The following is a 72,089-nucleotide window of genomic DNA, read 5'->3' on the forward strand; positions in this document are numbered from 1 at the left end:
CTTCACCCCTCTACACCCTTCACCCCCCCCTTCACCCCCTCTACCACCTTCACCCCTCTACTGCCCTTCACCTACCCTTCACCCCTCTACCTTCCCTCTCCACCCCCTCTACCTACCCCTTCACCTACCCCTTCACCCCTCTACCTACCCCTTCACCTACCCCCCTCACCCCTCTACCCCTACCCCTCACCCCCTCTACCCACCCCTCACCCCTCTACCTACCCCTTCACTACCCCTTCACCCCCTCTACCTACCCCACCCACCCTCTACCTACCCCTTCACCTCCACCTAACCTTCACCCCCTCTACCTACCCCTTCACCCCTCCCCTACCTACCCCTTACACCCTCCCCTACCCCCCTTCACCCCCTACCCCTTCACCCCTCACCTACCCCTTACCCCCTCTACCTACCCCTTCACCCCTCTACCTACCCCTTCACCCCCTACCCCTTCACCCCCTACCCCTTCACCCCCCTACCCTACCCCTTCACCTACCCCTTCACCCCCTCTACCTACCCCTTCACCCCTCCACCTACCCCTCCACCCACCCCTTCACCCCCTCTACCCCTTACCCCTCTACCTACCCCTTCACCCACCCCTTCACCCCTTCACCTACCCCTTACCTACCCCTTCACCCCTCTACCTACCCCTTCACCCCTCTACCTACCCCTTCACCCCTCTACCTACCCTTCACCTACCCCTTCACCTCTACCTACCCCTTCACCTACCCCTTCACCTACCCCTTCACCCCTCTACCTACCCCTTCACCTACCCCTTCACCCCTCTACTACCCCTTCACCTACCCCTCTAGCCCTCTAGCCCCTCGTCACCGCCTTTGTTAGTGTTGTTTCTGGCTGACACAAACGGCCCCACATCACCAGTCGACGTGTTTAGCAGAGCTCTTTAACATCGCCTCCGTCCTCCTCTCCATAGCTACAGTGGTTAAGATACGGTGATATACACTTGGAACTGTACACTGTATAATAAATCTTCTCAATAAATACAGAACAGACAGTTGGGTTTGGCTACTAAAACCCTAAATACTTTAACATGTTCCAGCCCGGGCGCTGGTGGTAAGCGAGATGTCCGCGGTTCGATTCCCGGGCCGGTGGAAGTTGTTTGGACATACTTCCTAGCCCCCATTAGTCCCTGTTCACCTAGCAGTAAAGTAGGTACCTGGTGTAAGTCGAAAGTTGCGAATTCGTATTCAGGGACAAGTTGTTGGAGCTTCCAATAACTTGAGGACATAAACCACTGACTCTTCAGGCTTCTACGCCCTTAACTCATGAGACATAAAGGCAAGCATGAACTTAGCATGCTTCCCTGTTGGGCACTGTAAACGCTTCTGCGCTTCACCTTACACAAGGATGTAGGGGAGTGCCCAATAAAAAAAAAAAACGTTCCAGCCCCATTAACCCGGCAAGAATCAACGGTTAAAGGGCCAGTTCAGACTTGTTGACTCTAGTGGTAGGCTGTGTTGTTGGGGATAACCACCTGAAGATTAGACACCCTAGTTTATTTCACCTGTATGTAAACTACCCCTATGTTATCAAGGGGGCTAAGTTAGGTTAGCGTTGGTTAGGTTAGTGTTTGTTGGATTGGGTTAGGTTAGTGTTAGGTGTAATTTATAGCATGCTCACCTCACAAGTGAGTGGACCCGGGTTCGATCCCGGGGCAGGGTGAAACTATAGGAAAGTTTCTTTACACCATTTGCCTCTGTCTACCCAGCAGTAATTGGGAACCTGGATGTTAATCGATTTATGGATCGTGTTTCGGGGTAATGGTTAGCCAGTGTAGTTGGCGAGTTGTCCGGTCTTCTCGGACTATTCTTTGACACTGGGTCATGCAGCTCGTTAACTTAGGGTGTGGTTGTTGTGTTGACGACAGCTTCTACACCTAAATCAAATTCACGCCTAGGTGGCCCTAGGGCCGGCCATCCGCGTTACACGAGGGACAACCATTATAGGTAGGTTACGTTAGGTTAGCGTTCTGTAGATTGGGTTAGGTTAGGGTGGATTCGCATTAGCGTGAGTCATGGTGACCTGACTGTCCCTGGTAGAGCGTGAGTCATGGTGGTCTGACTGTCCCTGGTGGAGTGTGAGTCATGGTGACCTGACTGTCCCTGGTGGAGCGTGAGTGGAGCGTGCTTTATTGGGCTAATGAAATATATATATATATATATATATATATATATATATATATATATATATATATATATATATATATATATATATATATATATATATATATATATATATATATATATATATATATATATACATCATTTTTAGTCCATATAACACGCGGACTTTGAACATATAATCAACGACCTCACCAGCAAGGAATCTAACCCTCGACCTACTGGGTGTGACTAGGGAACGCTTACCGGCTAGGCCACAAGGACACTAAAAGCAGTTCTAGACTCTGTTATATTTCACACAAAGCCTGTTCATCGAGCTGATGGCGCCGTGAACCTCATTGGGAAACTGCCCGTGCCTCTTATGTGGTGTCAGTAGCATTTTACCGAATCCAGCTGGTATGAAACGCGAGGTACATATATATACTTCATTTTTAGTCCATATAACACGCGGACTTTGAACATATAATCAACGACCTCACCAGCAAGGAATCGAACCCTCGACCTACTGGGTGTGACTAGGGAATGCTTACCGGCTAGGCCACAAGGACACTAAAAGCAGTTCTAGACTCTGTTATTGCACACCATGAGTCCCAGGCCTCAAATACTAACACGTCATAATGTGCACTATGTGCAGTGAGTAATTTACACTGCAGTTCTTACTTACACTTCGTTTAATATTGGGTTACTGTATTTTACGTATATTGTGTGATCTAAAGGTAATGCTACTTTTCCTTGATCTCTACACATGTACAGTACAGTACAGTACAATACAGTACAGTACAGTACAGTACAGTACAATACAGTTTTACCCCGCCTAACGCGGTTTCACTTAACGCGTTTTCGCATATACGCGGTGCCTTGCCAAAGCTGAACTTTCACTTAACGCGGATTTTTTCCACATATACGCGGTGAGTGTCCGAGACGCTATTTTTAGATTTGCCCCACCCGCCACCCTGCCTGACTGCCTGTTTTAGCTCATAAAATTCATACAAATTACCAGGCCAGAATATAATTTACATTGCTGGAATTCTTATAATTTGGTGATCATTTTGAATATAAACATCATATATTTTGCTTTAAACTTACAATTTTTAGATAAAAATTTTTCTCTAGGTAACTATGGTATCTTTTGTGCAAAATATATGACATTTATATTCAAAATATTCCTGGTCTTACAAGGAATCCAGCAATGTCAATTATATTATCCTAACTTTAGTTTGAGGTATTATTTATTAAAATTTAGTGGTTATCCCACACATCTCCTTGGGACGGTTGGTGGGGGGTGGGGGGGAGGGAGGGACCAACCGACCATCTGTTACCCTGTGAAGAATTATTATTTTTTTTTATTAACTGAAGATATTTGTTTTAGCTCATAAAATTCATACAAATTACCCGGTCAGAATATAATTTACATTGCTGGAATTCTTATAATTTGGTGATCATTTTGAATATAAACATCATATATTTTGCTTTAAACTTACAATTTTTAGATAAAAATTTTTCTCTAGGTAACTATGGTATCTTTTGCAAAAATATATGACATTTATATTCAAAATATTCCTGGTCTTACAAGGAATCCAGCAATGTCAATTATATTATCCTAACTTTAATCTGAGGTATTATTTAATACTAAATGTTAAAAACTCTGGAAGGGAGGATTGGTGGGGGGTGGGGGGGAGGGTTGGGACTGACCGCGCGGTTGGAAGAGGGGGGGAGGCAAGGTGGGGTACTTTGATTGACAGATAGTGTCGTGAAGATTATTTTTTTTTTTATTAACTGAAGATATTTGTTTTAGCTCATAAAATTCATACAAATTACCCGGTCAGAATATAATTTACATTGCTGGAATTCTTATAATTTGGTGATCATTTTGAATATAAACATCATATATTTTGCTTTAAACTTACAATTTTTAGATAAAAATTTTTCTCTAGGTAACTATGTTATCTTTTGTGCAAAATATATGACATTTATATTCAAAATATTCCTGGTCTTACAAGGAATCCAGCAATGTCAATTATATTTTCCTAACTTTAGTTTGAGGTTATCCCACACATCTCCTTGGGACGGTTGGTGGGGGGTGGGGGGGGGGAGGGAGGGACCGACCGACCATCTGTTAGCCGGCTGTGTAGTGTGAGAGGGGGAGGGAGTTGAGTCCATTATTTGAATGGACATTAACTTGGCGACTGTATTTCTCTATTTCTCTTAAGTATTAATTGTGTGCATGTACCATCATAAAATTAAGATGTTATTTTTACTACAACATAGGTATGTGCCTTCAAAAAGTGGAGTTTGGGGGTCGGGCCGGTTTCTATTGGAATTAATCCCATATGTTCTGTTGTTCACTTAACGCGGGACCCTCTGGGTTCAATTGACCGCGTTAAGTGGGGTACAACTGTACAGTCAATCATAATAACACAAGTTGTAGGTTTAATAATATCATCAGTGTTTTCTTAATATCATTTGTGATGTAGAGAATTTTTGCTTGGAAATTAAATTACATTGATATAACCATATTATATATTTCCCCATAATTCTCTGTGGTGCAGTGAATGGCAGTGTTTAACTGAAAATTATGGTCTAGACGGTTCATTGTGGTCTACTTGCAGGCCACAGAAATCAAGGGTTTAATGTACTGTATATACATTATCAAGATGTAAGGTTTATGAGTGCCCTGTAGCCTTCTAGCAAGGCTGGAGACACTCACCATTAAGGATTTGTCCCTGGACTGTGTTGCCATGATCAGTGCTGGTGGTGGGGGCACTGAAGCTGGCTCTGTTGTAAGAGTCACAAGTGGCTGGAGGAAGTTTAGGAAACTGCTGCCTTTACTGACGACAACAAGACCTTCCCTCTGTATGTGGCTCGTGTGAGAGGTGTGATGTTGTATGGCAATGAAACATTGGCAGTTAAAGAGGATGACAAGTAAACAGAGTAAGTTGAAATGAGAATGATGAAGTAGAAATGCAATTTGTCATTGTTAGACAGGAGGCCATGGTAGGAACTACGCGGGCAGCTGGGTAATGATAATATGTATTGGTAAAGTTACATAGAGGCAGAATGAGATGCTTTGAGGATATGGAGAGAATGGAAGAAACCAACTGGTTCAAGAGGTGCACGAGTCTGAATGTGGTGGGGAGGAGAGCCAGTGAAAGACCAAGAATAACGTGGGGAGAGGTTGTGAGAAATAACATTACAGTTAAGAATCTAATGAGAGGTTACAAGAGACCACACAGTATGGAGAGCTGCCATTAAGTACTGTAATCACAGCTAGTACTGTACTGTGAATTAACCATAAAATGTAGTTGATGATGATGAAGGTTTATGAGTGACCACCTTGTATAGTCATGAATAAGAACATTTCAAAAGTGTAGATTAGGTTAGGTTAGGTTAGGTTAGCAATGCCACAAATAATATAATCATGAAAATCAAATGCAAAGACATTAAATCCTCTATGTAATAAGAAAGAAAGAATTAACCAGACCAGCTGTCCAACATGTCTGCTCACCTAACAAACCACCTAAAGCAGCAACTGATGGTAGACGGAGGTGATATGCCAGCAATCATTGTACCCACACACAAGGTCAAAGAGAACTGTCCTGGTATATAGACTCAATACACCTCCCTGGACTTAGAAACACTGGTAAATAACATCAACAAACAGTAAAAAGAAGACCCGGTAATAACCTTCAGGTGATGGCAGACAATACTCCCTGGTACATCATAACTGGCTCTTATCATTGGTCTGGTGAGCAAATGAACATAAAAAAAGTGAGACTGACCTGAAGCCATGATAGCCGGTAGTAGCCTCAGTGATCTGGAAGCTGCCTGACTACACTCTGCGCTCATCACATCTCTGACACAATAGGGGTAATAGTTACTGGTGGAGGAAAAGGTGAAGGGTATAGACAGATTAACCCTTTGAGGACGATTACTTAACCCTTTGAGGACGATTACTTAACCCTTTGAGGACGATTACTTAACCCTTTGAGGACGATTACTTAACCCTTTGAGGACGATTACTTAACCCTTTGAGGACGATTACTTAACCCTTTGAGGAGGAGTACTTAACTCTTTGAGGACGATTACTTAACCCTTTGATAATGCTGGTTTAACCCTTCAGGATTCAAAGGGGGTTAATAAACAAGCCATGGTTACATGACATGGGATATACTATAACTAATAGAAACCCTGCAGCAGTCATCTATTACAGGAGGTGCCTGCTGGAGGACTACTCTCAGAAACATAATACATATTCTGCACTAGCAAACTCCTATTTAGCATTTATTACATTACTGTTAGAGAATATGTGTTAATCTTCCACCTTATGATAACATTATTTACTCTGCCTCCAGGGGCTAGACCACAGCACCAAGATCACTTCGTATTTGAAAGAACCAAAATTTGTTGTAACAAGATAAAAATCCATTTCTCTCATTATTAAGAGATTAACTTTATCTACGTTAGTATACCACAACACACCCAAGTTAAATGTGTAATAAGTACGTATATACAGTACAGTACGGTGAGTATGTAGTATAGTATAGTCAATAATGCCTTTATGTTCCTTCACTCCCAACATCATCTAGGAGTCATATTCTTATATAACATTTAATTATTATTCTTTTGGCTAAGTTAAGGTAAGTGAGATGATTCAACTTAACATGATGATAGACAACATAAGGCATTGGTCCATCCTGTGTATCAAAGTTTCCATCAAGATGTTACTGTACAGGTCCTTGTTTCCTGTACTGACCACTACACAGAAAATATTCACTACAGGAGTTTGACTGTAATGATAGTTAAGAAATATTTAACAATTCATTGACAAACTGACGTGCTTGATCTGACATGAGTAGAGTTACCCTAATGGTGACTGTCACAAACTGCCTTAAATATGGTGAACGGATATAATCACAGAAATTTTTTTTTAAATATCACAGAAAAAGAGTCACAATTTTGACTAAGATAAAAATCATGGGAAAAATTACATTTAATTTAAATATCATAAACAATTAAACTAATGAAACAAAAAATATTTAAGTCAGTTATTAATGTACTGTGCATACAGTATGTGATAAAATCCATTTTATTCAATATCTTAAACAAAGTAAATAAGGTAATGAAACAAAATATTTGTTAAAATGAGTCATTTATTGAAAGTTGACATAATATCCAGGCATTACATGTACAGTATATTTAGTGTTTTACTCATTAACACAAATATTCCAGTCAACACCACAAAGAAACTGCCACAGTCTTGTGGTCATCCCGTCGAGCAACACACAAGTTGTGAAGGAGTTGTTGTAGCTGCACGTAGCGTCGACGAGGCGGGTTGCCATCAGCATCCTGCCGGATAATGCCGCTCGCTGTCGCTTCCTCGCGAGGTTCAACGACTCACTGTTCCGCCCTTCACACGTGTCTTTGGTACAAACATTGTCGTTCACGGTGGCGTCGGGCACGTTCCATAGGTGAGGGGCGAACACAGGTGGAACATGATGCATTCTCAAAGGAATCAGGGCATCACTGGGCATGGCTGCTGAATCAGTCAAAAGGAGCCACTAACATAGGTACAATCAAAGTAGTACATGAGCAACTCCTTGGGTCTTGTGGATGACAGTCTTGAGGTGCCTTCATCAATGTCTTTTAGGGGTAAACTGGGCAGCGTCTGTGCATGAGGTTTCACATTTTAAGAATCTTCCTTACAACAGACTTTCACCTCTATATAGTTCATCAGATGGAGGCTTCACATCCAACAGACCCTCGCTATAATGGATCTTCCTCTCCATAGTGTCCATTGTATAGAGGTTCTTCTCTACACAAATCATCTAATACTTGTACCCAAATCATTTCCTCCGGTAGGTTAATGACTGAGGCACAGTTACTTTGACTCAAACAAAAGCTTCACTATTTTTACTTGACTTATATCAGGAAATATACTGTACATGTCTCTTGTACAGGCCATTCATCCCTCCCCCACTAAACCTGAACCCTCAGATTCAGACTAGTGAACCCAAAACATTTATGGAGAAAATAATGTATAAGTCTACTACTACAGGTTCATGAGTCTGAATCTCAGGTTTCATGGGTCAAGGGGGGGGGGGGGAATGGACTCTGGTAGTTGACAGCACAGCACAGCACAGTACAGCACAGCAGTACAGCACAGCAGTACAGTACAGTACAGTACAGTACAGTACAGTACAGTACAGTACAGTACAGTACAGCACAGCACAACATAGTATAGTATAGTGTAGTATAATATAATATAGTATAGTATAGTATAGTATAGTATAGTATAGTATAGTATAGTATAGTATAGTATAGTATAGAGGATTTTCTTTAGTTTGGTACAAACAGATCACTTAAGGAAAACTCTCAGAACCACGGTGTAAAATGTACAGTATACAGGAACTGTATGTATAATAGTGACATATTCTTAATGAATGCAAGACAGGCATTGATGCCTTGTAGAAATCAAAATATATTTTTAAATACAGTATAGTCTGCATTTACGCAGATTTTGTTTACGCGTTTGGTCATTTACGCGGCACCTTGCCAGAATAAAAATTTTGAATTACAGTCAGTTCTGCTATAACGCGATAGTTGTGTTCTTGTAAAACATCGTGTTATAGAAATTCGCGTAATAGAAATAACAGGACTTATTGAGAAAATAGGGTTAGGTGCAGATTACTACTCGAAATCGAAAAAAATTTAGTAGTTAGCCTAACACAAAGGATAGCACAGTCGAAATAAATGTTACATTCATATCTAATAATGAAATCATACAGTAAATGTAACACTTTACCTTGAAAAAATATGAATATAACTTGATGGGGGAGAAGGGTGATTTTGAGGTTGATAACATTGAGCTTCTCTTCAAGGGTTATAGCCTTTCTTTTACGATCATCACCGGGAATACGATCACCAGAACGCTTCTTGGAGATATTCTTCTTCACCATATTCACAATTAATACCACAAAATTGGAGAAATAGTGAGCAAAAATTGCGTTACAGCAAACAAGCGTTCGCGTTATACAAATATCGTTCCTCTATTAATAAATCGTGTTAGAGCCAATTCGCGTTGTCAAAACACGCATTATAGCAGAACTCACTGTACGCGGTTCATTGCATCATTTACGCGGGAAGCGAAGCGGGCAGGGTGCACATCAGGTCGCTCTTACGTTATCGCTGATGTCATATGACGTATCGGACTGTGATTGGGCCACGCATCCTTACCACCCACGCATTCCCTCCGCCGCTCGCTGTGATTGGTCTAACGTAACATGACGTGCCCTGCCACCAGAGGGAAGAAGTCGCTGACCTCGCCGGGCCAGTCTCATTGTTCTCAGTTCGCGTATACAGTTCTCTCTTGTGCCAGCTATTCCCTTCACAATGGCTTCCGCTGGACCCCAACCACCCAAGAAAAACCTTGAATTACCTGGACCAAGCCATGGTTATGTGAAGGTTATCATCAAGCTGGGTGAGAAAATTAAGCTCATCCTTGACAAAGGCACAGTCAAGCATCGGTATGAAGTGTATAATAACTTTCAGTAGAAAATAATGGAGCCGTATGTCCAGGTATATGACGACAACATCAATGCTAGTCGTCAACGTAGTATTACGGACTTCCTCGCCCGCAACCCACCACAGCCACAGCCAGCCCAAGTCAGTGATAGTGACAGTGAGGATATAGACTTTGAGGGGTTTGTCTGGGAGGCCCTGCAAACCTCTGCGAGTAGTGAAAGTGATTCACCGGAGGGCAACTAATCTGCCCTCTGCCTCAGAACCAACTGCCATCCACGTGTGCCGACCCATCTCTTCTACTAACGTAAGTGTTAAACACCTTTATATTTGTAGTTTTTTATTTAGATATTATGTGTGTGTCAATACCATCATAAAATTATGATGTTATTTTTACTACAAGGTACAGTATTGTGTCGGAAAAAGTGGAGTTTGGGGGTCGGCCCAGTCTCTATTTCAATTAATCCCATATGTTCTGTTATTTCGTTTACGCGTTTCTCGTTTTACGCGGACCTCCACGGGTTCAATTGACTGCATCAATCCAGACTACACTGTAGTGTCTTCAATAATACAGATTTAATTTTAGTCTTCACAGTTTGAACTCAGGAAAGTCGAGGAGACTCAGTGTCCCTTAATGCATGCAGAAGTATAAGCCGCGTGCCGTCAATGGACACAGACGTAACCCTCCTATCAATAACATGCTAAAATGAACTTTAATGTGTTGGAGCATAAGGAATACAAGTCATTTTAGTCAAATTTAATAATTTTTTCCCTTAAGCATGAAGTGTTATGTTATACGGTGATATTATATTACCTAAGAGTTGTTGTTCCATAAGAGTGGCTGTTTAATAAGGTTTCTGTAAATGTAATGGGTACAAATGCATGCGCTTCAAAAACTGCATTCACTTGTCGAGCAGCTCGCCGTCAGCTGGACAAAACTGGTCCACATTATTATTTTTAATATTTCTAAATAACCCAACAGTTCATTTTCAGTTATAGTTTTTCCACTTGGGAAAGTTATTCAGTTTTCTGTTTTGCTTGAAATAATAATTGTATCATATAAATAAAAATATTGACTAATTATTTAAATGTTCAGCAATAAGATCATTGGCAACTTTACAGAAGGTCAACGTTGTGCATGATGCCTCGTCATTTTTTATAACTACTTTATTTCTAAATTACTGTAGAGCAACACTAAAAGCTTAATAATGTATTCTTTTGCCTTAAGTATTTTTGCACCCAATATTTAATGATTTATAATAGACACTGTACTTTGTCAGATGCCACTGATATAATTTAAGAAATTAAGTGTTTATAAAAGCTTGACAACCCCTACTTAGAGAAAGGCCAGATCCTACTTGATATTTGATTTGATAACTGATATATGTGGGTGTTCTGCATGGCTCATGAGTGCAACCACAGTATGCCACTGGTATATTACAAGTACAGTATACATATCTTATCCCTATACAGTACACATACTTACCATACATACACCTTTTCATGGCTTGGAGAAACTTATAAATAATTCATATATTCTAAACTAGCTTTGGCTTTCTCCAGTTGGTGCAAGAAGTCGTAGAACTTGTGCAGCGACATCTCCACATATCTGGGGACAAGATTCTCACTGGCTGTGCGGGAGATAAACTTCACTTGTACAAACGTTCGTCCTGCCTCCCCCTCAGAGCTGCTGCCAGCCACAACTGCCACAATTATGATATGATTTTTATTTGTTGCTCCTAAAAGATTGTGGTCTACAATATATTTACACTATAAACTGTGGTCTACAATTTGTCCAGTACAGTACCTGTACAGTGGTCCCTCGGTTAACGAGCACAATTCGTTCCAGAAGGTTGCTCGTTAACCGAAAAATTCGTTAACCGAAACCATTGTTTCAATGGGTTTTTGGGTAATTGGTTCCAGCTCACCGAAAATTACATACAAACGAAAAATAAATGTAGTAAAGTACACTTACTTTGAAGTGTGCATGTAGAAGGCTCCTGGTTGTTGTTGATGATGATGGGAATTAGAATGGGGGTGGAAGAGAAGTCACCCCATGCTGCCATTTCACCCATAAAATTCTAGTTCACTTGGTGTAATTCAAGATTATTTTCTTTAAATCAACACTGCACTGCGCTATATACTATCAATATGTAAAATATATTTCAAATGACCAATAATTTGACTGGAAACACAGAAAAAAGCATTTATGTTGAAGAGTCTCAAACAGGATGTTCCTTCCTCTGAACCTGTAAACAAACTGACGCCAAGCTTGGTGTGTTGAGTGGCTGTTAGGCGCGCAAACAACTAGTTTCCTGTACTTCAATTATGTTCAATAATTGTTAAAATGACTAAAAAATTGAATATAAAACTTTAAAATGATAGAATAGTACAACCTTCTTGATATTTACTAAAATGGTAATGAATTTAAGCCCTAGAACCGATTACTGTATTGGCGGACTAATACGACAGCTGGTGAGCAAGCGAAAACATGTTGAGGGGCGCTCGTAAGGAATTCGTTAATCGAGGGATTGCTCGTTAACAAAGTGAAGAATCTTATGGAAGGTAATTCGTTAACCAAAATTTCGTTAACCGAGGCGCTCGTTAACCGAGGGATCACTGTACTGTACTGTACTGTACTGTACTATCAACATTTTCTTAGTGATTTAGTATTCTTAAGGTTGGGTTAGGTTTGATTAATTGTGGTACAATAATTACATCCCTGGCGACAAAACAGCTTACCGTAAATTGCGGCGTATAAGTCAACATTTTAAGCTTGAAAAAATCTCTCCAATACCAGAGGTCGACTTATACGCCAAGTATGAAATGTGAAGCTGTACCACAGAGTGGTAAACAAGTGGAACAGCCTGCCTAACACTGCATCACTTAGCGTAACTCCCGTGGCCTGCCGCTAATATTTCCTACTGAAATTTATGTTTGGTAAACTTATTTAACTTAAGATTATAATAAAATAGCAAATTCCAGTATAATTAAACCAACACAACACCATACGCCATTTCCAACAGCTGATGCACAGTAAACAATGGATCAGAACGTCACTAAGCCCAGGCGGCCAGCCAGACAACCACCCGCTACTACAATATGGTGCCATCTGTCCAATATTATGATAGTGCTATAGATTGAGTTCACATACACTACAGAAATAATGAAAAAAACAGTACGGTTATATTTGTGGTGTTGTCAATAGTAAGAGACAGTTGAGACCCTACAATTGTGTTAAATGAGGCAGAAAGATAGATCAGCAGCCTGGGACTTGGTCACAATTTTCGTGATGCCATATGGCAGCAGGGTCTACCATTAGACAACACATTATGCTTCCAATATCTTCCCAGTACCTCCCTGTTTGGTAGCTGCATACCAGGTACCATAGCCAACATCTGCTTACTGCAAGTCGTCGAAATAAAACTAAAACTAATACTTCAACTCACCACCAAATTTCCACTGAAGGTCAACAAGTTGTTCTCTTGGGTTTTCAAGACATTTCCTCAAGGCGACCAGTTCTTGAAGATGATCATACTGAAACACAATTAGAAAATCAAGTTGTTATGGATAAGATTCCTGTACACACCTGATCAATCCCTTTACTTCTGATCTAGCCAGGAGGGGAGTGCTGGGGCGGCTGTGTTGTATCAACAACAAAATCGGGGTATTGTATTATGGAGAACATTTGGGATGGGTTACTGTAAGTTGGTCTGGTCTGGGATGGGCCAGTCTGGGATGGGCCGGTCTGGGATGGGCCGGTCTGGGATGGGCCGGTCTGGGATGGGCCGGTCTGGGATGAGTTAGAGTAAGATGCAGCAACAGTAAGTCACCCACACTGTACAGTACATAATAATAGGAATGGTTTACTCTCACTGGTATTTGATCTTTGTTGAGGTTTTATATTGAAGATGATGCAGTCAACCTAACCTAACCATTTACCATTTTATTCTCTCTGGTAAGATGCAAAAAAATACAAAAAAAGTAAGTAAAAATTTAACTTTGGAGTCTTTGTACTGTGTGTAAATTGAAACATGGGATTAAAAATTGGTTTTCATAAGTTTGGATTTTTTTGTAAACAAGAACTTGGTAAATTGGAGTGTGTGTGTGTCCTTAATGATGAGTGGCTCCAGCACATGGTTTAGCTGCACATACAGAAGGTGCAGCAACAACCTGTCACTTACCCCACTACACCTCTTGTGTACCCACCTACCACACTCACTGTACCCACCTTCCACACTCACACCTACCACACTCACTGTACCCACCTACCACACTCACTGTACCCACCTACCACACTCACTGTACCCAACTACCACACTCACTGTACCCACCTACCACACTCACTGTACCCACCTACCACACTCACTGTACCCACTGACAATTACCAAAGTTTCCATGACGATCTGATAGATAGGACTTATGTATACTTCACCAACAATGCCTCCACCAAAAAAAGGAGAAAACGTGGTCAGCATAATGGGAACAGGCAACAGCAGTGCTATAATGACCCTGAGCTGAAAAAACTCAGGGCTAGGGTCAGGAGGGTGGGTAAGGGTTACAGACAATGTAGAACACCTCAAATGTTACAATTGTATCAAGCTTCCCTTGCTGCTGTCAGGGAACGTGTAAACGAACTCAGACAAAATGCATGGGAGACATATGTCAACAGCCTGAACCAACACACATCCCTCAGCAAAGCCTGGAAAGACATAAACATAATCAGAGGTAAAAACAGAAGACACGTCTCCCATCCAAACCCTCTGCAAAAGTCGAATGAGCTAATAACAAAGTGGGCTCATGTGTCGAGCTATGACATGTTACCAGCTAGGACTCGGGGACTCCTTGATGCGAAGTCTGTAGAGAGAAGTAATCTTATTAGCTTTATGCTGGGCAAACAGCACGATGAGTGTGATGTTCCATATACTGAGTGGGAGCTTGACGCCGCCCTCGCCAGGGGTAGGTCTACTTCCCCTGGAGAGGACGGAGTCACCTACAACATCATTAGACTACTAAGGCGCGTGCCAGGCAATCCATTGTTGGTATTGTACAATATGAGTCATGCCGAGGGCCAACTACCCACATCATGGACCAGCAGTATTGTTGTACCAATACCGAAACCAGGACAGCCTGATGCCTTTCGTCCCATATCACTAACCAGCTGCCTGTGTAAAACCTTTGAGAGGATGGTTCTTGGCAGACTCTTATATAGAATCAGAGAACACATGTCTCCTAACATAAATGGCTTCACCCATGGTAAAGGTGTACATAATTGCATCACCACATTCCTAACTGTGCATGGTGATGAAAGGCACAGATACACCACATTTCTTGACCTAAAAGCTGCATTTGATATTGCCAATAGGCAACTGATATTGTACGAACTAGCCAAAATGGATATAGGAGGTAGGCTGTTACACTGGATAAGTGGTTACCTAACCAACAGAAGGGCTGCTGCACTGTTTCAGGGTTACAAAAGTGAAGTTAAAGATATGCAACTTGGTACCCCTCAAGGTGGAGTACTTAGCCCCACTTTGTTCAATGTTCTTATGAATGCATTATTAAATTTAATACCAGACAACCCCAGCAATATCTCAATCAGCTATGCTGATGATATTCTTATACATACTAAAACTCATCGTGAAATGCAAACCACCCTGAACCATGTATACGCAGCCTGTGAACACCTCGGTCTTATTATCTCCACTGACAAAACTAAGGTGTTCAACAAACAAGCTGGTAACCGCAAACGCGGCCCCGCCAAGTTCAAGATAGGTAACAACACTATTGACTATGTTTCTTCTTTTAAATATCTTGGTGTTTCCGTCCCTTGTACCCTACCTGCCATACAACAGCTAACCCGCCAATGTACTGACAGACTGAGACCTCTTAGAAGTGTAGCGGGGTACAGCCCGCACTATGGTGCTAATATTAGAATTGTTAAAACAATGTACCTAGGCTATATAAGATCTCTGATAGATTACCACGCACCAGCCCTGGTCATTCGTGACGGGAAAGGCGTTGACAAGCTCGAGAAAATGCAAAATAAAGCCCTCAGAATTATCCTAGGATGTCCCATGAGCACTAAAGTACTTAATATGAGGAAAGAACTAGGTATACCCAGTGTTAAAGATAGAATAATTGAAGTCAACCTCATGATAGCCCTGAGGCTTCTGCGTGGTGATCCTGATAACATTGTTTCCTTAAAATTGCTAGAATGTATGAACCATGGGACTACTGAGTCTAAATGGATCCAAACTACAGCTACACATATGAAGATATTTGGACTAGACCACCTGTACAAAGTTGAGACACAACAGCGCTTCCTGCCACCCTGGCGGACAGTTCCCTTCGATATCACAATACCGACGTATCCGCCTAAAAAATTAATTATACAAAGCATTTATCTCCAACACACTGCCAAATTGAGAGCTCTTGAACACATACACACTCTACAGACTGATGATAATATCACACAGACCATCTACACTGATGGATCTCTAAACACCGCCTGTGGGAGGGCTGGAAGTGCTATTGTTGTGACTCAACCTGACGGTAATATAATTGAGAAAGGAGTTAGAATTAACAACTGGGCATCCACTCTACAAACTGAATTAGTTGCCATACTCACAGCTATTAAATTCATTGAAACCACTGTTACTGACAGTCTCATCATCACTGACTCTCTATCCTCACTACTTGCCCTTGGTACCCTCGACTCAGGTTGTCACGATCTTGTCTCTGAAGCCAGACACAAATATGCGTGCCTTGTTGACCGGGGTGTCAGGGTCAAACTGTTGTGGATCCCCTCTCACATAGGCCTCATAAAACATGACAGAGTTGATGCCCTCGCCAAACTCGCGTCTAACAAAGACACCGTTGAATACAATTTGGGTCTGTCAAAAAGAACCCTTAAAACTGTAATTAGGAAAGAACTTATTGATGAGTTTGACGCAAGTAGACAAGTGCAAACAGGCACTAGTCGATCCATAGTTTACCATGATGAGATGTATCAAGTGAAACATGTATATGGAGCAAGTAACAAGATCATTAGATTACAAGATGTTGTAACCGCTAGATTAAGGTTAGGATATAAATACCTTTGGCAGTATGTTCCTCAAGCAGATGTAAACAAAACTAAATGTAAAGTGTGTGGCCATACATATGGCCACACACTTGAACACTACGTCCTCGACTGTGTGAAGATAGAACCTTTTAGGGACAGGTCCAAGCACACTGTGTGTGAAATGGCACAACACTTCATCTCTAATGGCAAGATAGCCGACATATTAAGATTGTATCCACTTTTTTGCACCTAGTAACTATATCAGTTCTCATGCACAGAACCAAATACGCAATGTGCTTGAATACCTCCCACGTAAATGTGAATAACAAAGTGTGAGGCCAGACATACTGCCTCACACGCCTGTTCTCACGCATTTGTGAATAAGTTACCCTTTATGTATAGAACTAAACAAATAATGTAAATGAAATACTGTGTAACTTTCAGTGCCATAATATCCTGACAACCGGGGTTAATTATTATGACCCTTTGTAAACCCTACTCTGTAATCCTTTTGCGCTACCGCTCACAGGATGAGTGTGGGGTGCACAATAAAGTAGCCGCTGCAAGCGGCAAAATAAAAAAAAAATCAATGTACCCACCTACCACACTCACACCTACCACACTCACTGTACCCACCTTCCACACATTATACAGATGCTGCCAACACCTTCCACACGTTGCCACTCTCCACCACAGGTCCCTCACTAATCAGTACTGTTCTTTTCACCACATTCACTCTCAGGACCTTTGAGTCTATTCCATCCTTCTGTTTCTTAAATTTCTCCACTGCCTCTACAATACTATCAGCACTACAACAACTGACCAGTCCCATCATATTGCCTCCAGCACCATGATAAACAGAAGGGGGCTCAAGACACACCCCTGATGAACCCCGACTTTAACCTCACGTGCCTCACCATTTACTCTCACAGTATTTGTCATAACCAATCAAACAAGACATTCTTCGACCTCTAATTTGATCATGACCCGCTGCATTACCTAATGTGGTACCCTGTCAAATACCATCGACCAATTGGATACCGACAACTTGAGAGTACAGTATTGTTATTTTTTTATTTACTTTTTATTGTTGTTCTACATACAATCTGTGGTGTAATGGTCAGCTGCTCGCCCCATAAGTGTGTACAGTGAACACTACCCATAACAACCTGTGAGGAACACACCTGTGACACAAAGAGATTAGCCCTGTCTCTCTGAAGCCCTGAGGAGGTGAGGAGAGACACGAGGTCCTCGCCTGATACAGTGTCGCTGATGACAGACTCCAGAATGCCACACAGCATCTCCACGTGTAACTCCTGTTGATGAAACAAGTCTAAAATCAAGACAACACAAGTTATAAAATAATTACAGAAGGCACAACACAAGTTATACAATAATTACAGAAGGCACAACACAAGTTATACAATAATTACAGAAGGCACAACACAAGTTATACAATAATTACAGAAGGCACAACACAAGTTATACAATAATTACAGAAGGCACAACACAAGTTATACAATAATTACAGAAGGCACAACACAAGTTATACAATAATTACAGAAGGCACAACACAAGTTATACAATAATTACAGAAGGCACAACACAAGTTATACAATAATTACAGAAGGCACAACACAAGTTATACAATAATTACAGAAGGCACAACACAAATTATACAATAATTACAGAAGGCACAACACAAGTTATACAATAATTACAGAAGGCACAACACAAGTTATACAATAATTACAGAAGGCACAACACAAGTTATACAATAATTACAGAAGGCACAACACAAGTTATACAATAATTACAGAAGGCACAACACAAGTTATACAATAATTACAGAAGGCACAACACAAGTTATACAATAATTACAGAAGGCACAACACAAGTTATACAATAATTACAGAAGGCACAACACAAGTTATACAATAATTACAGAAGGCACAACACAAGTTATACAATAATTACAGAAGGCACAACACAAGTTATACAATAATTACAGAAGGCACAACACAAGTTATACAATAATTACAGAAGGCACAACACAAGTTATACAATAATTACAGAAGGCACAACACAAGTTATACAATAATTACAGAAGGCACAACACAAGTTATAAAATAATTACAGAAGGCACAACACAAGTTATACAATAATTACAGAAGGCACAACACAAGTTATACAATAATTACAGAAGGCACAACACAAGTTATACAATAATTACAGAAGGCACAACACAAGTTATACAATAATTACAGAAGGCACAACACAAGTTATACAATAATTACAGAAGGCACAACACAAGTTATACAATAATTACAGAAGGCACAACACAAGTTATACAATAATTACAGAAGGCACAACACAAGTTATAAAATAATTACAGAAGGCACAACACAAGTTATACAATAATTACAGAAGGCACAACACAAGTTATACAATAATTACAGAAGGCACAACACAAGTTATAAAATAATTACAGAAGACCCAACACAAGTTATACAATAATTACAGAAGGCACAACACAAGAGTGTCATGAGATAAACAAGTACTGTATCCAACTGGAGTGATGAACATGAAGATCTGAGCACTGGCCATTCTTCAGGGATGTGAATACTGTACTGTACTGCAATCAGAGAAACACTTGGATCTTCTTGTTTCCATTTACCAGGAGTAACTTACAAGTGGAATAATATTACCATCACCAGTTACATATACAAAAACTTCCTTGTAATGAATGACAAATTTAGTGGCAGCCATGTACAGTATTCTTTGGCATTATTACCTGATGTACTGTACTGTACTGTACAGAATGCCCTTAAAATCCGCGGACCTCGATTATTTACGGATGACACCCTGGATGTACCCAAGAAAGTCTGTAGGTAGTTTTAAATTTGCCAGCATATTTGCAGCCGGGACATGGAGCCATTTGTTCTAGAAAAAGCAATTTCTTTTACCTGTATTGTATTTGTACAGTATATAAGTGTGTGTGTGTGTCTACACACACACATATACAATAGTTTAGGTAAAAAAAATAATTGTCCTAATGTAACGACCACGGTCATACACGTCAGTTAGCGCCAAAATCAAATGATTCATATTATGCTCAATAGCCCACAAAACATGTAACTCTGCTTTCGTTTGAGTCCTCCATCTGAGGAGACCGTTTTCTCATCACTTCAAGACACCTCAGTCCTCCGTTATCCCATTTTCTCTGACTTACTGAAACCAACCTCTCTATAACATGAATTTGAATGTGAGAGAGAACACCCTTGTTTTGAATCAACTTAGATATATCTGTTTACAGCTGGAACATTCAAGATCCACTGTGAGTGGTGTTGAACGCTTCAACTGTCCTTATTGTTAGTAAGACGTGTCAAGTAAGCGAGTGTCGAGTTTGCCAGCTAGAGTGGCGTATTTTATGTCGTCCGTGGGGATACCCAGGAGTTTCTGATCGCTACTGAAGTTACAGTTTTACCCCGCCTAACGCGGTTTCACTTAACGCGTTTTCGCATATACGCGGTGCCTTGCCAAAGCTGAACTTTCACTTAACGCGGATTTTTTCCACATATAGGCGGTGAGTGTCCGAGACGCTATTTTTAGATTTGCCCCACCCGCCACCCTGCCTGACTGCCTGTTTTAGCTCATAAAATTCATACAAATTACCAGGCCAGAATATAATTTACATTGCTGGAATTCTTATAATTTGGTGATCATTTTGAATATAAACATCATATATTTTGCTTTAAACTTACAATTTTTAGATAAAAATTTTTCTCTAGGTAACTATGGTATCTTTTGTCCAAAATATATGACATTTATATTCAAAATATTCCTGGTCTTACAAGGAATCCAGCAATGTCAATTATATTATCCTAACTTTAGTTTGAGGTATTATTTATTAAAATTTAGTGGTTATCCCACACATCTCCTTGGGACGGTTGGTGGGGGGTGGGGGGGAGGGAGGGACCAACCGACCATCTGTTACCCTGTGAAGAATTATTATTTTTTTTTATTAACTGAAGATATTTGTTTTAGCTCATAAAATTCATACAAATTACCCGGTCAGAATATAATTTACATTGCTGGAATTCTTATAATTTGGTGATCATTTTGAATATAAACATCATATATTTTGCTTTAAACTTACAATTTTTAGATAAAAATTTTTCTCTAGGTAACTATGGTATCTTTTGTCCAAAATATATGACATTTATATTCAAAATATTCCTGGTCTTACAAGGAATCCAGCAATGTCAATTATATTATCCTAACTTTAATCTGAGGTATTATTTAATACTAAATGTTAAAAACTCTGGAAGGGAGGATTGGTGGGGGGTGGGGGGGAGGGTTGGGACTGACCGCGCGGTTGGAAGAGGGGGGGAGGCAAGGTGGGGTACTTTGATTGACAGATAGTGTCGTGAAGATTATTTTTTTTTTATTAACTGAAGATATTTGTTTTAGCTCATAAAATTCATACAAATTACCCGGTCAGAATATAATTTACATTGCTGGAATTCTTATAATTTGGTGATCATTTTGAATATAAACATCATATATTTTGCTTTAAACTTACAATTTTTAGATAAAATTTTTTCTCTAGGTAACTATGTTATCTTTTGTCCAAAATATATGACATTTATATTCAAAATATTCCTGGTCTTACAAGGAATCCAGCAATGTCAATTATATTTTCCTAACTTTAGTTTGAGGTTATCCCACACATCTCCTTGGGACGGTTGGTGGGGGGTGGGGGGGGGAGGGAGGGACCGACCGACCATCTGTTAGCCGGCTGTGTAGTGTGAGAGGGGGAGGGAGTTGAGTCCATTATTTGAATGGACATTAACTTGGCGACTGTATTTCTCTATTTCTCTTAAGTATTAATTGTGTGCATGTACCATCATAAAATTAAGATGTTATTTTTACTACAACATAGGTATGTGCCTTCAAAAAGTGGAGTTTGGGGGTCGGGCCGGTTTCTATTGGAATTAATCCCATATGTTCTGTTGTTCACTTAACGCGGATTTCACTTAACGCGGGACCCTCTGGGTTCAATTGACCGCGTTAAGTGGGGTACAACTGTATATCATTTTGTCGCCCCGACATCAGAGAATCTGGTGTTTATAGTTTAGTTCGTATCAGTTGTCTATTTAAGAAAGTCATTAATCTCCTGAACAGTTCCTGTCAAACTCAAAATTCTCCAAGACTTAACGACCGTTTGACCTGGGATGTGGTCTGCGGTCAGGCCAGTAGAGTTGTTAGTGCATATATAACTCCATTTCACCTCTTTACTGACAAACTCAATCTCTGATTAGATCATGAATATAGATGGAGAAAATTAGCCTGATCTGTGACACTGACCGTCACAGCTAGGTGTCCAACGATTACTTTGAATAGAGGGCCTATTGTTAGTGAAATTAGTCTTTCTAGAAGGGATATGCCCTCAGGCCCGTATATATGCCGGCGCGCGAGGAAAAATCACTCCCTCTGTAATTTCTCCTCCACGTCCCAGGTATGTTCACGTGTGTTCCACGCCGCCACATTAACTCAGTTTAACTTAGTCAATTTTGTGAATATCAGTGTTCATGTTTTAACATAGTACCTTCCGTGCCAATTGAGTCGAGTAACGTAGAGATCTAGCTATCGTCTGAACCGGTGCCAGACGTATGTTTTGTATAGGTTAAATATTCACTCTCTCTGTGATTTCTCCTCCACGTCTCCAGACGCTGTTGAGGGGGTTAGCAACACTCCTGAGGTTCGGGAGCCGCCTATGGGCACGATGTCTCTCAAAGGATGTCTTTAAGGTGGCGAGATTAGAATCCCAGGGCGAGATTCCTTAGCAGACGCCACGGCCCACCGCCACGAGTCAACCTTTCCCGAGCCAGGCGCTCCGAGCGAGCCTGTAAACAACTTTGGTCCACTGACTCCGTCGTATGATCATGGTCTATCTACTGTTCTTGGTTATATGTATGGAGCCGTATTAATATCCATGCTTGGGGATGACTAGCAGAAATATAGTATCCCAGGTTAAGTATTGAACCACTGAAAGAGTTAAAAGTGCCATGTTGTTCCTTGCGAACTAACCGTAGGTATTGTATGTTGCTATCATTGTGGAATTGTCCAGTGTGTTATGTATTTATCGGTAATGAACATGTAACAATAACCTGAGAGTATAATGTTAAAACCAAGAATTGAAGAGGTAATTGGTTACTTGTAAAAGTAAGACCTGAGGGTCCAGTGATATCTTGTGTATAATAATTACTTAATCTCATTTGTCATGGTAATAATACCACAATTGTCTAATGAAGTAATAAGTATTTGGAGGTGTTTAATGAGGTAATAAGTTCTTGAAGTGTTTGATGACTTGAAAAGTTAATTGCGGTTCTGTTTTGTCTGGGTGAATCTAAGATGCATCTTCTCCACTCACTGTGTTAATAAATATTGAGTTAGTAAACTACGAGTATCACCACTCTACTCCTTCTAAACATTGGTTCCCAGAAAATAATACTTACTCACGTGCCTATACATCTACCACACTACCCACAAACTTTCCATGAGTTATGTTATATCATGAAAAGTCTGGGTGGTGGCAGTTACCCTTTGTAAGTATAATAAGTGTTGTACTAAGAATAACATGGTTCCCCAGACTAACCCATGTATAAGAATAGACGTAAAACAGAGTATACTTCAGAAAGGTAAGAACATTGAAACTGAGTAAATATAATATATATGAAAGAAATGAAAGACTTGGAAAGTACAAGAAAAGAAAGATAAGACATGTATGTACATTGTGGAACTAACAACACAGCATAGAAATTATTAAATAAATGCATCATGAAAGTTTAATATAGAGAACATAGATAACTGAGAAGAGAATTACTTGTATAAGAATAGAAAGTATATTTATAAACAAAGAATTGAAGAATAATAACAGAAAAGAATATCAGGATGGGAAATTATAAAATGAGAAGAACTCGGCCCGTTACACTAAGGCCAAACATAAAGGCTTTATACATTTCTTTGTACACAAGTAAAAATGACCCCCCCCACAGTCAGCAAATGTTATTCACAGATTTGGTGATTCACGGCCATTTTGAGAACCTAACCCCCACGAATTTTAAGGGCCTACTGTACTGTACTTGAAGAATGAGCCACACACCTGCAGGCTGCATTTCTCAACACTAATTACCTCAAAAGGCTGACCAAAACACAACTGTACTGACATACAAGCTATTCAGTGCCCCTCAGTGTAGACTATATCCTCACCACATCATCCCTGGTGTTTGTCACAACATAGTAAGGGGCACATCTGTCACTCTGTTTTCTTTGGTTGGCCACACGTTGTAGACTTGCGTCCCAAACAACCAGGAAACTCTGAAATAATGGAGAGGTGATGATAATGATGATTGGAATTTGTTTATAAAGTACAGATGCAAAAAATAGTATACCCTGTACAGGGCCCCCCAAATTCGTGGGGGTTAGGTTCTCAAAATGGCCGTGAATCACCAAATCTATGAATAACATTTGCTGATTGAACATTTTTACTTGTGTACAAAGAAATGTATATAGCCTTTATGTTTGGCCTTTGGACAATTATTTCTTTTACCTAAACTATTGTACAGTTAACCCTCACTTTACGCGGTCCCGCATTCTGCGTTTCCACGTTTACGCGGTGCCTTGCCAGAACCTCACGTGCTCACATTACGCGGTACGTGAACCTCATTACGCGGAGAGTGTCCGGCGCGACGCTATTTTTAGATTCGCCCCACCCGCCACCTGCCCGCCTGTGCTCCTCGCCTCTCCCTCCTCCTCCCTCCGCTTGGGCAAGCGGCGTGGTAAGGTTGCGCAGTGTGTGTCTTTGTTGCGTTATCACTGACGTCATATGACGTATCAGACCTGTGATTGGCCATGCATCCCTACCCCCCTCAGCTGCTAGCTGTAATTGGCTTAAAGTATTATGACGTGTCCACCCGGGGGAGGGAGGGAGGGAGGGAGGAAAGACGACGCTTGACCTAGCCGCGGCAGTTTCATCCCTCAAGGCCACACCGTGTAAACGCGCATCCATTGTTCCGTAAAATGGCTTCCGCCGGACCACCACCCCCAGGGAGAAACCTTTCCTTACCTGGACCCAGCGGCACTAAGCCAAAGAAGACACGACGTTCCTTAAGCTACGAGGTGAAGTATACCATCATCCAAGAGTTGGAGAAAGGAACAAGGCAGGTTGATTTGGCGCGCCAGCATGGTGTGAATGAATCTACGATTCGAACAATAAAGAAGGATGCAGCCAAGATAAAGGAGCACATGAAGATCACAAAGTCTACAGGTGCTTCTATGATCAAGTATTTTCACAACCAGGTGCTTCTCAAGACAGAGAAATTACTTGTGAGGTACTTGGTGCGTCAGGCGCGACGGAACATGGCGGTCGACACGCGCTCTGTTAAGGACTACGCACGTGAACTGTACATTGCAGTGGCACGAAAGATGGGAATTACAGAGCCCAAACCCTTTAATGCTTCCTCTGGGTGGTTACAGAGGTTTAAGATCCGGAACAAGATCACCAATATAAACATTGGTGGTGAAGAAGCGAGTGCTGACCGTGCTGCGGCTCGGGAATTTCCTCCGTTTTTACGTGAGATTATGGAGGAAGGACAGTACAGTGACGACCAGGTGTTTAACATGGACGAATCTGGTCTTTTCTGGAAAAAGCTACCTTCCAAGACCTTCGCTGTGAAGAATGCCAGCAAGTGTCGGGGCCGGAAGTTGCAGAAGGAACGCATCACCGTCCTGTTTACCACCAATGCCTCCGGTACCTGTAAGCTCAAGTTATCGGTGATCCACACAGCACGTAAGCCGCATGCCTACAAAACCATGGACATGACCAAGCTAAATGTCCACTGGCTGACCGCACGTAAGGCGTGGATGTTCTCTACACTGTCCCTCTCCTGGTTTGATGACTGTTTTGTTCCCGATGTAAAAAAATTCTGTGAGCGACAGAATGTGCCATTCAATATTTTGTTGCTGCTGGACAACGCACCAGGACACTCGCCCCTACTGTTAGATCGTCACCCCAACGTAAAAGTGGTCTTCCTTCCTCCCAACACTACGTCTATATTACAGCCCATGGACCAAGAGTTAATCTGTAATGTAAAAGCTGCATTCTCAACAAAAAAATTCCAGCTCCTGAACGACTACACCAACACCAGGGAAGAGTTGCGTAACCTGAGTGACACCACCACCGATAGCAAGAGCGAAGAAGATGAGGATCAACAGTTGGAACAGCAAAAAATACTGTTCAAACAATTCTGGAGAGTATTTAACATCAAGAAAGCTGTGGACTTCTTGGTGGAGTCATGGGATCAGCTGTCTATTGCTACAATTCGTCACGCATGGAGACATGTGTTGCATGGAATACCAGGTGAGAGGAGGAGTCAATCTGTGACTGGTGAGTTTCAGAATGTTGCAGTAGCAGTGGACCTTGCCAGAGAAGCTGCGCAGACTGTTACAGTACCAGGCTTCTCCGAGACCACCAACGACGACATCCTGGAGGTGATCAGAGATCCTGAAGTGACTGCCGAAGAGATGTTGGAAGAAGATCACGTCAGTGAAGAGGAGGAAGAAGGTGCGTCATTCTCCGAAGAACACAGTTTAACTCATAGTGATATTAAGGGTGCCATGGAGTGTGCAGAGAAAATGAAGTCCTTCCTTTCCCGCAACAATGACGATGACCGCTATGAAGTCTTCCATACCCGGCTGGTGCAGGCTATGGAGCCCTACATCAAGGTGTATCACGACAACATCAACACCAGCCGTCAGCAAAGCATAACAGATTTCTTCGCCCGCAACCCACCACAGCCAGCCCAAGCCAGTGATAGTGACAGTGAAGATGACTTTGAGGGATTTGTCAGGGAAGCCCTGACAACTGTAAGTGACAGTGATGATGATTCACCTAGTAATGGTGATTCACCCGAGGGCCAGTAATCTGCCCTCTGCCTCGGAACCAGCCTCCATCCCCGTATGCCGACCCATCTCTTCTACTACCGTAAGTGTTCCACCTAACTTTTAGTTTTTCTAACCTAACCTTTATTTTTCCTATGTTAACCTCTATTTTTCCTAACCTAACCTCTTTTATATTACTTGTTTTTTCATACCATCATAAAATTTTTACTACAACATAGTTGTGTGTCGTCAAAAAGTGGAGTTTGGGGATCGGCCCGGACTCCATTTCAATTAATCCCATATGTTATGTTATTCACTTTACGCGTTTCTCACTTTACACGGGACCCTCCGGGTTACATTAACCGCGTAAAGCGAGGGTTAACTGTATATATGTGTGTGTGTGTGTGTGTGTGTGTGTGTAGACACACACACAAAACACATATAAATAAATAATAATTGGAAAATCCTTTCACACATAATCAGAAACAAATTCATAAAAAATATGACAGTCTACCCTCAAGTCCGTGCTATATTAATAAAGTTCTGTAATAGAGAACGGACTTGAGGGTAGACTGATATATTTTTAATGAATTTGTTTCTGATTATTTGTGAAAGGATTTTCCCATCATATACAGTGGGGTATGCTATAACGAACGTAATTGGTTCCAGAACCTCGTTCGTTATAGCATTCGTTCGTTATAGGATTAATCCGTTCCAGGCCCCCAAATACAACCACTTAACACTGGAAAAATCCTGTGGAAAATGTAAAAAATACGGTACTTTATCTTACCCTAGTGTTATTCAGCATGCAGGTACCCCTAAACACTGGCACATCACTATCACTTCCACTGGGAGTCTTGGCTTTAAGGTCCTCAAACAATTGTCTGGCCTTCTCACAAATTATAGCTTCACTAATGTTACCACCTGCCATTTCTTTCTCCTTTATCCACACTAAGAGTAAATTTTCCATCTCTTCAATCACATTACACGTTGCTTTACTAAGTCTAAAGATTCCCTTAGCCACTTGCACAGTTTTTAACTCCTCTTTATTCTTCAAAATCGTACATATAGTCAATTTAGCCATCCCATACTCATCACTAAGTTTCGCAATGCTTCTTCCATTCTCACGTTTCTTTATAATTTCTTTCTTAGTTTCAAGGGTTATTAGCTTTCTCACTCGCTTTGGACGACTCATTGTTACAACTGTATACTTGTATAACAAAATAGTTATACAAATAACGCGAATTTCCACATCAAAAGACGAAATTTCAACAATAACAGTGGTGCACTGGCTACACAATGAGACAAAGATGGCGCCTGACGCTCTTGTTGTGGGTCGCGGTACAACAATATTCATGCGCCAGGCGAAATAGTCCCGTATTCATCCGCGTTCGTTGTAGGAGTTGCGTTCGTTATAGCATTCTCAATTTTATAAGTAAAACCGTTCGTTATAGGAATATTCGTAGTAGGATCCGTTCGTTATAGCATACCCCACTGTATACTGTACAGGTAAAGGAAATTACTGTCTCTAGAACGAATGGCTCCCTGTCCCAGCCGTGAAAGTACCGGCAACTTTAAAACTACCCACAGACATTCTTGGGTACATCCAGGGTGTCATCAGCGGATAATAGAAGACAGCGGAGTAAAAATCCGCGAACTTGGAGGGCCCCGGTAGTGCAAAAATGAAGGTAAATAAAATAATTCGATGGCTACAGTATGATAAATCTTGATTAAAATATAATAATTCATGGTCACAATAGTGGTCCCTAGTTTGTCGCGGGGGTTACGTTCCTGATATCACCACAAAAGAACAAAACCATGATTGTTCTTTTGGGTATTTTCACTTGTCCTGTTCAGTGATATTTAGTATTATAACCATTAAACTTTGACTAGTATAGCCCTAATGAACTCTCTCTCTCATATATCATTAAACAACGTGTAAAGGCAACATAATAAAGACACAAATAAAAATTGCATTTGTTCTATATAATACAAGACAAATGTGTGATGACTCTGTCCCCTCCTCACTCTACCACCACTTGCTCCAACTGGGCACCAGGAGAAGAAACTGCTTCACCAAGCTACTTGACCCCAGTGACCACCGACTCAGAACCAGTTTCCCATCTGACTATGAGACCGGGGTATCGAGGCGAGTGTCTATGCCCGGTAAGCGAGTCTCTTCTCTGCGGCCTACAGTGTTCCTCTTCTCCCGGGGTGTGGACGACGGATTGTATTAAGGACTACCGGTGGTGATGGTAGTGTACTACGGCGGTAATCCCCGGTTCATCGTGGTTGGCCATCACAACCTAGACTTGCTACCTGAGCTGCCAGTTCTATCAGTATGTGTATTTAATGTTTAAAGTAAGAATAATTTAATAAATGTCTGGTGAGTTTTGACAAATACCTACATAGTTGTGTGACTTTTGTTTTGATAATTGCATATTTTGTTTTAGTTGTGATATTCAATGCAACTAATTAACTAATCTAATCAATACTTAAAATAAATGTTATTATATTACTCAGTTTACATGATAATCTTCTTAACCCTTTCATAACTTAAATTAGTCTGTCTTGTGTGTGTGCCCCTTACTGGCTGCATCAACGCACAGTATTTCAACCCCCAGATTACTGACTCTCTATGTTAACTTGTCAACTTTGCTCCATGTTGTGGGCAGCAAGGAGGGACATACTGTACTGACCAGCCCAGTTATCCTCCCTCCCAACTCTCCCTCAGGTACATCACAGCAGATGATGATGATGATGATGATAATGAATAATGATGATGATGAATGATGATGATGAATGAATGATGAATGATAATTAATATGTAGATCACTTTTGATTCCTTCACCCCATAAGCCATGATTCACACCGGTCTCAAGTTTCTTTATTATTTTGACTTTCTCAAGTAAAGTCAACACTTCTCTATCTCTCTCAGGCTTATTTGGGGCATTACTGCCCGTGTCACTGCCTTTACAGGGATGTTTTAGAGCCACGATGGGTCATCCTACTGTCAGAAGGATGACCATTAAACCCTGTATTGGGTAGAGAAAAAGTCGGGCTTCCTGTTGAAACCAGAATTTGATATGGACGCCAATGGTCGATTCATCACTATCAATGGGAGCGCCTCAATCAATGATGCAGTGTCTTTTATGCTTATAATAATGACTGAAAAAACATACAGTAGTTACAGATTTATTGATAATAATTCAATGCAAGTACAGCTACTCCTCATCTTACGACATACTCGACCTACGACCACCCGCACATACGACCGCCGCAGTCGGTACCAAAAATTGTTCAAATGACGCGCGTATTTTCTAGACCGCAACGTTGCCATCCCGTACGAAAGCGTCTCGTGGGCTGGGTCGCCGCGTGGCTACAGCACCCACGCAGCAGAGCGCTTAGTTGGTGTTTGGCCGTCGTTGTATCCGCAACTGATCGCGCTGTGTACCGACATTATTTTCGTATGTAATTCACTTTATAATGACTGGCAAGCATACAAGTAAGAGTGCTGGTGGTGCTCAGAAGAAAAGGAGACAGTCAATTACTTTTGAGACGAAAATTAAGATAATAAAGCACTATGAAAATGGAAAAACTGTAGCATCCATTTCACGTGACCTAGGCTTCTCTCACTCAACCATATCTACCACAGCTCCGCCCCGACTTACGACCTACTCGACATACGTCCACCTGCATTTATGACCTGCCTCAGTCGTACCAAAATTTGGTCAAATTACGTATTTTCGAGTCCCTAAGTCAGTACACAGACAAAACTTTCATCTGTAATTCACTTTAAAATGGCTGGCAAGCTTAAAAGTGAGTGTTTTGTGGTGCTGAGAAGAAAAAGAGACACCCATTTTCGATTTTCTATGTATTATTTAAGCATTTCCGACTTACGACCATTCCGACTTACGACCTGGATGACGGTCCCTAACCCCGTCGTAAGTCGGGAGCAGCTGTATTTTGATGGAAGATCAGATACAAAAGCGTGTACCCTTAAGCCTTCTAACCCTACAGGCTAAGGCAAGAAGCTTTTTCCAAAGCCTGAAGGAGCAGGAGATGAGAGCGACCAAACCTTCACAGCCAGTCATGGGTGGTTCCAAAGGTTTAAGAAACGTTACAGTTTGAACGGTGAAAAGGTGAGTGGAGAGGCAGCAAGTGCTGATGTGGGTGCTGCTAAAGCTTTTAAGGAGGAGTTAGATCGTGTCATCGTGGAGGGAAATTATTTGCCTGAGCAAATATTTAGTGTGGATGAAACTGGCTTATTATGGAAGCGCATGCCTGAACGGACTTACATCCACAAAGAGGCGAAAACCATGCCGGGATTCAAGGCATTCAAGGACTGAATTACACTTCTGTTGGAGGGGAATGTAGCTGGTGTCAAGATAAAGCCCTTCATGATATATCATTCAGAGAACCCAAGGGCTTTTAAACATGTCAACAAGCACACACTGCCAGTGTTTTATTGCAGTAACAAGAAAGCCTGGATGACCCTAGCACTGTTTGAGGAATGGTTCATGAATTGTTTCATTCCACGAGCCAAGGAGTATTGTCTGCAACAAGGGATTGCATTCAAGATTTTGTTAATTTTGGATAATGCTCCGGGACACCCACCACACCTGCACCCTGCTGTTAAGGTAGTCTACATTCCACCTAACACTACCTCTGTCATCCAACCCATGGATCAAGGTACTATTGCTGCTTTTAAAGCAAATTATTTACGTACAACCTTCGCTCAGGCTGTTGCTGCTACTGAAGGTGAGAAAGCGCTGTATAGTACTGTACTAAACTGTACTGAGCTGTGCTGTACAGTACTGTGCTATACTGAGCTGTGCTGCACAGTACTGTACTATACTGAGCTGTGCTGTACAGTACTATACTATACTGAGTTGTGTTGTACAGTACTGTACTATACTGAGCTGTGCTGTACAGTACTGTACTATACTGAGCTGTGCTGTACAGTACTGTACTATACTATACTGGGCTGTGCTGTACAGCACTATACTATACTGAGTTGTGTTGTACAGTACTGTACTATACTGAGCTGTGCTGTACAGCAGTGCTAGGGTGTGTCATAGGAGGGAAGATCAGCTAAAACTAATGGCCCATCACTTTTTGGGTAGATTTTAGTGTATATAAACAGAAAATAATTTCAGTTTCAATATTTTGCAACCTTTTGCTAGGTAAATTTTAGAGTGAAATTTATCGAAAATCTAACGTACAGCTGCATTAGTGCATTACAATTAAATAGTGAACATTGCTTTCTGACTTCATTCTTTAACAACCCAACTAACAACATTTTTCGTTTCAGACTTGATGCATGAAGTTGATAATATTTGGCGATGGCTGCTTGTGTCAGGACGAGAACCAAAAATCCAGCCATCTCAGTCACTATCTTGGGGTCTGGGGGAGAGCTCCTGAAGTCGGAGTTGCTTACATTGATAAATGCTTTGAGATACGGTGTTTTAATCAGGCAAATCAGTGAAAAAGAACCAAAGAACTTACACAAACAAAGACATTGCCAGTGATATGACCAAAGCTACCTTGGCACAGTACACTCTGGCTAACGCCAGTTCAAGCCTCCAGTCATAACAAGTCAGAAGCATTAGTGAGAGACTGCTAGCTGTTGGGGAAAAGGCAAGAGATATCTCTTGGGAGAGGAAAACTGCAGTTGGTGACAGCTTGCCAAGCAACTGACCAGTTATTTGACATACTACTTCAGGTGCCCAATTGTTCTCTTGGTCCTGAGTTTGGATGCATCGCGGATCGCAAATCCGAGGCCACATTCTGTATTTGCAAGCTGAACTGAAGATTCCTGTGACTTAACTGGCATTTTGCCGTGCTAATAGAGAGAGAAGACTGGAGGAAAAGTAGGGGCTCTCATGATTTCTAGCCAAGATATTCCGGAGTCCAAGAGACAGAGGCTGCCAGAGAGAGACAGAAGAGGAGAAGAGCTACGGTGAAAGAGACTTGAGAAGGCCCAGGGTGAGGTAAAAAGGCCGAAGATTGGAGTCAAGCTGATTCAGAGTTTGGTCCTGATTTCTGGCTCATCCTCGAGTGCTGATCAGGAGAATGGTGGACTTTGTCCTAACTCCAGAAAAATAATGATCCCAAACCTTCCGGGCATAAGATTCGAAATAGGAAAGATATCCTGAGCATAGCTTCTGCCAGCATGCCACACCACACTGGTCTCAGAGAAACTGCAGAGATAGCAACAGCTGCCTGCTGACGGTGGCTTCGATAACACCTGATGATGTTCACCTGGTGATAGATCACAACAAAGTAAGGAGAGCTCAGGGAAACCTCTGTCAGTAACCTAGGAAGAGGAGCTTGATAAGGATAAGAGAAAATGGAATCACCAAGCCAAGTTCTTGATGGGAGAAGGATGACACTCAAAGTGTTCATGAAAGTTGGAGATTCTGGACACAAGTTGTTCTCGCCATCGTGAAGGCTGAGGAACACTACTCCCTGCTGCAGTGAACCAGGAGGGAAGTATTTGTGGCATTTACTCCAGAGAAAGATGACATCATCAGGAAACCAGCTGAGATAGTGGCAGATAACATTGTGAACTGGCTCAGAGAGAGGAACGTAGGACTCAGACCCCTGCAGGCCATTGGAGGGACAGCACCAACACGAACACACAGGGTGGCAAGGGGGGGTCATACAGTGGATAGAGCGGAAGATTGGGAGGAAGCTGGTCTGGATTGTTTGTGACCTCTACACCAACGAGTTGCCACTCAGACATCTGATCCAGGAGCTGGATGGCAAGACTCTTTCAAACAACAGATGGTCTGGTCCTCTTGGCAAGATGCTGGACTTTGCCACTGAGTTAGAAATAAATCCGAGCTTTGAAAAAATCACAGTTGGCCCTCCACTCGTTGAGCTTGCACATACTGTCATTGACGACCTGAGTACTGACCAGTACTATGGGTTACATGATTTGCAGTGCCAAAAACTGGGGGTCAGTGCCTGACAGACTTGTTTACCTGCAGATAGTGTTCAGCCCTGCCATTCTAGGTGGGTGTCACAACAGCCTCTAGTTCAGAATTTGGTACCATCAGTAAATCTGAACAAAGGGGAACCAGCTTCACAACCTGAGACTTATTGTCCAATTCATCGTGAGTGTCTACTTGCCAAATTGGTTCAACACCAAGGTCAAGTCATCGTTCTCCGAAGGTCCGAGGCATGTTCTCTTCCAGTTTGAGCTCCTGAGGAGTCAGCCAAGGAAGGTTGTTCAGATTGTGGAGCAGACTGTGAGGAGATCTTCCTGGTATGCTCATCCCGAGGCAGTTCTGCAGACAATGCTCTGCAGCAAGGATGAGGAGGAGAGAAGAGTGGCAGTCAAAAAGATCTTGGATATGAGACTTTTGAGAGGATCTGGGGCATGACGTAATCACAGGATTTGCCCTTCAGGGTCAGGAAGACTCCTGAAGTCAATCTAGGTGCCAAGACCCTCACTGATCTCATAGATCTGGATAACATCCAGGCTGGCAGTGAGCCCTCTCTTACCTGCAGCCTCACCAATGTTCAAGTCAGAGCTTTCCTGGACAACCCCATGCATGTCCCTGCCTGGCCCTCGCACACCCAGAGTATAGAGCGTTGTGTACAGCAAGTGAGCGAGGCCAGCAGTCACATGTACAGCCAGGAGAGGAGGGAAGGCTACATCCGAGCTCAGGTGGTCAGCAGGGAGGTGATGAGTAGAAACAGAAGCAAGAAAGACATGTTCTCTATGGTGTGCAGCAGCAACACCTGGCTCATAGAGTAGTAAAACCTGCTTTTGTATTTGATGATTTTGTTTTCTAGCGAATATTAAATTTAATAAATGTGTCAAGATCATTCATTTCACTATTCTGGATCATTTTCATCCTAATAAATTAACCTGATACATTTACTTTACTTTAAATAAGCTATTTAGTGGTGTTGGTAAAAGGGTGGGAATACTGAATTTTCATAAGATTTCAAGTTAAAATTTACCTAGCAAAAAATGAAAACTTTTCAAATCTGAAGATATCACATGATTCTGAACATAGAACTACATCATTAATACCATGGGCCGATTTTTCAAACTCAAAAAAAAAAATTCACCTCCGTATGACACATCCTAGTACAGCACTGTACTATACTGAGCTGTGCTGTACAGTACTGTACTATACTATACTGAACTGTGCTGTACAGTACTATACTGTACTGAGCTGTACAGTACTGTACTATACTGAGCTGTGCTGTACAGTACTGTACTATACTATACTGAACTGTGCTGTACAGTACTATACTGTACTGAGCTGTACAGTACTGTACTATACTGAGCTGTGCTGTACAGTACTGTACTATACTATACTGAACTGTGCTGTACAGTACTATACTGAGCTGTGCTGTACAGTACTGTACTATACTATACTGAACTGTGCTGTACAGTACTATACTGAGCTGTGCTGTACAGTACTGTACTATACTATACTGAACTGTGCTGTACAGTACTATACTGTACTGAGCTGTACAGTACTGTACTATACTGAGCTGTGCTGTACAGTACTATACTGAGCTGTGCTGTACAGTACTGTACTATACTATACTGAACTGTGCTGTACAGTACTATACTGTACTGAGCTGTACAGTACTGTACTATACTGAGCTGTGCTGTACAGTACTATACTGAGCTGTGCTGTACAGTACTGTACTATACTGAGCTGTGCTGTACAGTACTGTACTATACTGACCTGTGCTGTACAGTACTGTACTATACTGACCTGTGCTGTACAGTACTGTACTATACTGAGCTGTGCTGTACAGTACTGTACTATACTGAGCTGTGCTGTACAGTACTATACTATACTGAGCTGTGCTGTACAGTACTGTACTATACTGAGCTGTGCTGTACAGTACTGTATTATACTGAGTTGTGCTGTACAGTACTGTACTATACTGAGCTGTGCTGTACAGTACTGTACTATACTGAGCTGTGCTGTACAGTACTGTACTATACTGAGCTGTGCTGTACAGTACTGTACTATACTGAGCTGTGCTGTACAGTACTGTACTATACTGAGCTGTGCTGTACAGTACTATACCATACTGAGCTGTGCTGTACAGTACTGTACTATACTGAGCTGCGCTGTACAGTACTATACTATACTGAGTTGTGCTGTACAGTACTGTACTATACTGAGGTGTGCTGTACAGTACTGTACTATACTGAGTTGTGTTGTACAGTACTATATGATACTATACTGAGCTGTGCTGTACAGCACTGTACTATACTGAGCTGTGCTGTACAGTACTGTACTATACTGAGCTGTGTTGTACAGTACTATACTGAGCTGTGCTGTACAGTACTGTACTATATTGAGCTGTGCAGTACAGTACCATACTATACTGAGCTGTGGTGTACAGTACTATACTATACTGAGCTGTGCTGTACAGTGCTGTACTATACTGAGTTGTGCTGTACAGTACTATACTATACTGAGCTGTGCAATACTATACTATACTGAGCTGTGCTGTACAGTACTGTACCATACTGAGCTGTGTTGTACAGTACTATACTATACTGAGCTTTGCTGTACAGTACTGTACTATACTGAGCTGTGTTGTACAGTACTATACTATACTGAGCTTTGCTGTACAGTACTGTACTATACTGAGCTTTGCTGTACAGTACTGTACTATACTGAGCTGTGCTGTACAGTACTGTACTATACTGAGCTGTGCTGTACTATATAGTACTGTACTGTACTGAGTTGTGTTGTACATTACTGTACTATACTGAGCTTTGCTGTACAGTACTGTACTATACTGAGCTGTGCTGTACAGTACTATACTATACTGAGCTGTGCTGTACAGTACTATACTATACTGAGTTGTGTTGTACAGTACTGTACTATACTGAGCTGTGCTGTACAGTACTGTACTATACTGAGCTGTGCTGTACAGTACTATACTATACGGAGTTGTGTTGTACAGTACTGTACTATACTGAGCTGTGCTGTACAGTACTGTACTATATTGAGTTGTGTTGTACAGTACTGTACTATACTGAGCTGTGCTGTACAGTACTGTACTATATTGAGTTGTGTTGTACAGTACTGTACTATACTGAGCTGTGCTGTACAGTACTGTACTATACTGAGTTGTGTTGTACAGTACTGTACTATACTGAGCTGTGCTGTACAGTACTGTACTATACTGAGCTGTGCTGTACAGTACTGTACTATACTGAGTTGTGCGGTACAGTACTGTACTATACTGAGCTGTGCTGTACAGTACTGTACTATACTGAGTTGTGCGGTACAGTACTGTACTATACTGAGCTGTGTTGTACAGTACTTCCCCCATAATGTACAATGACCCAATAGTCAGCTACTGTACTGACACAAGAGGCTGGACATCTTCCGTCACATAATATTTACACACTTGTTATCACTGTAAGTTATAGCATACCATTAATTGTGTGTGTCATTAAAGCATTACATACATCGTTGGTCAGCTGAGACAGTGCCAACACGTTACTCTTCTGCTCCTCGGACATCAACATCGTACTTGAGCCTGAGGAAGAGATTATCATTCTATGAGCATTTTAATATTTCTACAACTTATATGAACATCAAGTGTTTCAGACACAGTTCTGTATTACAACTGTATTGTACAGAAAGTCACTCTCATAAAACTGTATTTTGTGGATTCTTCCTAAATACTGTAGAGTACAGCAGTTAACTATAAACTCTCTAACCACAATACTTTTAACAAGTCAAGAATTTTAGTTAAATTATGAGAGTTTAAGTGACTGTGTGGAACAACTGTACAGTACAATGGACAGCCTGACGTGATGAAGGTATGTTAGGAAAGTTATTGGTACAGTACTAATAGTTTGTTTACTGTGGGACCTCACTAAACTGTCCATGTCAAGGCAACAAAACCAAACCAGCAACAGAGGAAAGAAAAAACGTCTCTGAGCTAACATAAAGAGGTGGCAAGTAGTCCCCCATGACCTCAGCCTTTCAGTAAACAACAATAACTATCACTGAACCTAAATAATAACACACCATCAAGTACAATAATATATACCATACAGTACACAAGTCTGGTAGTTCTCCGTGATCTGTTTCAGCTAAAATCAGAGAGTTTGGAGAGGGTGTTGGTCAATTATCAAAGCAACTTGGGTATAGAGGCCACAGTTTACTTGACATATACTAAGTATTACCAAAGTTGTTTAATCAAAGACACCAAACCATTATTAATATCAAGACAAGCACATTAATACAGGTTGACAACCCTTTATCCGAAATTCCGAAAAGCTCTGAAAACCGAAAGTTAGTTTTTTTTTTTTTTTTAACAGGGATTAGCCCATCGGGGCCTGGGGACGAAAATGTAATAGTAATAATAATTATAATAATAATTATTCATAGTAAATAAAAAATTTAATACAAAATACACCCAAATAAAATAATAATGATAACAATAATAATAATAAAATATAATAATAAAATTAATAATAATAACAATAATACTGTAATAATAAAATAATAATTAAGAAATACAAGAATGAAAAAAAGATAAAAAGTGAGAAACACGACCTAGACCTAAGAAGAATTATTATTAATATTATGTATTATTATTATTATTATTATTATAATTATTATATTTTCGCCCCCCAGGCCCAAATGTGGGTCAGTGACTTGTGCCCAGGTGGGCAAATACACACGTAAAAAAAAAACTAACCATTCTATAAGCCGAAAAATTCCGAATTCCGAAATGCCTCTGGCCCCAAGGATTTCGGATAAGGGATTGTCAACCTGTATATGCCATTACCTCAAAATTAACCAAATGATATTTGGTTATTTTGGGTTTTTGTTCGCGTAGTATAGATTGGTTGTCATCAGACAGCTGTAAATGATCTACACTAGCAGCCCCTCTTACCTTAGGTCAGGGGTCACCAAATTACGGCCCGCGGGCCGGATCCCAAGTCCTTCCCCGGCTCGTGGTAGCTCCGCCTACGCTCTGACGTTACCAGAGCTTTCGTTCTGGCTTGCAAGTATTGAACAGAATGATTATGCGGCCCGCGCTCGTCATTCTTTCAGTTATCCGGCCCACTGTAAAAAAAAGTTTGGTGACCCCTGCCTTAGGTTAATGTACAGTACAGTACACTGGCCACAACCTACTTGGTGTCAATTTAAAATTGGTAGTCCTATGTTTTCACCAGGCAGCTGCTGCTATGGTGAGCTGTAAAGTTTTGGTGTCATAATATGTTGTCATTCACTTATTTAAGAAAACAGTTCAGGTACATTACACAACTTAAACCTAACCTTTACGACAAATAAGTATAAAACAACACTTAAGGCTAAGAAAATGTTCTCAAACTCCCTTACACCATCACCATCGTTCTATGGCCATTTTCCACACTTACTTGGGTTAGTTGTGGTCACCTGTTCATGCTGCACGGTCTCTTGTCAGGTTCTTAACTCTAATGTCATTTCTCACAACCTCTCCCCATGTTATTCCTGGCCTGCTCCTGGCTCTCCTCTCCTCCACATACAGACTCCTGCACCTCTTGACCAAATCAGTCTCGTACATTCTCTCCACATGCCTAAACCGTCTCTGCTTTGCCTCTACACAGGACTTCACCAATATTCTCAATACCCAGCTGCCCTCTTAGCTCTGAACGGCACCTCCTGTCCTTCAGTGTCACATTACACATCCACTTCAACATTCTTATTTCAGCTCACTCAAGACTACTCATAGCATCTTCTTTAACTGCCCAAGTTTCACTGCCATACATCACACTTCTCACACGAGCCACATACAGTAAGTTCCTCCATAACCCGTGTTTTTACTGCACAATTTGGTTATAATGCGATGAATGTATTCAGGAACCCAATTGGATACTGTATAATACTATTGAGTAAACAGATCTATGTCACTCAAGTAGGAACAAGTGGCATAGCATCACACAATATAAGAACATAAGAACATAAAAATGGAGGAAACTGCAGCAGGCCTATTGACCCATACTGGGCAGTCCCATTTACACCCAACCCCTATTGCTCATATATCCACCCAACCTATGTTTGAAGCTATCCAGCGTGTTCGAGTTAATGATGATATTTGGTAACTTGTTCCACTCGTCCACTACTCTATTTCCAAACCAATGTTTACCTATTTTGCGCCTAAATCTAAATTTGTCTAATTTAAAACCATTGTTACGAGTTCGCTCCTGGTTGGATAGTTTGAGTACCTTCATAATGTCCCCTTTGTTTAGCCCTGACTTCCACTTATACACCTCTATCAGGTCGCCCCTCACTCTACGTCTCTCGAGGGAGTGCAAATTAAGATGCTTTAACCTGTCTCTTTACTCAAGGTTCCTAATGCCTGGGATTAGTCTTGTCATTCTCCTCTGAATTCTTTCCAAGGATTCTATATCCATTCTGTAATAAGGTGACCAGAATTGAAATGCGTAATCCAAGTGAGGTCTCACAAGCGCAAGATATAATTTTAAGATGACCTCGCTAGTCTTGTAACTAACACTCCTTTGTATGAACCCAAGTACTTTGTTAGCCTTGTTTCGAGTAAATACACATTGTTTACTTGGTTTAAGATTCCTACTTATCATTACAGTACTCCTAAATATTTCTCGCAGTCGGATTTCTCAATGGCATCGTTGTTCATCTGGTAACTGGTTTCCCTGTTTAGATCTCCTATACTGAGTACTTTACATTTGTCCACATTTAATTTCATCTGCCATTTTTCAGACCATTCGAAAAATTTGTTTAGCTCTTCCTGTAGTTTCGCCGAGTCCTCGTCAGATTTAATTACACGTCCTATTTTAGTGTCATCAGCAAATTTACTTATGTTGCTGTCTATGCTGATATCTATGTCATTTATGTATATAATAAAAAATAATGGTCCAAGTACTGAGCCTTAGGGAACTCCACTAGTGACATTGTTCCAATGGGATTTTGTAATGGGCCCCTGTCTCATCAACAGAACATATTATATAAATGGGTCAATACATCTGATATTATACTGTATTCAGATTCACCACCCTGTAACTTTCCACTGTCTATGAGTATGACATGAGTTGTACACATGAGCGGGCAACTCTCCCAGGAGGGAGTGACCCGTAGTCAGCATATCTGTAAGCCCGCACAGCGAGGCCCTCACTCTTTAGTCGCTCACAACAACTTATATCATAAGGACGTGACCTAACGTTTATAATACATAAACGCCGTCCCTTTCTCATTCACTCCTATACAGGGGGACTTACGGTCGATCTACACTCAGGAAATATATATATACAACCTTTTATAATAAAACAAGGAACTACCGTTCGGGTTTCGTTACTTAAACCCAAATAATAAATATATGTGAACGGCCTGATTAATTGCACAAGCAGCGGATTCAATTTAGTGCCGTTAATGCTCACTCGCTGTTTCTTGTCCTGTAACCACGCCCTGATCCATTTTAGAATATCACCTTTAATGCCATGAGCCTCCACTTTTCTTGTTAGTCTTTCGAGGGGGACTCTGTCGAAGGCTTTGCTAAAGTCGAGATATACCACATCATAATTGTGCCCCTCGTCCACTCATTCGAAAACTGACGAAAAGAATGTTAATAGATTAGTTAGACATGAACGCCCGCTTGTGAAGCCATGTTGGGAATCATTGATCAACTTGTGGTTCTCCAAGTGATTTCGAATAGAGTTTGAAATGATTGCTTCCAGAAATTTGCCAACAATTGATGTTAGACTGATTGGACGGTAGTTAGAGGATAATGATCTATCTCCCTTTTGAAAATCGATATTACATTCGCTATTCTCCAGGATTCTGGTACTACACCTGTTTTTAAGGACATGTTAAAAAACTTTGCTAAGGGCATACTAAGCTCTTTCTTACATTCCTTTAATACTCTGGCAAATATCTCATCGGGACCCTGGTGACTTATTAGGCCTTAGTTTGTCTATTTGCTTACTAACATCGTTACTTGTCACTACTATCTCGCTTAATTTATTTTCTTCACTATCTCTGTATATAGTCGGTGCCTCGGGTATCATGTTTAAATTTTCGGTGGTGAAAACTGATGAAAAATATTTATTCAGATTATTGCTCATTTCTCCGTCATTATCAGTAAGCTCGCCGGTATCTGACTGTGTTGGTCCAATCTTTTCTCGTGTTTTAGTTTGATACATTTGATAGAATCCCTTGGGGTTTGACTTCGCCTCCCTTGCTATCCTCAGCTGATTATTCCTCTTTGCTTTTCTTATTTCGGTCTTAACCCTACCGGCCAATACCTTATAATAATCTCGGAGGTAAACTTCACCATGATTTATTCTCCTACCTATAGCCTTCCTTTGTCTAATTATGTTCTTTCAATAATTATTAATCCATTTAGGGTCATTGTTGTCTGATCTGAGTTTTCTGTATGGTATGTTTTGCCTTTGTGCATTAAGTAACTCATTATTTAAATTGTCGTGGAACTCGGCAACCTCAGGTCTCGTTAACAGCTCAATCTCAACCGTCAGGTCTCCGGGTAGGGTGAGGTCGCCCTCTGTGGGTACATTGAGTGAGGTCACCTCATGAGAGGTCATGTAATTCAGCCCCAAGCGTGATACCCCTTCTCTCACCTGCCTCTTCAAACTATCAAAGTTTGTCCTTCCGAAATCTGGGACTAAAGTGGAATTTTCCTTGCGGCTGCCCTGAAATTCTAACTGGAATCTAATTTCTTTGTGATCGCTGTTTGCAAGTTCGTTCCCTACTTCGACATTACTAATGAGGTTTTCTCTGTTCGACAGAACTAAATCGAGTATATTATTACCCCGGGTGGGTTCGGTTATATGTTGACTTAGGAAACAGTCCTGGATCATTTCGAGAAAATCCTCTGATTCTGAGTTACCCGTAAGGTCAGTCCAATCTATTTGGCTAAAGTTAAAGTCGCCTACTATACAGACTTTGTTGTGTATGGAAGCCCTGTGCATTTCGTCCCAAATAAGTCGCTCATTAACTCTATCAAGATTAGGAGGTCTATATATTACTCCTGTGATTAATTTTTCCCTACCATTGATTAATTCTATCCGAATTGTTTCTGTATTATGCTCAGTTTTGATTTCCTTATTTAATTTCACACTTCAGATTATCCCTGACATAGATTGCTACTCCGCCTCCTTTCCTAATCTGCCTATTGGTATGGAATAATTTGTAACCCGCAATTTGGTATTCGACAGGTAACTCACGTGAGTCTAGGTTGATCCATGTTTCAATGAATGCTATTATATCGATTTTTTCGGTACATACCAAGGCCCTAATATCATCCATTTTGTTTCTCATACTTCTACTGTTAGCGTAGTAGGCATTTAAGATAGTCGTGTTCTGAATCCTCTCTTTGTCGTGTTTAGGTTTTAACTCCTTGCTTAATTTAGTTTTGTCATAATTTCTAGCACTATTTCCCTGTAACCTTTCACTTTGTTTACCCACTCCCACTGCAGTCTCCTCCACCCCCGCACTCATATGTTCCCCTAGTAGTTTAAAGACTTCGACATCTTTTGAACCGCTCTTTCGAGAGACCCAGCCAGGGTTGCCGCCCCATCCCTGGTCAGCAACTTTTGTTCTTCCTATCCTCATGTATTTACTTTTTTCTGGGTGAAAGTTCAGCATCCACTTCTCAGTCCAACCCCTGATCCCATCCAGGTCCTCCTGCAGTGTGTGTCAATCCTCATCTCGTTCTATTTTCCTAAAAATCTTTGTGTCATCCGCATATAGACATACCTCACTGTCGTGTTTAATTGCCTCGGGCAGATCATTGATAAAAAGGACAAACAGCAGGGGGCCGAGGACAGAACCCTGAGGGACCCCACTAGTGACCTCTCTCCAGTCAGATACTTCTCCATTTACCACAACTCTCTGTTTTCTCTTAGTTAAAAAATTCCTTACCCAATCAAGATATTTTCCATCAATGCAATAACTAGATACCTTTTCTAATAGTCTTTTGTGGGGTACTCTATCAAAAGCCTTCATGAAGTCACAATACACCATGTCCACAGCCTGACTGTCATCAATAATGAAATATTAAATATCTTGCTTAAACGTAATTTGTGCCAGAAGTGCCATTGAAGAAAGGTGTCTTAGAATTGTCAAAACTACTGACTGCAACTATAAAATTCACGAGATTTATTTAATAGCAACAAGTGAAATAGTATTACCAAAATGCAGGTCAGATTTAAGTAAAATACACACAAAAAAAACTATTCTTGTATCAAAACCTGAGGACAGTCAATGCACGAATATTTACAAAACAAATTAATCTGCAACATAAATGAAGGTCAAATTCGTTCATAACATCAAAAACCATAGGAAAAAAAATAGTTTCAACTGTGACTTCGTATAGTGCAAATAAGTGAAAATTTACCAAATAAACTGCGGCCATGACAGATGAAAGACATAATAAGTGTAAAAGTTAGGGTAATATTGCAGTAAACAGCAACTACAGAATTATGGAAGGTTAGGTTAGGTTAGGTAACACATTTTTTATCAGATTCTTTGGTTGCTGTAATCTGCAATTTTACCAAAGTTATTTCCACAAAATGCACCACTCAAGGACTTTTCACTGATGTCTTGGGATAAGAAAATGGTATTATTTTACTTTCTGGTCTCTCATATTTCGAAATTCAAATTCATTTCCGACCAAGGAAGTCTGCGATGGGTGCCACTTCAATTATATGGAGCTGATTGTGAGTTTTTGGAAAAAATGAAGAAACTATAGCATTTTTTAGATCTTGTGGTGTTCTCCCGACCTCAGTCTTAAGTACAACCTGCCCGCCTATATGCCCCGTTAAGCGAGAATCAGCATCAGCAACCTGTAATAATCTCAGAATCCAACGACGAGTCAGAACCAGGCCAATAAGGTAAGAAATAAGTGATTCCATCATATGGTGAGTCAACTAGGATAGGTTACGTTAGTTAGGTCAGGTTTATGTTTATCTTGTTTTTTTTTGTATTTTGTATTCACTTAGCCATAATTTTTGTCAGAAAATGCACCACTCAAAACACCCGATAACTAAAAAACGGGCAATTTCTGACGGGAATTAACGTCAAAACCAATCTAAACACACAAAGATACACTAGAAAAATATAGTTTTGACCTTCTAACAGATGTGTGTGAACTAATTCAGATTTACCAAAAGTAGCAATTTCCGCCCAAAATGAAGGTCAGATTCGTTTAAAACACACCAAGCAAAAATTTACCAAGAAAACATTTATATTGTAGTGAGGTCGACCAGGAGGTGGTGACGACACTACACTAACACTGTGTCCTATGTTAATAACTCGATGACTGTTAACTCACCTCTTCTCTCCTCCACGAACAGTAATCTTCCTTCCAGTTCTTACACAGGATCACAATAATATTAATTTACCTTTCACACCTCTTCCAGTAAAAGTTTTAGGCTGCAAACACCTGTACGCCCCCTCGGCCCTTCCTCCCTTCACTCATTAACTCCGGGTCATGTAATCACGTTTACACTTAAGTTTATGTTCATTTCCGGGTCATGATAAAGATAAATTTTATCTCGGTTTAGTTTTCCAAAAGTTATTTTTCATATTATATGGCTCTATGGTACTGTTCATAGGAGAACATTTGCCTTATTTGTTAAATATACATTCATAGTCTCCTCCTTTCACTGTAGTATTGTCATAATGCTACTTCCGCTATAGAATATGTTGTTATTATAATGTATAACTGCTCTTCAATAAATATAAACTCTTTAAGCTCGTATTTTGGGTTATTAAATACACTCATCATAAACAATTCAAAATTAATAGCTATACCTCTCTAGTGTTGGTGTACAGCGAATATCTCTCAGTAATATATCAAGGGGAGGAGTAACTTTTTCAGAGTTATGAACTCTTGGAACAATCTGCCAGAGAGTGTTGTGACGGCACCGAGTGTGAGCTGCTTCAAGACCAGACTTGACCAACACTGGAGCAGGTTCAGGTACATCCAGGAGCCGGTACATGCCCAGTACTTGCCAACAGTGCGTGACAGAGACGTGGCCGACCGCCCAAGCGGCTAACGAGCCGATCAGTGGTGTAGAGGATAAAAGAAAAAGAAAAGGATTCGAGCCTTGGCCTGGACACAAGTGACCCTCACTACCAAGCATGACAAGCTGATAAATGATGAAGTGATAAATACGATAATAGTACTGGATCACCTGAAGATTCGCCTCAACACCTTATTTCACCAGGAGAGTTATTGTAGCGTACTGTTGTGGCAGGTTGTCAGGGTCTGTTATTTGGCCTCACAAAGTACGTACATGTAATATATCCAACACTCAGGATAGAGGTAGAAATAGAAAATCACAGTGTGTTTCTCGTATATATATTGTGGCCCACTAAATCAAAGGAACTTAAGAACCTTAATGAACAATGCGGCGATGCTCAACCCCAGCCACCTCCTTATCATGGGGGACTTTAACTATGGCGACATCGACTGGAGAAACGAGTCAACCCCGAATGACTTGAATAATCCTGCTACTCTTTTTGTAGAAACTCTGAGAGATAATTTTCTGTTCCAACATGTGAGAGACCCGACACATTACAGAGGGGAGCAAACACCCAAGCCACTTGACCTCATCATAACAAACGAGGAGGGTATGGTGGCCAAACTGGAACACCTTGCCCCAGTTGGCACCAGTCACCATACAGTGTTGTCATTCAGATTTAACTGTTACCTAGTTCAAGATAAGGCCAGGCCAAGGTGCAAATATTACAAGGGAAATTACAATGGGATGAGGGAAGAGATGAGGGGTATCAACTGGCCTGACTTATTAAGGTACAAGAACGCAGACACTACGCTGAATATCATAACTAGTAAAATGACCCATTTGATCGATAAATATATACCCAAGACCAAACCCAGTGCTTCTAGGAATACGAGGGGATCCCTACACATGAACCATGCGGCGGTCGACAAAATTAAGAAGAAAACCCAGAAATTCAAGACGTGGGTTGGGTCAAACGATGAGCAAGACAGGAGGATGTATGCAAGAGCCAGAAACCAAGCAAAGATAGAGTGTAGGAGGGCTGAAAAGGAGTTCCAAAGGCTGGTTGCACGCGAGGTCAAGTCAAACCCAAAGGCGTTTTACCGCTATGCAAAGTCGAAATTGAAAACGCGAGTAGGAGTATCAGACCTGAGGCTTGAAGATGGTAGTTACGCAGATTCTGACCAGGATAAAGCTGAGGCATTGAACAGCTTCTTTTCCTCAGTGTTCACAAGAGAGGATGCAACTAACCTTCCTGCGTTTGAGGACAGACGGTTCGACACAGCACTGACCCACATTGTGTTCACAGAAGAGGGTATTAGAAATAAACTGTCCAGGCTAAAGGTCCATAAGAGTCCTGGACCTGACATGGTGCATCCTAGAGTGCTAAGGGAGCTGTGCAACGAGCTTGCAGAGCCCCTGAAGATTCTGTTTTGTAAATGCCTGGATGAACAAATGGTCCCCAGTGAATGGAAAGTGGCTTATGTGAGTCCTATCTTCAAGAAGGGCGATAGGCACTCCACGAACAACTATAGACCGGTGAGCCTGACCAGCATAATATGTAAAGTACTTGAGAGTATTATCAGAGATGCAGCGATGGAACATCTACTACGAAACAACCTTGTAAAAGATTGCCAACACGGTTTTATGCCGGGGCGCTCTTGCTTGACACAATTGCTCAAGGTATTGGATATTTGGACCCATATTCTAGAACGGGGTGGTAATATCGACAATATTTACCTAGATTTTGCCAAGGCTTTCGACAGTGTACCCCACGAAAGGCTGAAAATCAAACTGGAAGGGTACGGAATTCGGGGAAATGTCCTAGCGTGGATAGAAGACTTTCTACATGACCGCAAGCAATGTGTGGTGATTAATGGCACGAAATCGTCATCTGTACCTGTAACAAGTGGGGTACCGCAGGGTAGTGTATTGGGCCCGCTGTTGTTTGTTTGTTTCATAAATGATATGCCTGACGTTGTACACTCCTCCATACAAATGTTTGCCGATGACGCCAAGTTATTTCGGGAAATAAAGAACCAAGCGGACTGTGAAGAGCTGCAGAAGGACCTCTGTGGGCTCCAGGAATGGTCGAAGGAATGGCTGCTGAGATTCAATGTCACGAAGTGTAAGACGATGCACCTGGGGCGTACCAACGGTAAGGAGGCGTACCATATGTCCCAACGGGATGAAGAAAATGTACTAGTTGAGACTGTGTGTGAGAAGGACCTAGGTGTGTATGTTGACAATGAGCTGAAGTTCTCGGGCCATTGTGAGAAGAAGGTAAATCAGGCAAATAAATTATTGGGTCTTATAAGAAGGTCGTTCAGATATCTAGACGGTCCGTCCCTCGTGACGATCTTCAGGAGTGAAGTGCTTCCCCATCTGGAGTACTGTCACCCCATCTGGTCCCCGAGATATGCTAGGGACTGTCAGTTGGTTGAAAATGTTCAAAGGAGGGCCACCAAACTGGTGCCTGCACTTCGGCATCTCAGCTACCCTGAGAGATTGGAGCGCCTGAACTTGCCTAGCTTATACTACAGACGGGCAAGGGGGGACCTAGTTGAGGTTTATAAGCATCTCAGGGGGCACTACTCAGTTGAGTGTCCTTACTTGGAGCTGGCGGACGCTCGCCCCACAAGGGGTCACAGCTCAAGATTGAAGAAGCCGCAAGTCCGGAAAACCGTGAGGGCAAACTTTTTCGGAGTGAGGGTTTTAAACTCTTGGAACAATCTACCAGAGAGTGTTGTGACGGCACCGAGTGTGAGCTCTTTCAAGAGAAGACTTGACCAACACTGGAGCGGGTTCAGGTACATCCAGGAGCCGGTGCATGCCCAGTATTTGCCAACAGTGCGTGACAGAGACGTGACCGATCGCCCGGGCGGCTAGCGAGCCGACCTTTTGGTGAAGAATATAAAGGAAAAGAGACGTGACCGATCGCCCAAGCGGCTAACAAGCCGATCAGTGGCGAAGAGGATAAAAGTAAAAAAAAAAGTAAAAGTTAAAGAGATACTAAGTCGGGCGAAGCTTGCTCAGAGTTCCTGTAGGGCGAGGAGCTTTCTGAGGGAGCGTGTGTATGGAGCTGTTGAGAGATGTTGCTTGCTGGTGGCGGTAAGTAGAAAGAGGTCGATGAAGGCCAGGTGAGGTCTTATATAGCGGGGGTAGGCGTGGCTTGATGGAAGGCCCCGCTTTGTTCGGCGTCGCTGGTTACCTGACCTTGACCACGAGGGATACGCCGGTAGATTCGCGGGGGGGGCGGCCAGTCAGCGACGCACGGCGTTTGTAGGGGAGGAATCCACTACATTATCACCCTAACGCTACCTGAGGGAGGGGGGGCTAGGTTAGTTATAGGTAGGTGAAGTTAGGATGATTAATACTCGTGAAATAGCCTAGGGGATCAAATCAAAATGGTTACCTTTTTTTTTTTACGGGCATTAGCCCACCCGGGCACAAGTCATTTTTAATAACCCACATCAAGGCCTAGGGGGGCGAAAATAATAATAATAATAATAATAATAATAATAATAATAATAATAATAATAATAATAATAATAATAATAATAATAATAATAATAATAATAATAATAATAATAATAATAATAATGTACTACGCACATCAGTGTCATTCCTAAAGAAAACCTTTAATTCATATTACACTACATAACATTCAAATGCACCGCACTTGTAGAATCTCAGAAAACGGGAAACATTGATAAGGAATAACTCACCTACTCAATGTTACTGAATCATGTGTTGTATTGTACCCAGGTACGGTTATATAATATTAATTGTATGTATTCATAGCATTAAGGAGAACTTAGGGTATCCATAAGATGAATGTTAAAGTCCAGTTGAGCCGGACTAGTGTACTGTAGGACTAAGTGGGGATCAGGGTTTGAAGGTCATACTATTTACGTCTGTGAGCGTGTAGCGAACATAACTTCCACAGATATCATATGAAAATACATGAGAACAATGATCTGGAAAAAGGATAAATGTATCAGAACTATGTGAGGTGTTGGAAGTGACTCAGAAACTACACTTGAAAGGAAATATCTTGTATGCATCGGTGTGAACTTACCAAGCAAAGATAGAGTGTAGAAGGGCTGAAAAGGAGTTCCAGAGGCTGGTTGCAAGCGAGGTCAAGTCAAACCCAAAGGCGTTTTATGGCTATGCAAAGTCGAAATTGAAAACGCGAGTAGGAGTATCAGAACTGAGGCTGGTGGACGGTAGCTATGCAGATTCTGACCAGGATAAAGCTGAGGCATTGAACAGCTTCTTTTCCTCGGTGTTCACAAGAGAGGATGCAACTAACCTTCCTGCGTTTGAGGACAGACGGTTCGACACAGCACTGATCCACATTGTGTTCACAGAAGAGGGGATTAGAAATTAATTGTCCAGGCTAAAGGTCCATAAGAGTCCCGGACCTGACATGGTGCATCCTAGAGTGCTAAGAGAGTTGTGCAACGAGCTTGCAGAGCCGCCTGAGGATCCTGTTTTGTAAATGCCTGGAAGAACAAAAGGTCCCCAGTGAATGGAAAGTGGATTATGTGAGTCCTATCTTCAAGAAGGGCGATCGTCACTCCACGAACAACTGTAGACCAGTGAGCCTGAGCAGCATAATATGTAAAGTACTTGAGAGTATTATCAGAGATGCCGCAATGGAACATCTACGACGAAACAACATTGTAAAGGATTGCTAACACGGTTTTATGCCGGGGCGCTCCTGCTTAACACAATTGCTCAAGATACTGGATATTTGAACCCATATTCTGGAACGCGGTGGTAATATCGAAAATATTTACCTAGATTTTGCCAAGGCTTTCGACAGTGTACCCTACGAAAGGCTGAAAATCAAACTGGAAGGGTACAGAATTCGGAGAAATGTCCTAGCGTGGATAGAAGACTTTCTACATGACCGCAAGCACGAAATGGCACGAAATCATCATCTGTACCTGTCACAAGTGGGGTACCACAGGGCAGTATATTGGGCCCACTGTTGTTTGTTTGTTTCATAAATGACATGCCTGACGTTGTACACTCCTCCATACAAATGTTTGCCGATGACGCCAAGTTATTTCGGGAAATCAAGAACCATGCGGACTGTGAAGAGCTGCAGAAGGACCTCTGTGGGCTCCAAGAATGGTCGAAGAAATGGCAGCTGAGATTTAATGTCACGAAGTGTAAGAGGATGCGCCTGGGGCGTACCAACGGTAGGGAGGCGTATCATATGTCCCAACGGGATGAAGAAACTGCACTATTTGAGACTGAATGTGAGAAGGACCTAGGTGTGTATGTTGACAATGAGCTGAAGTTCTCGGGCCATTGTGAGAAGAAGGTAAATCAGGCAAATAAATTATTGGGTCTTATAAGAAGGTCGTTCAGATATCTAGACGGTCCGTCCCTCGTAACGATCTTCAAGAGTGAAGTTCTTCCCCATCTGGAGTACTGTCACCCCGTCTGGTCCCCGAGATATACTAGGGACTGTCAGTTGGTTGAAAATGTCCAAAGGAGGGCCACTAGACTGGTGCCTGCACTACGGCACCTCAGCTACCCTGAGAGATTGGAGCGCCTGAACTTGCCTAGCTGATACTACAGACGGGAAAGGGGTGACCTAATTGAGGTGTATAAGCATCTCAAGGGGCACTACTCAGTCGAGTGTCCTTATTTGGAGCTGGCGGACGCTGGCCCCACAAGGGGTCACAGCTCAAGATTGATGAAACCGCAAGTCTAGAAAACTGTGAGGGCAAACTTTTTCGGAGTGAGGGTTGTAAACTCTTGGAACAATCTGCCAGAGAGTGTTGTGACGGCACCGTGTGTGAGCTCTTTTAAGACCAGACTTGACCAACACTGGAGCGGGTTCAGGTACATTCAGGAGCTGGTGCATGCCCAGTACTTGCCAACAGTGCGTAACAGAGACGTGACCGATCTCCCAAGCGGCTAACGAGCCGATCTTTTGGTGAAGAGGATAAAAGAAAAGAAAAAGTGATGAGAGACGTGACAGATCGCCTAAGCGGCTAACAAGCCGATCAGTGGTAAAGAGGATAAAAGTAAAAGCGAACAGTGACATCACCCACACGACTCTGACCTATATATACTGTTAATGAATATGATGTATTTCTTTGTGTATGAACCTCTGTCCTGCGTGGCAGTCAGAAGTGATACCAGCCTCAGTGTCAAGACCTGACTGAATTACTCAGAATAGGCAAACTGTACTCCAAGCTTTGTCAATAAATTTGTTGAACTAAAAAAAAAAATCATCATCAGTGTCCCTAGGGGCTACAAACAGGCCGCCACCCGCGTTATGTTTGGTTCAGATTTTGACGCCACTGGAAGAGCTAAATAATGATTGATCATATTTTATCACAAGAACGGGGAATACCTACTTAGAACTAACCTAAGATAATATAGATTTATTTGGCTTATGGAGTTAATTCACAGGTTTACAGGTGCCACGATATTGTTATTAAACTGTGTGTAAAGAAAATGTTTATACCATGTTTTTCACTCCTCCATTTTATTATTTATAGAGGATCAAGATTTAGCTTATGGATTCCTTGTTCACCGTGTTCTTCTGTCTTGAGATTAGTTCTGGCTTAGACCCTTGACGTGACAGAATTACTGTAGCTTATTTAGGTGAGTGTCGGTGTGGCCAGGCAGTACAGCTATATGACACGCGGCTGTAGAGACGAGTGTTAGTACATACAGTAATGATGTATCTTTTATGTCAACACACGACCACCGAGGACTCATTAATGCAGGATCACTGCCCTAGACAGACTATGTGTAAACCCAGACAATTTATAAAGTGGTTGAAATATTATAAGCCGTTTTACATATTAACTGAATATTCAATATCTTAAGACACTTTACATATTGCCCACATTTTGTGATCAAAAGTCTTGAGATATGATTTGGTATTATTTAATGGAAAGTTTGGTTAGATTAGGGATTTTAACGGGGAATAGCCCATCCGGGCACAGGTCACCGACCCACAACGGGGCCGAGGAGAGGGAGGGAGGAGGGGGGGTGACGTAGTAAAGAGAAATAAAAAATAGAAGAGAAAAGACTAAATTAATCTACACCACGAAGATGCCAGAAAACCAGCTTTTTGAAGTGAGACAGATTGTATGAAGAAGGCAGAAGGCAGAGAGCATTCCACTGTTTGGCTGTGTGAGGAAAGAAGGATACATTATAACGGGTTATTCTAGTGTGACCGACATCCACACAGAAACTGTGGGCACCGCGGGCAATACAAGCGTTACGAGTCCACAGCCTTGTCGGCGGTACACAAGATGCCAAATCCACCGAACATTACCCGTTAAAGTACCTGTAAAAGAGAGAGAGTGAAGCAACATTGCAGCGAAGAGAAATGGAAGAAAGATTATCAACTAAAGGAGGAGAGTTAAAAAGACGAAATGCATTTGATTCCACCCTATCTAACAGTTGGACAGAAGAAGAGCCACCCCAAGTTAGAACGAGTGCATCCCTTATATACTTGAAGCAACTGCTCAGGAGTGAAGTAGTTACGGCATCTGTACAGCATTCCCAGCTTTCGGGAGGCAGCTTTAGCAATGTTGTGGATGTGTGGCTTCCATGACATATTAGAGGAAATGGTGAGGCCTAGCATATCTATTTTAGAATTTGGCAGAATGATTGTATCCTGAAATGTGATTGGCCCTTGGTGGGATATCACCTTATTTGGAAAGTGTAATTGGTAAATAGACAAACAAAGAGAATTTGACAACTGGCCACATACAGTACGCTACACTACTCTTCACTCTTCTTCACATTTTCCCCTTCCCACTAATTCTCAAACAAAATCTGTATCTAGAGCTGATATCATTTCATTGGTCAATTCGGATCTGTGCAGCATCTCCGAATGGGGAGGTAGAAACTTGGTTAAATTCAATTGTAATAAAACTCAGTACTTACGAATTACACTTTCCAAATAAGATGAAAGACCTAACCTAATGCCTAGTCCACTCTGCACGCTACCTAACGAGCTACATACTGTCCAGAGGGGGTCTGGTGGCAGCGACCCTTAGAAATAAGATTAGAGTTAAGTATTCCCCCTTAAAATTAGTGACCCCGGTCTGGCAGTATAAATTGGTGGCAGCGGTGGGATGGTTTTTAATCATTGATCAAATCCGAGGGAATTGAAGCTGTGATTTAAGTTGCAGAAAAAGAACAATAATAGAGAAGGTAAGGGTGGTGTAGGTGTTGGAAAAAACCCGCCCCCTTACATAAGTGGCACGGGGGTGATGTAATTTACATGGTATCAGATCAGGAGGAATAAATGTGGTGCTGTGGGAATTTTTTTTTTAAAGTGTGATTTGTAGTAACCAGTTCTCTGTACAGGTACCTAACTATGTCACTGTAACTAATGAATATTCCAGATTGTTAATGATTTTGTTCCGTAATTTTTCCAGTGTACAGTAGAGTATGTAATTCTCTGCAATTTTTTTTTTGTTTTTTATGGAGAAAGTGAAAACAGTTCATGGCAAATACTCTACTTGAAGTTAGGTTAGAACAATTGCCTCCAGAAAATTAGAAATCTGTTTTAAAGTAAAGTGTACAGTCGAAGTGTGGAAACCTGAAATGTTCTGAGAATCAGAGGTTAGCTACCTAACTATTTTTTTTCTCGCAATCTTTTGTGAATATCAGAGAAGTGTTTAGTTCTAAGTTGACGTCAGTTTTGACAAAGTAAATTTATTTGTACAACGAGTTGTGTTATATTTCCGAGTATATTGTATTACCGTATAACCAATAATTGTTTTTTTGTGAGCGTGACTCAGTAATGGAAATGTCTGTTCTTTTTTGAAGTTGATTTATTTAATTATAATCTTTTTGGGGGAGACAGTTGCTCAGATGGTTTGTCGGGATGCTTTTTGAAGATCAGCTATTAGTAGTGGCATCTATATTGTCTGAAAATGTTTTTTTTTGGGTTGTTGACTTCGTCAGTCGTACTGAAGTCACCCCAACATTTTAAATCCCAGTTCTTACGAACTGAAGTCCGGAAATTCAGTTGCTGCCTATGTTGTCGAAGGGAGAAATCTCAGTTTTTATGTGTGTGTCGGAAGTTTTTTTTGTGGGTTGATCTCCTTGAGAACTGCGGCATGACCTTTGTAAGGACCATCAAGGCGAACAAGAAGGAAGTTGCCAAACCAGAGGTGATCGAATTCTATAATGCCACCAAAGGTGGCGTAGACACATTCGACCACTTCTACCCTGTCTGTGCTAACTGCTTGCCAAAGTAGGTTGAGTTCTTGGTAGTTGTCAGCAATACTTATTTATTTTATACTAGCCATCAATATATATCAAGTTTCAAACCACAGGAGAAAGATTTTCTGAAATTTTTGTCACTTCAAAAAAATATAAAAGTTTCACCTAAAAAAAATCCATTGAATATGCCTTCAATCACTGGGTAATTTATTAGTGATCCAAAAGTATCATTTAGAAGGGTAAATAATAGTTAAAATTATTTATAATAAATATATATTGCAGAAAGGGTATTTTTGCCTTTCAAAAAAATACCCTATTTTTAGGCTCTCTCCCTACAGCTCGTAGTGATGCTGGGAGGTTGCGGCTGCCACAGCTGAAGCTCACCTGACCTGGCAGTACCCACACCAATGCTCAAGCCTTCAGCTGCAGTATTATAGTTCCTTAGCTTTTTTATGTTCACTCATATAATAATTTTCGGTATTTTTAGTAATTTTTTATAAGTCACCCCCCAAAGTATAAGTTTAAGTTATGTCATGGTTCCTAGGGTGAAACTAAAGCAGAAGAGTTATATTTTCCATGTATTTTTATAATTCTAATATATCTTAATTACAAGTTCGTTTTTTATTGATCCTAAAATTGGGTATTTTTCTCCCGGGGTTTGCGATGTATGAAGTCGAACAGATCGTTTGTGTTCGAGGGTTTAGATGAACAGAGTGAGCCACAGGAATTGATGAAAAAAAATTTCCATTATGAAGTAAAACTCCTCTAATACTTGTTTTTGAAAAATCAATGAACGACCTCCATTCAGTAGCTGTATAGATAATGCCAAAATAGTTAATTAAAGCAGACACATTAATACAATAAACCAAGGAGCCTTCCTCTGAAAAAATGAACTATTGTGCGTTTTTTCTCCTCTGAGAAAAAATGCCCCGCCCCCTCCTCAAGAGATACAGCTGTAGTGGATACTCTTCTCTGCATTATCTACAACTGCCAATTGCCGTTTTATCGCTGACCAGCCGACTCAGCGGCGAGTTTCTCAGCCCAAGCCTAGTTTTCAGACTGTGCGGTGATTGGCCAGCAGCGCCGCTCACTTCCGGCAGACTTGTATAATACACCCAGCTTCGCCGTGAAGATTATTCTACTCAACACTCTCAAACAGACACGACCTCCTCTCAACAAGCTCCTCACCACACAGCAACTCCCTAGCGCTGCACTGTACATATAATATATGTATAAAAAACGCCATAGTGAGTTTCCGTTCTCACCTCCATCCTTAGTGCGAGATCTCCTACATAGCTAACACTACAAATGGTGACCTTAGGAGTAACGCACTCACACAGGATGGATGAAAAACGGATCACTCTTCCAGTCTTCAATCACAACATTGAGGACCGGATAATTCATGTGGAGGCAGCTCTCACTGGCTCAACAGCTAAAGACAAGCAAAAGTACGTCACCCTGGTCTGGTCCTTGCCCACAGGAGTCGCCAAACAAGTCTCAGAAATCATCACCAACCATCCAGCAGACAACAAATTCGCAGCTCTACGAGATGCTCTCAAGAAGCGATACCAGCGGCCTGACACCAGTCTCCTGCAAGACCTATCAAGTCTACCCCTCGGCAACTCAACGCCTGCACGTTTCTGGGATGAGATGCGTAGACTGAACTCCCACCACACAGACAGGCTTCCTGACACTATCCTGCGCCAGCTTCACGCCCAGAAACTCCCCGAAGAAGTTCGCCTCGTCCTGTCCGCACTGGACTACTCTACAACCCCGGTGACCTACGCATCCACGGCAGACAGAGTATTCCATGAATACACTGCTGTGTGTCATGCTGCTGCGGACAACTCAGCGGCCACACCGTAACTTTCCTCCGATCTTATCAACCGGATCAACGCTCCTCAGGGGAGCAACACCTCACAAGACATGAGGGTTCTGCTACAGTCTCCACACTGCAGGATGGACACCCCCGAGCAGCTCTGCTCCTCCATGCCTGCTGCTGGTCCTGTTCCTGCCCTACGCACTGTGTCCTACCAACCCCAACGTCTTCGTCCTGCCTCGGACACCGCCGCCAGTTCCCAGCACGGTGCACCTACCCTCTGCTGGTACCATCAACGCTTCAGTGCTAACGCTAGACGTTGTGAGGCTCCATGCAACTACTTGGGAAACGGCATCGACGGGGATTGGTAGACGCCACAACCTCCGTCACTTCAGGCGTCTCACTGCTGCATATCACCGACCGCATCTCCGACAGGAAATTCCTTGTTGACACAGGGGCATCGGTCAGCAAGACACATCAAAGCAACCCTCATATGACCTGTTCGCCGCCAATGGTACCCCCATCGCTTCCTACGGCTCACACATCCTCGCCTTAGACCTCGGTTTTCCCAAGACTCTGCGCTAGTCCTTCGTGGTGGCAGACGTCTCTCAACCCATCCTTGGCTTCGACTTCCTCACCTTCCACAAGCTCGTCGTCGACCCAAGCAACCTCTGCCTCATCCATGAGCCTACAGCACACACGATCCGGGGTACACGTGCCGCAGTCGCCGACATTATCACCTGCCTCTTGCCGTCCAACGAGTTCTCCTCCCTGCTCAAGGAGTTCAAGGAACTTTTCTCTCCACCACCACCTACGTCGGGAATGTTCCACCACATCGAGACTACAGGACCTCCAGTCTTCTTACGCCCTCGCCGCCTTCGCCCTGAGTTCCTGAACGCAGCATCATTCGACCTTCAAAGAGTCTCTGGACATCTCATCTTCACATGGTTCCAAAGCCATCATCCAACGACTGGAGGGTATGTGGTGACTACAGAGCCCTGAACCTGGTCACCAAACGTAACAAGTACCCTATCCCGCACGTCCAGGACTTCCACCACAAACTCCACGGCAAGACCATCTTCTCGAAGATCGACTTGGAGCGTGCCTTCCACCAGATTTCAGTGGCACCTGCAGATATCTAGAAGACTGCCCTCACCACTCCGTTCGGTCTCTTCGAGTATGCCTACATGAGTTTTGGACTACCCAATGCAGCTCAGACCTTACAGAGGTACAGTCAGCCAAAGATGCACCGACCCCACCCTGGGTCTCGTGCTCGCAATTTTACCTAACAATACTAGAAGGAAGGAAGGCTGTATGTAAAGGTGATAATGATTGGTGGATTTATTTACGGCTGTATCGCTGTCAGGATAAATATTAAACAATCCAAAAGTAGCATTTTTACAATAATAAATTATTCATCGTTATTTAAGATCATGACAAGTTTCCAAATATTCGTATATTTGTTTAAATAATAAAGAAATTATATCAATGAATTGGCAACGCAGCTACAATCAGGGCTGCCACCAGATTCTCACATCAAATTTCAAGAATATACATTATGTTCCGCATTTAATAGACACTGTAATAGACTCATTTGTCAGTCACGACTTTGTATCTTCGTATATTATAGTTCTCAGTCAGTGTGTGAGTGAGTGTGTAAATAAATTACAGCCGTAATTATGGCAATTATAACACGAATTATATGTTAAATGTGTGTTATTGGGAAAATGAAGTATCCAAGTGGCAGCTGTGTGTATGGAGTTTAATATCTGGTTCCCCTTTGTCGAACTAAAAATCTACAATTGTTCGGCAAAAGACTGAGTACTCATCATTTTCAATAGTTACCTATCTTATTTATGACGTCAGCATCAGGTTTTACGCCCACCAATCACATATCTCTTGGCATGGTCTAATCAACCAATAAGAGCTTGGCCAAAGTGTTGTTGTGAATACGGGATCAACAGTAGGCATCACTTCTGTCACCATGAACACGACGCAACAGCGCTTAACTACTCGTGGTCAAATAATCGCCCTCCGAGAAGAAGGCCTTACTGTGCGTGCCATCGCAGACCGACTTGCTGTTTCGACTTCAACTGTGGAGATATGCTAAAACAGGTATTTTAACTGATTTGGGTATGTATGAAAATTTCAGATTGAATCGGTATATAAACAATATCTAAGATATTTATTTTTATATAAATGATATAATAATGCAAATATCATAATGAAAATGTTATGTTTTTTTGTTAAAGGTTATGAGTGTATGCCATTAGGGTGTGTCATACGGAGGCGAATTTTTTTTTTTAGTTTGAAAAATCGGCCCATGGTATTAATGATGTAGTTCTATGTGCAGAATCATGTGATAACTTCAGATTTGAAAAGTTTTCATTTTTGGCTAGGTAAATTTTAACTTGAAATCTTATGAAAATTCAGTATTCCCACCCTTTTACCAACACCACTAAATAGCTTATTTAAAGTAAAGTAAATGTATCAGGTTAATTTATTAGGATGAAAATGATCCAGAATAGTGAAACGAATGATCTTGACACATTTATTAAATTTAATATTCCTTTAGAAAACAAAATCATCAAATACAAAAACCGGTTTTACTACTACGACCCGGTGTTGCTGCACACCATAGAGAACATGTCTTTCTTGCTTCTGTTTCTACTCATCACCTCCCTGCTGACCACCTGAGCTCGGATGTAGCCTTCCCTCCTCTCCTGGCTGTACACGTGACTGCTGGCCTCGCTCACTTGCTGTACACAACGCTCTATACTCTGGGTGTGCGAGGGCCAGGCAGGGACATGCATGGGGTTGTCCAGGAAAGCTCTGACTTGAACATTGGTGAGGCTGCAGGTAAGAGAGGGCTCACTGCCAGCCTGGATGTTATCCAGATCTATGAGATCAGTGAGGGTCTTGGCACCTAGATTGACTTCAGGAGTCTTCCTGACCCTGAAGGAATCATCACCAACTGATTCGTCATGCCCAGATCCTCTCATAAGTCTCATATCCAAGATCTTTTTGACTGCCACTTTTCTCTCCTCCTCATCCTTACTGCAGAGCATTGTCTGCAGAACTGCCTCGGGATGAGCATACCAGGAAGATATCCTCACAGTCTGCTCCACAATCTGAACAACCTTCCTTGGCTGACTCCTCAGGAGCTCAAGCTGGAAGAGAACATGCCTCGGACCTTCGGAGAACGATGACTTGACCTTGGTGTTGAACCAATTTGGCAAGTAGACACTCACGATGAATTGGACAATAAGTCTCAGGTTGTGAAGCTGGTTCCCTTTCAGTTTATGATGAGCGACCCAAATTCTGCAGAACCTGAGAGCCGTTGTGAGCCACCTAGAATGTGAGACTGGACCTATCTGCAGGTAAGCAAGTCTATCAGGCATGACCCCAGTTTTGATGGCACTGCAAATCATGTAACCATAGTACTGGTCAGTACTCAGGTCGTCAATGACAGTATGTGCAAGCTCAACGAGTGGAGGGCCAACTGTGATTTTTTCAAAGCTCGGATTTACAGTATTTCTAACTCAGTGGCAGAGTTCAGCATCTTGCCAAGAGGACCAGACCATCTGTTGTTTGAAAGTCTTGCCATCCAGCTCCTGGATCAGATGTCTGAGTGGCAACTCGTTGGTGTGGAGATCACAAACAATCCAGACCAGCTTCCTCCCAATCTTCCGCTCTATCCACTGTATGACCCCCCCTTGCCACCCTGTGTTCGTGTTGGTGCTGTCCCCTCCAATGGCCTGCAGGGTCTGGTCTACGTTCCTCTCTCTGAGCCAGTTCACAATGTTATCTGCCACTATCTCAGCTGGTTTCCTGATTTCATCTTTCTCTGGAGTGAAATGCCACAAATACTTCCCTCCTGGTTCACTGCAGCAGGAATAGTGTTCCTCCTTCACCATGGCAGGGAACAACTTGTCAGAATCTCCAACTTTCATGAACACTTTAGTGTCATCCCTTCTCCCATCAAAGAACAAACAATTGATTCCATTTTCTCTTATCCCCTTATCAAACTCCTCGTCTAGGTTACTGACAAGTTTCTCCTGAGCTCTCCTTACTTTGTTATGATCTATCACCAGGTGAACATCATCAGGTGTTATCAAACCACCGTCAATCCAGGCAGCTGTTGCTATCTCTGCAGTTTCTCTGAGACCAGTGTGGTGTCGCATGCTGGCCAGAGCTATGCTCGGGATATCTTTCCTTTTTCGAATCTTATGCCTGGAAGGTTTGGGATCATTATTTTCTGGGTTAGGGACAAAGTCACCATTCTCCTGGTCAGCACTCGGATCAGCCATGGGGAAGTCATTAAACTCTGAATCAGCTTGACTCCAATCATCGGCCTTTTTTACCTCACCCTGGGCCTTCTCAAAGTCTCTTTTCCTCGGCAACTCTTCTCCTCTTCTGTCTCTCTGTGGCAGCCTCCTGTCTCTTGGACTCCGGAATATCTTGGCTAGAAATCATGAGAGCCCCTATACTGCCAGTCTTCTCTCCCTGTGCTTTGACAAATGCCAGTTCGATCACAGGAATCTTCAGTTCACGCTTGCAAATACAGGAGATGTGGGCCTCGGATTTACAGTCACGATCGCATCCAAACTCAGGACAGAGAACAATTGGGCACTTGCAAGTAATTATGTCAAATAACTGGTCCAGTTGCTTGGCAAAGCTGTCCTTAACTGCAAGTTTTCCTCTCCCAAGAGAGATATCTCTTGCCTTTTCCCAACTGGCTAGCAGTCTCTCACTAATCTTCTTCTGACTTGTTATGACTGGAGGCTTTGAACTGAGCGTTAGCCAGAGCAGTACTGTGCCAAGACAGCTTTGGTCATATCACTGGCAATGTCTTTGTTTGTGTAAGTTCTTTGGTTCTTTTCACTGATTTGCCTGATTAAAACACCGTATCTCAAAGCATCTCTCAATGTAGGCAACTCCGACTTCAGGAGCTCTCTCCCAGACCCAAGATAGTGACTGAGATGGCTGGATTTTTGGTTCCTCGTCCTGACACAAGCAGCCATCGCAAATATTATCAACTTATAAATGCATCAGAATCTGAAACAGAAAAAAATATTGTTAGTTGGGTTGTTAAAGAATGAAGTCAGAAAGCAATGTTCACTATTTAATTGTAATGCACTAATGCAGCTGTACGTTAGATTTTCAATAAATTTCACGCTAAAATTTACCTAGCAAAAGGTTGCAAAATATTGAAACTGAAATTATTTTCTGTTTATATACACTAAAATCTACCAAAAAAGTGATGGGCCATTAGTTTTAGCTGATCTTCCCTCCTATGACACACCCTAGTATGCCATAGCGTTAATGGCATACCAGGTTATGACACAGGAGATCCAAAAACATTATTGTGTCTATTTTCAGAAAGAAGACCAAGCCCCCGACTGACTACTAGGGATGAGGATGCCACCATAATAGTAGCAATCCGAAACAACCTGTTCTCCAGCCCTGTCGCCATCAGAGAGGCGTTATACTTAGTGCACAGACTGTCTGGTCACGTCTGCATGAGGCGGGCATACAACACAGAGTCCCTGCCATAAAGAAACGGCTAACTGACCAACACCGTACAGGTCACCTCCAGTTTGCCTAGCAATATGTGGGGGAGGACCCCCGTGTTTTGGTCGCGAGTAGTCTTCACGGATGAAAAGACTTTTGCCAGTACTAACTAAAATTCATTTGTGGTGGCCAAATCGCACGAGGTAAGAAGGCTTAACATATTAGCAAGTCCATAATGATTAAAATAAGATTTAGACCGCGTTTGTCGATATAGTCGTGTAACATCGAACAGCTCATTATACATTTTCAAATAAAAGTCTTCAAGATTATCGCATAACATTAACATTTATTGTCAAGTGTTATACTAGAAACTTAATATAAGACGTAATAGCTTAATTAGGCCAATATATTTATATTTGTATCGTATTTTCCCTTCCTGCAGATACGACAGGACCCACATATACGAGGTGGCTACAAGTGGGCTTGTGACGCTGAACGTGTGGTGCTACATATCCCTGCATGGTATGGGAGATGTTTTCCAAATTCAGGGGAGGTTTACGGCAAATAAATACCTAGACATCCTGCGGAATCAGTTCCTCCCTTCAATTCAAGAACACAATTTCCCATTCCCTGCTGGACCAATTACTTTTATTCATGATAGATGGCCCATCCACACGGCCAGAGCAGTGCATCAGTGTTTGACGGGCAGCAACATGTTGTCCACAACATTTCTGGGTACACTCTTTTCATCCTCAGGTACCTACTGCTCCTGACATGGACCCTGCTCCTGATGAGGATCCTACATCCGGTCCTATTGACCCAGACACCCCAGCCGGCGCCAGTGAGGACTTGGCACCTGACACGAGAGAAGCACCACATTCCTCGCCTGTTCAACCTTCTCTTATCCACAACCCTCCTTCTTCCTCTGCTTCTCCCACAGATCTCGTGTCACTAGACGGAGTCGTCACCCGTAGCGGCCGAGTCGTCCACACCCCCGCCTGTTATGTCTCACATGTGGAATACAACCCTGCCAACAACAAGTCTCCTGCAGCACTCGGAGGGGAGGGGAGGGGAGTATTGTAGTGGATACTCTCCCCTACAACTGCTGGCTGATCACTTGCCGTCCGCTTACCAGTGGCGAGTTCCAAATGTGATGGGCCTCACTTTCGGACTGCGCCGTGATTGGCCCGTTACCGCCTTCACCTCAGTCAATCAACAGCGCTGCTCACTTCACACCTCTCATCCTGATCCAGCAAAATCATATAAATACCCCCAGCTTCGCCGTGAAGGTCATTCTACTCAAAGCTCTCAAACAGACAAGACCTCCTCTCAACAAGCTCCTCACCACACAGCAACTTCCTAGCACTGCATTGTACATACAATATATATATATATATATATATATATATATATATATATATATATATATATATATATATATATATATATATATATATATATATATATATATATATATAGAAAACGCCATTGTGAGTTTCGCATCTCCCCTCCATCCTTAGTGCGAGATCTCCTACGTGTACAAATGTATGTGAGCCCAACAAAGGGAAATTAGACAATTGGCCACATACACTACGCTACAGTATCTTACATGATTTATTGGGAGAAGCCACATACAGACTCTTGCTCATGTGGTTAACATAGTTAATAATGTATATATAATCAATAAAGGCAGCATATAAACATACACATATATAACAGCTGGGACACATCACGGTTTGTGTATGTGACGTCATAAACCGCGCATGCACAGTTAGCGTTTTGGCTACTTCTGGTTTGGGGGAACTTTTGGTCCGCTACACAGGTGTATGTTAAGCTAACCTTATAACTTATAATATAACTTATTATACCTAACCTAACCTAATAACATATGACCTATATTTTCGACAGAAATCCCGGAGAGATAATGTGTCTTATTGTTTAAAGTACTTAATCCCATAGTTAGAATTTTAAGGTTCACCAGATGACCAAAACGAAAATAATACTATACTGCCAGATTCTGAGGTCACTAATTCTAAGGGAATAACTTAACTCTACTCTTAATTTTAAGGTCGCTGCCACCAGACCCCCTCTGAGCAGTATGTAGCTCGTTAGGTAGCGGGCAGAGTGAGCTAGGCATTGGGTTGGGTTTTTCATTGACCAAATCAATAGTGGGAAGAAGGGTGAAACATCAAGCATGACTTAACTAATTTATTCCTTATAAAACATATTGCATCCCGTCACAATATAAGAAGAGTTGGCCTTCCTCAAAACAACAACTATGATTTACATTATACTGCCCAACAACACACGTCTTACATCAACGGAGTGTGTCATTAACACCCATACTTCATAACAATCACTGACCTCCTTACCTCAGTCATTCCTTCTTACAATGACGCCCAACACATCAGACTGCTCCAGCTGCTGGAATATAGCACCCTAGGTTACTGTATAGTACCATATCACCACACTATAGTGTAAGAGCGCGGGCTGCTACTACTCACTGCTGAACCACTGAGGCCACGGACTGTAAGAGCGCACAACACAAGCTGCCACCCTGCGAGGGCTTGGCACTCTTACAACTTACGTTGATACTCTGACCTAGTAGCGTGACGTGAGAGGAAGGCCCATGGGTTCATGTAAATATAGTATCGAGTATTAGGGAGAGAACAACGGTGAATACCATAGGTGAATCATAGACCCACATACAAATACACTGTTTATTGACACAAAAATGGTTACAGAAAAGATGCTGTATGCACCCAAAACAGGAACTCCTGGTACCATGCCCTCAGGCTCAATTTACTTACACCACTACTGGGTGTACCCACACCAAAACACACAACTCTTACAGCACCTTAGCACCAATAAAACCAGTGGCACCTGCCAGTACAACACTCAATACCCCAGGGGCCATACTCCAGCGGCCTCCCTGGGAGTCTCAACACCAAGTGACACCTTCCAACAAACTCCAATAATTCCGGTGGGCTAACACCACCACACCAACAGCCCCACCGAGTTATGTACTGTACTCATCCACCAATGATGGGGCTGGCAGTAGTTTGGGGGCTTGACAATCCGGGTTCACCACAGGGGCAGGGCGTTAGGGGAATACTACCCCCTATGGGGCCCATGGGTGGTAGTGGAGCTTCTGACGGTCGGGGTTCACAGGGATACCCGACTCCACTGGACCTCAGACATCTCCCCAGACTAGTGGATGCGTCATCCACTCTACAGACACGGCCTAGGCTGCGTTAGGGATCTGTGGGTGGAGGCGTGTGGCAGCTTACTCACGGTTCATAACGAACCTCAACGTTTCAAAGGGACATTAAGTAAGGACATAAAATACTTCACTCAAAGCACATTAACTACGTTACTGTAGCACTTGTACAATCTATTAGTTAGGTCAAATCACTTAAAATTGGCGAATTACAACACAGAGAAGGTGGAGTGACCTACCTGTGGTGGAGGAGCGTGGCGCCTACTGGTTTGAAAATGAACTGCCGCCTTCTACCCACGCTAAAGTCACGGATTCCACCTACTCAACCATTTCACTGAATTACGTTACTGTAACACTCTGACGTTTGAAACTGAGACTACGAACTCAGTTTCATTCCCTACTATTATCTTTACAAATAATGCTCTGACTGAGCAGTCAAAAGCAAGAATTAAATTGAAAACAAAAGGTTGGATGGCAACAGGTCCCAACACGCAACGCCTTGCTACAACCTGAGGAGCAGATTTTAAAAGGTTCCCTTCCAGGAATATCAACTCATTCCTCAGTTAACCTCCCTACCACAATTTCACTATGATTATCAGAGTCTCTGCTAATCATAGGTGAAAAAATAAAGGTTTACAGGTTCTCGGTAGCAGAAAGAGTTTACAATTGGTCAACAAACATACGACATCTCGATGACGTCATCAAAGAAACAGGGAGAATGGAGGACATTCCCACTGGGAGACTCGGAAGGTTTTGTGGACGTGTAAGTGTAATATGGATCATTAGTTTAACAGGTTAGCCGTCATTACGATCATGACAATAGCACCACCTCGCCACACCCCGGTTACACTCCACACCTACAAGTATGGAACTCCTCACTATTTCTACTGTAGGTACACATACCAGGCACCTCGGTCGCACACCGCTCTTGGTTTCTACACCTGGTATTCTAGGTCGCTCCAAGTGACGGCCGCGAATCTTCTCAAACATATTATTATGTGCTCCTATTCCTGGGTGGTGATATGCAGGGCATCCACAGGTTCACAGTGGAGGAACATAACGGCGTACAGTCACCTCACATAGGGTGGCCTTCACAGTGTGGTCATGGCTGACGCCCAGAAGGCGCTCAGAACGCGTCATGTATTGGTGAGAAGACGGGCGACACTGTGAATAATGCCTGAGGGGCTTTCATCACCACACACTAGTACACTATGACTTCACATTATAACATCAGGCAAGGTTTTAAGATGTACAAACTGCTAGATAAGCCTTTTTAGGGCTGAATAAAGCACGGTGTAGGGCACTGACCTGTATTGGTGAGAAGACGGGCGACACTGAGGATAATGCCCCTGCCTCTCACCGACTAGACCTACAGTTTCCAATCTTTAATTTTCACTTTGATTTCCTATGGTTTTCACATGAACACTTTCCTATTTATTGAGAACTTATGCCTTATAAATACATATCTTAATCATAAATTACATACTAAAGTACGGCTCCGGTTTGACAGTTCCTGGGGAAATTAATTGGGTGATATCATTAACTCAAACCTCTACAGTAGTCCGGGCACAGGGACGCTAACTCTGAACAAAGGCCGTGCGTCGAATGTTCATGGTGTGAGTAGATCCACTTCACTTAAAACTGTAATTAGGGATCCTCCTCTCACACATTGCACTCGTTGAACACAGACATAAGATTCTCTGATCACTGTATAGTTCGTGGGTATACGTCACAAGATAACGAGGTGTATTAAGTTCACACCGATGCATACAAGATATTTCCTTTGAAGTATAGTTTCTGGATCACTTCCAACACTTCACATAGGTCTGATACATTTATCTTTTTTCCAAATCAATGATGTTATAGTTTCATCTGCTACCTGCGGTAGCTATGTTCACTAACCGTTCACAGACGTCAATAGAATGACCTTCAAACACGACCTACACTTAGCCCTTACAGTACACTAGTCCGTATCGATTGAACTCTCCCAACCATCTTATAGATACCTTGAGTTCTCCTTAATGCTATTAGTACATACACTTAACATTATATACCCGTACCTGGGTACAATTCATCAAATAATTCATAAACATTCAGTAGGTGAGTTATCCTTTACCAACGTTTCCCGTTTTCTGAGATTCTACAAGCACGGTGGATTTGAATGTTATGTAGTGTAATATGAATTAAGGGGATTCTAAGGATGACAATGATGTGCGCAGTACAATACTGTAGTGGACTTCTCCCCAACAACTGCCTACAACTGCGTAGCAGCTCACCACCTGCTATCGCATTCCAATGTGCCGCCTTCCCTCGCAACCAACCAGAAGTTACCGTATCTTAGCAACGAAACTAGTCACCGGCTACTTCTCGGGTTTTCCCACCATGACTCATAGCGGCTGCTGCTGGGTATATAAGCTCTGTCTCTCCATTGAGATTCAGTCTGACCAATCTTCTTGAACTAGCAACACCTCCTCCTCCGCCGCTGCCTGGCTTCCCCTCGCATCTCCTCGCCTGCCTGGCGGTCCTCGCTCCCGCCAGCGAGCATGTCCTTCTCTGAGCTTCCTCACCAACCAATTCTCATTCTGACCATTCTTCTTGAACAAGCAACATCTCCTCCAGCAAGCTCCACGCTGTTAACATTTCATTCAACCAGGAGGCCAGCAACAGGCAACACCTTCTCTAACGAAGCTCCTGCACATCTACCTCCTTCAACACGATACTCCCGAACGTCTTCTACTGAGCTGCTCCCCACCACACGGCATCTCCAGCACCAGACTGTCTATCATATAACTTATATATATTATATAAGAAAACCACATTAGAGTTTCCTTCCATCCTGAGTGCTAGACAACTTTAATATCTCGATACCCCTACAATGGTGACTCCCGGAGATTAGCACTCACACAGGATGGAGGAGACACTGATCACGCTCCCAGTCTTCAAGCAGACACCGGCTCCTCTTCCTGCCCCACGCACCACATTCTGACGACCCCAGCACACCCGTCCTGCCTCAGACGCCGACCCCGGCCCAGCAGTACCTGCCGTGAGGGAAGCACACAACATCCATCGCCTCCACACCCCCTCTTTTCTCCCTCAGATACTCCCTGCTAATGTCCTGCACCCTGCTGCTGTCGTGGACCCAGCTGTTGTCACGAGCCCTAATCAGCTTCTGCTGACCCAGCCCCTGCTCTTGATCCAGGCCCACACACCCCAGCAGGCGCATCTGACGACCCTGTACCTGTCGTGAGGGAAGCACACAACATCCATCGCCTCCCACCCCTCTTTTTCTCCCTCAGGTACTCCTGCTAATGTCCTGCACCCTGCTGCTGTCGTGGACCCAGCTGCTGTCACGAGCCCTAATCCGCTTCTGCTGACCCAGCCCCTGCTCCTGATCCAGGCCCACACACACCCCAGCAGGCGCATCTGACGCCTGTACCTGTCGTGAGGGAAGAACATTCATCGCCTCCACACACCCTTTTCTCCCTTCTCCCACAGATAGTGTCTAGACAGTTGTATTTCAGCGATCGGCTCATCACGCCATCGCCGTTGTCTCACATGAGGCATGCACCGCCCGGTCTTCCTCACATGTGCTAAGCAACTCTACAATCAACAAGTCTCCTACACCGCCTGGAGGGAGAGATTGTAGTGGACTTCTCCCCAACAACTGCCTACAACTGCGGCCCTCACCACCTGCTATGGCATTCCAATGTGCCGCCTTCCCTCGCAACCAACCAGATGTTACCGTATCTTAGCAACGAAACTAGTCACCGGCTACTTCTCGGGTTTCCCACCATGACTCATAGCGGCTGCTGCTGGGTATATAAGCTCTGTCTCTCCATTGAGATTCAGTCTGACCAATCTTCTTGAACTAGCAACACCACCTCCTCCGCCGCTGCCTGGCTTCCCCTCGCATCTCCTAGCCTGCCTGGCGGTCCTCGCTCCCGCCAGCAGCAGCATGTCCTTCTCTGAGCTTCTCACCAACCAATTCTCATTCTGACCATTCTTCTTGAACAAGCAACATCTCCTCCAGCAAGCTCCACGCTGTTAACATTTCATTCAACCAGGAGGCCAGCAACAGGCAACACCTTCTCTAACGAAGCTCCTGCACATCTACCTCCTTCAACACGATACTCCCGAACGTCTTCTACTGAGCTGCTCCCCACCACACGGCATCTCCAGCACCAGACTGTCTATCATATAACTTATATATATTATATAAGAAAACCACATTAGAGTTTCCTTCCATCCTGAGTGCTGAACAACTTTAATATCTCGATACCCCTACAATACCAATATTGTTTGGAATGTTTATACTATGAAATTTGTAGTATGGGCAGCAAATATCCATTGAATTAGTTAATGTGCTTAGTAATATTTATATATTCAAAATAGTATTGCTTCTGTTGCACAGTAAATCACAATAAATTATCTAATAACATTTATTTACAGAGTTGATCAGTCGAGAAGGTTGGAACACTACTTCCAGGTTCATCAAGGCAGATGAAAGAAATTTACCCAAAGTAGATGTGTTTATGATAGTTGAGTATTATCGAGAACTCCGCCATCCAACTATGAAGCACGTTACATTACATCTGTCATCTGATCATCCCCTGGCCATGGTCGTCCCCAGTCCTTCCACAACATTAAATATAAACATCAGTGACAAAAACATTTTCCAGACATGAAATAGAGAAAGTGATGAAAACTCCCTGTTGGAGTTATCGGTCTGGTGCATCATTGTGGCAGCCAGCAAGTAAATACTCACAATGATACTTGAGCAGTAATTTATTTTAACCTAATAATAAGGTATGACTGTTTATATCAACATTGTATATGGCCACAAGTCCTGTATTTCTGATGGTAACAACACATACACCACAGCCGGTTGCCTCCAGGCTCCCTCTCGGCAGTATGACACAACCGGTGACGTCACAACCAATGACAGAGCTTTTAGCAGTCACGTGACTTTTTAGCAACTTTAACCATTAATTTTAAATTTTTTGGCCAAATTTATTTAACAATTTCATTACCATAGTGAATTTAAGCGTTTTCTTTACCCATTGACCTGCCATACTACGAAAAAATAACGACCGTCAACTCGTCCATTAGTCGTAGTGTGAAGTAAATCATTGATAAAAAAACTAGAAAGAGAGTAGGTGAAAGAACAGAACCCTGTGGGACGCCACTATTGGTAGAGAAAGAGAGAGAAATCGATCCCTCGACAACAACTGCCATGGATCGGTTTTCAAGGAAGCTAGAGATTAGAAACAAAGTGGGGGAGACTAGGTTAGGTTATTGGTAAGTCAGGTTAGGCTAGGTTAGGTTACTGGTAAGTCAGGTTAGGTTAGGTTAGGTTACTGGTAAGTCAGGTTAGGTTAGGTTAGGTTACTGGTTAGGTTAGGTTAGGTTAGGTTAGGTTACTGGTTAGGTTAGGTTAGGTTACTGGTAAGTTAGGTTAGGTTCCACCATACACCACTTGATCTATGAAGCACAAAGAAGACCACAACGTAAGTCCTTCAGTTAGTGTCCAGGAGCCGAGGTGATTAATGTATACACTAGGTGGATCAGGACTGTGTAACTGTCAGAAAACATCACCCAGTTATAGATTGTAACCACACACACACACACACACACACACACACAGACACACACACACTTGATGGTCGTGACTCAGGATAGTCAACAAACACAGATGGTGTTATCATACACAGCCCTGTCATTAATTCTATTACCACAACAACAGCTGTGTCCCACCATGGCGGGTGTTCAGCCCTCACAACAAGGTTCCAGCTATACTAAATCACTCCAAAAATGTATCATTACGAGTTTGTGTGAGACAATAATTATGACACAATGGACAAAGGATGTTGACAACCTTACCGAGACAACAGGAGTCACAGTGTTCATCCGACCTCTTCGTAAAGATACTCTCTCTCTCTCTCTCTCTCTCTCTCTCTGTCTAGCTCTCTCTCTCTCTCTCTCTCTCTCTCTCTCTCTCTCTCTCTCTCTGCTCTCTCTCTCTCTCTCTCTCTCTCTCTCTCTCTCTCTCTCTCTCTCTGTCTGCTCTCTCTCTCTCTCTCTCTCTCTCTCTCTCTCTCTCTCTCCTTCAGCTCTCTCTCTCTCTCTCTCTCTCTCTCTCTCTCTCTCTCTCTCTCTGTCTAGCTCTCCTCTCTCTCTCTCTCTCTCTCTCTCTCTCTCTCTCTTTTCCAAGTTTTAACTGATATAGAGCTCCTCACTCACACTCAGTCACTCATACCTCACACACACTCACTCCTTACACTCACACACTACTCATACACTCATACACACTCACTCACTCATACACTCACTTATACACTCATACACTGACTCACTTATACACTCATGCACTCATACACTGACTCACTTATACACTCATGCACTCACACACTGACTCCACTCATACACTCACTCATACACTCCACACACTCACTCATACACTGACTCCCTCATACACTCACACACTGACTCCTCTACACTACTCATACACCTCACTCCCTCATACACTCCCTCCCTCATACTCTCACACACTGACTCACTCATACACTCACACACTCACTCATACACTCACACACTCACTCATACACTCACTCCCTCATACA

General features: G+C 42.3%; 1 protein-coding gene across 10 annotated transcripts; it reads right to left on the bottom strand.

Annotated features, from left to right (window-relative positions):
- Nucleotides 1–7,270: 7,270 nt before the first annotated feature.
- Nucleotides 7,271–45,171, bottom strand: LOC121875626 (COMM domain-containing protein 7-like). Of its 10 annotated transcripts, none has more exons than XM_042380224.1 (7): nt 44,998–45,151; nt 37,142–37,212; nt 23,998–24,105; nt 17,907–18,038; nt 13,106–13,193; nt 11,143–11,359; nt 7,271–7,803 (listed from the first exon to the last, which is right to left on the bottom strand). In XM_042380224.1, exons 2-6 carry the CDS (start codon nt 37,199–37,201, stop codon nt 11,175–11,177), a joined length of 573 nt encoding a protein of 190 aa, XP_042236158.1. In that variant the 5' UTR covers nt 37,202–37,212; nt 44,998–45,151; the 3' UTR covers nt 7,271–7,803; nt 11,143–11,174. The 10 variants fall into 10 exon arrangements, with proteins under 10 accessions (XP_042236158.1, XP_042236160.1, XP_042236156.1 ...); XM_042380226.1 differs by lacking the exon at nt 7,271–7,803 and adding an exon at nt 38,826–38,886 and having other exon boundaries at nt 10,402–11,359; nt 45,068–45,107; XM_042380222.1 differs by lacking the exon at nt 7,271–7,803 and having other exon boundaries at nt 10,402–11,359; nt 45,068–45,171.
- Between the last annotated feature and the right edge of the window lie 26,918 nt (nt 45,172–72,089).

This window comes from Homarus americanus, unplaced genomic scaffold, assembly GCF_018991925.1.
Source record: "Homarus americanus isolate GMGI-L3 unplaced genomic scaffold, GMGI_Hamer_2.0 scaffold22250, whole genome shotgun sequence".
NCBI classification, from domain to species: domain Eukaryota; kingdom Metazoa; phylum Arthropoda; class Malacostraca; order Decapoda; family Nephropidae; genus Homarus; species Homarus americanus.

Bases quoted from the DNA above. Each gene is read 5' to 3' on its own strand.
- LOC121875626 (XM_042380224.1), bottom strand. From the start codon at position 37,201: ATGTTGATGTCCGAGGAGCAGAAGAGTAACGTGTTGGCACTGTCTCAG. The intron at 24,106-37,141 runs GTATGTAATGCT...CCATTATTTCAG, and splicing joins TGTCTCAGCTGACCAACGAT to AGTTTCCTGGTTGTTTGGGA. The intron at 18,039-23,997 runs GTGAGGATATAG...TTTCATCAACAG, and splicing joins CAAACACCAGGGATGATGTG to GAGTTACACGTGGAGATGCT.